Below are 72,089 nucleotides of genomic sequence, written 5' to 3' on the forward strand. Positions count from 1 at the left end.
AAAAGAGAGCATTGCAACATGACATTATGTCTATTCCCACATTGCACTTACATTCCTAACATTTTGTACAAGGTCCTTCACTGACACTGTTTAGGGAAACTGGGCACTTGTAGGTAAGGAAATTCTTGTGTGGACCAGTAACTAGATAAAAGATGGGAAAACAAGGGTAGGAATGGATGGCCAGGTTTCATCATGTTGGGGATTATCAGTGGAGTTTCACAGGGACCTATGCTATTCAAAATATTCATAAATAAACTGGAAAAGGAGCTGAGCAGCAAGATGATAATTTTTTGTGATACAAAACTGATCAACAAAAGCAATGGAAAGAAAAATAAAAAACATCAAAAGCAAAAGTAAAAGCAAAAGATGATTGTGACATGCTGCTGAAGGATTTCATGTTACTTAGTGACCAGCTGAAAAAAACTGTCAGATGAAATTTAGTGTTGATAAATGTAGGATAGTACATATGAAGAGAAAGTATCCCAATATAAGAAAAAGATGGTATGTTCTAAATTAATTATTACCACTCAAGAAAGGGGGTATCAAGGAAAGATATCAAATAAAATTATCAAGCAGCAGATTTAAAACAAAAAAAAAGGAATTTTTTTCTCAATACACATAATTAAACTGCGGAACTCATTGCCACAGGATGTTGTAGAGGCCAAAAGTATAAATGGGCTCAAAAAACAATTAGACAAATTCCTGGCTGAAAAATTCATCGAGCGTTACAAAATGCAAAGATGCAGATACAATCTCTGGCTCACGATGCCCCTAAGGCACAGACTGCTGGGAGGGTGTGCCAGAATAAAGTATCACTGTATGGTTGCTCTGCTTTTACACTCTTCCCTTAAATACCTGCTACAGGCCATTGTCAGAGACACAATACTGAGCTGGGGAAGGATTTCTGCAGCCACTGTTATGGGAATAGGTAGTTATGCGTAAAGTTAAGGAGACAAAATAAAAGTAGGAACTGAATCCATGTAGGGGATGCAGCATTTGTGATTGCTGAAAAAATGAGTAAGAAAGAGAGGATTTGACAGTTGTAAAGTGAAAGAGATTGCTGTAGTACTGAAAAGCAATAGAAGAGAATATCAGTTTTAGCATAAGGGCCGATCAACATAAAGTAAATGGGTATCAGTCTTGCACTGTTGGGTAGAGAGGAGGCTATCCACTAAGTGGCTTGTAAGGCTTATGGAGCCATAAACCATGTTAACAAATGAAGTCCACACAGAAATGCTTTCTAAGACATCGTTTAGTAAAAGACATCAAACCAATCTGTGGAGTTATAAATGCCACTGATATATTTCTTGAAGCTTACCTTGTTTTTCACTAGAATCCGTGAAAAGCCATCTGTATTTAAATGACTGTAGAAATGGTGAATTGTTTCATTTGGGAGTTTAATAAATGGTTTGCCCTAGTTTGTCAGAGTTTTCCGTAATTTTACATGACTGGCCACATAAATTTGCTGGAAATGATCAGATAGCAGGAGACTGGCACAGCAGAGGAATTCCAACAGAAGCACAGTTAATGAATCTCCACCCATGTCCAGACATGCGGATGGGGAGAAGTCCAGCCAGCAGCACCCAGCTGGCTTCCTCCGAGCCAAGCACACCAACTGCGAGATGAATTGCTTTTGCACTGGTGATTGCACCCACGGGGCGGTGGCAGAGACTGCTAAGAATCTATATCCAGCCCCCTCTGAGCATGCCTCTAAAGATTTTTCAGGACACGTCCCAAAGAAAATTATTATGACACTGAAAATCATTGGTGTAGTGGATACAGACTGCTACGTAATATCTCCTAGTGTTAAAAAGCAAGTTCATTTTGGCAACTCACATCCACCAGGACGCTGCAGCAGATCCCACGTATTTCAGGGGAGCCGAGCTCCTGCTGAAAGCTCAAGTGCATCTTCAGCTGTGTGGGGACCATGGTGCTGGGTCAAGTGGGTGTCCTAGCCTCTGCGCAGCCCTTGCCCCATGTGCTGGGGCTGAGCAAGGTGTGCTTCAGCTCTCCATGGGCGGTGGCTTGGTGTGGTGTGGCATTTCTCCTTCCTAGTACAATCAGTCCAAACTGAAAGCATTTGTTTAGTTCCTGGGTTGTAAAGCATCTCATTAACTGTTTCAGCAACGAGGTAACTTCTTTTTAAGTTCACAAGTCTATTATTCCCCTTAAGTTACCCATGTAGAAACTCTTCCTAGAGTTAATGAATCTGAAGGGAAAAATATGCCCTGAAGTGCCTATAATTTCTGGTTATCCAGATTGCCTGTGCTCTGCGAATCAATGCACTTGAATCTGGTCAAATCTGTAGCCAGACAGGTTGAGAAAAATAGATCCAGCAGAGGTTTGAACTTCTTTCATACATCTTAATACGGATATTACGCTTAAAGGTCTTTGTGACCATTTAAGTGATAAGACTATTAAAACTAGTGGCAAGAACAGCCCTCATCGTGAAAATGCATTTTAAGTGTCAAGTGGATACAGTGTTAATCTTAACTATCAGCACCCTTGCACAAAAATTCACAAAATCAGGAAAAATGCATTGCTGCTCCCAACTCACTATCTGGGGACAATTTATGGGTTTTTCCTAGTTAGTTCTGATGAAATGCAAAAGCCTCTATGAGGACAAGAATCTTATGTTTACAGAGAAATGGAATATAACAGATTTTTTATTTCTTTTTCCTCCTGTATATTTGGATTTCTTCTGCTCACAGTCTACGACTTTCAGCTACAGGCTATGACAGATCCCTTGACAACTCTAGTCTCTGCGATAAATTGTTCAAAGTCAGACCTGGGGCTGTGTCAGTTCCTAGAATATCTGGGTTTTATATCTTCTCTAGCCTCATTTTAAATTTAAATGATAACAAATGCAATCTGACCCCAGATGGAACAGAACATATTTTTACATCAGATTGGTGTTTTTACTAATACGACTTTGGTCAGCATCTCAAACCCCACAATCATTTATGCTGAACCCCTACATGCTTTCTAGGAGGGAGATGAGCCATGTGCCGCCTTGGAAATGATGCACAATGCCAACTACAGGCTGGCATTGCCTGGCAGGGAAGCAGTGCCATGGTCTTCTGGGCACATCTATTCTCACTTTTGTCCCCAATTCCTCTGTTTCTTTCTGAGTTGGTTTTAGCAAATTATTTGTTTCTTGTGAGTGTTGGCAGAGGCATTTAAATGGATTTTTTTAATGTTTTCTTTTATTATTTATATCTATTTGCAGATGTATCTATTGCATTTACCTGTGCTTTTGAAAACATACTGCACAATCTGTACTGTTCCTTGAATTCCACAGTGACAGGATTTGGACCCCAAAGGCTCTTCCTTTTTCCTTCCCCCACACCCCTTTCACTAAAAAATAAATAAATCTGTAAAATACTTTATAACAGGCTGGCCCCACCCCTCTGTTGTTTGGAAGAGGTGGTCAAGGAGGGCCTGAGGCTGGAGAGGACAAGCTGCGCACAGAGAGGAGCACAAACCAGACCACACAGCTGCATGGCAAAAAGGCTCCTTTGTTTTTGTGGGCAAAGGGAACTGGCTTGTGGCTTGGGCTTTATGGTGACAGAGCTAATGGCCTGAACTGGCAAGGCACTTCTTCTTTCAAATACTGATTGAATTCGCAAACCTTTTGCTCTGGTATTTAAACCTAGTTCTCACCTGTCAGTAATCTCTTTCCTCTTTTCAACCAAAGGAAAGACTTGTGCCATGAACAAAGATGAAAGAGACGCCACATATTAGTAGCCAAGATAAGGTACCAGTATTTAAACAACACCAAATGCTCAGTTCAGACAAAGAGGGATATCTCTGATGAGTCCAGTGCAAATACACACCCTCGCATCGACTGTGGTCATCTACAGTACCCATTTTGGTTGGATTTTTTTCCCTCTTTGACCCCTCATCACCTCTTTATTCAGCCTCCCCCAAGCAGAGCATGATGTCTGAGTCAAGCTTTTGAACTCTCTGTGTGTAAGTAGGTTTCAAAGTAAGCAAACAAGCTCATGCATCCCTTGCCTGTGTAGGTGTGTTCACATATTTTTATTTATTAAAAACAAAATAAAACCATGAGCTGATACAATTAAAGATGTCTTTCAGAGAGTGGTCTGCACTGAGAAATGCTTGCACCTGGTATCGTAATTTATAATGTTTAAGAAACAAGTTGGCATTAAAAAGAATCAAATGACAATGCAGACAATAAGATCCAAAAGTCCCTCCCAAATTACCAAACAGTAGAGAATTGGCTAAGATCGCTCTGGCTATGTTTCTAATATTTGAGAGTACTGGTTGCCTGCTATGCTCAAGCCTTTGATCTTATAACTTTGCCATCTGACAATAAGATAATAAGTCTTAAGGACAATACAGCAAGAATAAAAATCAGTGCATTTTCTAGGAAGGCACTGAGATGGGATGTGATCAGAGAAGCAAAGTGTATATGAAGGGCACATTTTGCTCTCAGTTGTCTAATGTACATGCAGAGTTCTGAATATGGCCCTTTGACGGAGGATCAGTTCAAAATGTTGATTCAGCAAATAAAGGAAAAAGCAGTTTTTCAGCTTTTTTTTAACTCCCTGAGCTGATGGGACCTTTATTATGCACAGTTCTTGCTGCATCTGTTTGTTAATCACATAATATAATTAACACTACCAGAAGAGGACAGAAACTATATAACAAAGCAACTGAAAAACTATCCTCACCCAGAAGAAGAAGACTGAAAACCGGACCTTCCATTTTATATATATTTTCTGGACTGAGTGAAACAGAACCTCACCAGGTCTGTAAGACATCATCTCAGAGTCTGGGAAGGACCATGAGGCAAAGCTCTGTGAGCCACTGAGCCTGCAGAAGGCTTGGGGCTCCTGAGCCCTCCAGATCCTGGCGAGACAGTCACAGTTGTGCCCAAAGTGACCATGGAGGTTGAAAGTGGATGTGTACCCATTTCAGTGGCCTTTTTGCAAACACTAAGTAGCCACAGCTGAAATAAATTGGTGCTGGCTTGTAGGAGACCACAGAGAACAACTGGGTAGTTTGCATCCAGGGAGGCTTTCGCAGCAGCCAGTGGGACAGGGATGGTCCCAGCCGTGGGGAGGGGAAGCTCCTGTGTGGTTGCACAGACAGCACACGCGGTCCTTGCCTGCATCTGTCCTCGGTGCTTGTGTGTCATTCAGGGGAGAATTTGGATCACAACCTGTATACAGGTCAGAGTGGCACAGAAATGCCAGTGGTCAGGGACCCCACTGCCTCTGTCTGGCTGTGCCTCTGTCTCAAAGGCTGCGATGCAGATGTGACTCTGGCTCGGCCAAGAGGGGCTCCTGCCTTTTTGCCCTTCAGCTCTAGGTCAAGGCAGGGATCATCTTATGGAGAAGCCACCTAGTTCATCTGCTGCTCCTTTCCTGCAGCTGTAAGCCTGCCCAGGTACTCCCAAATCCACCAGATTTTTGTAGTGAAAAGAGAGATGGGAATCAGCAAGAGAACAGCTGATAAAACTAACTCTGCTCTCCTGCTTCACTGGCTGGTATACTAACTGCAGGCAACCGGCTAAAATAAACAGATATCACTGGCCCCTTGGCTTGGTCAGTAGAGGAATACATTCTCCTTCCCACCGACCTGCTCAAACCCAGAGTCCCTGTAGGTAGTACTATATGTATTATGATGAATTAGAATAGGCTGAAAGGAATTCACACGTACATTTTTAGCAGTATTATAGGAAAACAAACTTCCATTTTTCTCACACCAAATAAACACCAGTAACAGTCAAAAACAATATTCAACAAAGGTAGAGTGAGCTCCAAAAACAGAAGTCCTAAGACCCCAGTTTGCCACCCCTATGGGATTTTCCAATGGTGTGTGACCAAAGTTCAGCCTAGAACTTGGCTCTGAACCAAACCCAAGGCCAGCAGCGCCTTAGTTTGTAGTTTTTTAAGAGATCCAGTCCTGCCATATGTTTACCAGCGATATCATAATTGTCTGTGCAGTACTCAGTCTGCTATGGATTTTGCAGCAGCTGTCAATAGCACTCATTCATCACGGGCCCAAGATAATTGAAGCGCTCCATCTGCTGCAGGGCCACTGTTATCAACAGTGATACTTGTGTCAGTAACTTACTGAAGAAGGGCCTGAACTTGCTCCTAGTGAAAAATCAATGGGAGGATTCCTGTTGACAGAAGTGGAAGCAGCCCCTAACCCTTTCAGTACTGAAACCCTGAGCGGCTGCTCAGCATCCAACTGCACGGCACCCATCCCCTTTCTGCCCCTGGATTGCTGGGAGGATGCAAACGCAGGCAAAGCTCTGCCATGATCGCACAGCCTTTGCAAACCAGTCCTGCAAAGCACACTGGAGAGCAAATCGCCGTTGAAGGAGAGGGCAGGCAAAGTAGAAAAATCAGAAATGGGCTGAAGAAACAGATGATGTCAGCTCACATGGACAAGAGAGGCAGAATTCAAGTTATGCATTCAGTTTAAAGCCCCTGACTGTATAAACAGTCAGGCATGTTTACGGGAAAGTGCTAAAGGAATTAATCTGTTACTCAGCAACACTAATCAAGACTCTACCCCATGCAGTTCATAAAGTCCTACATCCGTGCATACCTTTATATTCATGTTCACAGTCAGCCCCATTCCATCTTCTGTCTGCTGGACAAAGAGAAGGAAAAAAACAAGGTCTGTACAATAAAACCAGTTATTGTAATAAAGCATTATTTTTTCTCAGATAAAACAATTATTTTCTATCATTTGCAGTTCTCTTTTCTCCTATTTTTATCTACTTGTAAAAAACCCCACCACCCTCTTTTTCATCTTGCTTTTTCTTCCAAGAAAAGAACAAACTTTTGAAAACGAAGGCAAGTTATGACCTCTTTAACAAAGACGGGGAAAACAGAAGTTGTTGTCCCGCTGTTGCGAGTGCAAATGAGATCAAACTAGAACTTTAAATCAGAACACCCTTGAACTTTCAAGGTCAGGTTCACGTCTAAACTTTACTGCTAAGGCGAGTCAAAGCCTGTGCTCAGATGGATGTGGATAGCTCCCACTGAGTTCAGTCAGCATTCGTTGATTGTAACGGTAATATTTTTGTTGCGTTTGTTTGCTCCAGTGCAGATTCTCAAGGATCTGACTTCATTTTCATTCTTTCTTGTTTGTACCCTGTATAAGAAAGGCCACTTGCTTGAATACATTTAGGTGCTGTTTATGCACAGAACGATGTAATGTTAGGAAAATGAGAACTTCAGCGAGGACAGCCGTCCTTGCGGTGTCACTTCGACGGCGAAAAACAAAGAGTGCCGAAGGTTCAAAGAAGATAACGCTGCAAGGTTTCAAAATACAAAGCAAAACCATGACTTCACTTTTCATCAGAGGAGCACAGAAAGTTAGGCACTCTTCTGTTGGGTGGTAATTTAGATGTTTTTTGAAATGTTTTGATGTTTGGTATATTCTAGACCTGCAAGGTTTTAAGGGATAGGTAACATTTTTTATTGGAGCCATGGGAATAGCTGGAAAGGGCAGTGCATGTTTGAATTCCCTGCCAGTGAAGGGACTGAGTCCCCCAGATTATCTTACAGCACCACAAGATGGAGGAAGGTCATGTACGATCTCTGTATTGAGGTGACTGAGAAAACTGTAAAGGAAGTTTCCCATGTTGTTGTCTTTGTCTTCTGTGGATGTCTCTTTACTTCCTCCAATACACAAGGAGTCAAGGTAGGGTTTTTTTTCAGCAAAATGGGCAGGGGGAAAGGAGAGAAGAAAAAGCAACAATGAGGAATAGTTTGATGAGTGGCTGAAGTCAAACTAGACATGACCCCAAGAAACACAGATGTATTCCTTTGCTAAAGAGAATCATTTCATACCAGAAGGAAGAGATGAGATTTTTTTATAAACTTTGATTTTTAGAAGAGGCGTAAATATTCTGACTAAAAAAGATACCTTTCTTTTCAATATTTAAAGAGCCTTTATTTTTGTCCATCTACTTTCAGTACATGAAAACAAGCCTCTAACACAGGAACTCACTCTCCAGCTGCAATGTAACAGATGTGCAAACCATTAGTATCTGCTACCCATTCCAAGTCATTAAATCCGAAACCCCGCAGGAGGAGTCAAAGGTACCATCAGGGGACCTGTGGCAGTTATGGTGTTTCTACTTAGCTGATTTCACTGGAAGGGCCAGTGTTTTACCTTGAGGCATAGAGGGGAGTAAGGAACTCAGAGCTGGATTAACTGTGGACAAAATGACTATGAAAATGTACAGCTTGGGTCATAAGATCATTTTCCTGAGCCCCTCACCACAGTGAAGGGGAAATGAATGGTGCCTCACTGAGAAGGGGAAGTGTAAATAGGATCCGATGAACTTAAAACCAGAGTAAAAACAGAGAAGAGCCTAGTCGAAAATGCTCCAGTGTTTGAGGAAAAGGGCAGTGCCAGGATTTTGAGTCATGAGAGGTCAGCTCCAATAGTGAACTGAATAGTTCAGGTTGGACAATCCAACAGGGCAGCAAGGGAAACCAGTACAGAAAGTGGTTAGTGTCCAGGCAGGGTCTTCATCCACGGGGTGATGGGTGTGAAGATCCATGATTTGGGAACCACCCTGTCATTTGCATTCAATGCTCCTGAAACAGCCACCTCATCACAAGCTAACCAGCCAAGGGCCAGTTCAAGGACTGAATGGAAAGATGCACCTGCCCAGGAAGCCAATGAAAGTGCAGGCTGGGGAGATGAGGTGTCTTCTTCAGAAATCCTCCTGGCCCCTGCCTGCTGAGAACATAGGCAGCCCTAGTGGGTGCTGAAACTGGACCTTGGCAGAACCTGACTCGTCAAACAAGGCCAGAAATGTCATGCATCTTCCAGAAACCCAGGCATCTTGGTGTGCCCTAGGCATCCAAATCCCTTTCCCTGTTCAGAAGATGCTACTCCTCCTAAGACAGAATTTCTCAGCCTTAGAATGCCCCAAATTCACAGCATTTTTGTAGACTGCCTGGCATTCCGGCAGCCGGATGACTTTCTGATGTTGCATGTGGGTGAGCTTTTGCTCACTCTCTTGCCATCTCTCTGCAAGCAGCGGGAGCCGGAGTGGGGCAAGTGTCACAGGCAATATTCAGAAGCAATTCCAGAAACTTTATTGCTCAGAAGTGGCACTCGGCCAGCAGAGGAGAAAGAGAAGAGCTCATAGTTGTGTGCTTGCACACAGTGACAAAACTGCTACTGATGAATCAGAGAGAGAAATCTGGAGAGGTGACCTTGGGAGGTCACAGAAGACTCGTTTTTGCCAACAAATATGAACATTTGCAATCAGACTGTGGCCTGGTGCCAGTCACTGTTTTATGTGCTATCTCATCAAAACATATGAATTTTCAATAGCTGGTTTAGAGGCCTACTTGCTGCAGTATTATATCTCTCCAACTCCTACAGGTTTTGAATTGTACAGATACAAAAGCAGGGTATTGAGGAAAGCTGGCACTTGGATTTGCATTGTTCTCAATGAACATTTTCCTGCATTCTGAAAATCGCCAACTGGTCAAGTGCCGGAAGGTCACTAAGCAGCGTGGCAAAACTGATGACAGAAGGGAGGCAAAAAATCTCTGGAAAATGAAACTCCTCCATTGTCCAGCCTGGAAGGTCAAAAATTGCCATTTTAAGATTGCTTGTGCTAACGGAGGCTCACCCACCCTAGGTGTCAGCCCTTCAGAGAGAACTACTGTAAATATCGCCATCTGTGATGTTCCTGGTGAAGGACTCTGCTGATGTAAAGGTTATTACTCATTTATAAACATATGGCTGTTGTAATCATTCGGTCCTCTATTCATAGTGGGATTTGTGTTTTGATGAAGCTCAGTTTCAAAACAAAGACGTCTTTTCGCTACTCAGCACTAAGGGGACATTATCAATTTAATATATATTAATAAAAACAACAGCAACCCACTGTGGTAAATTCTTAAATCAATAGATGTGATCTGACATTAAAAAAAAAAAATCCCATTGAAAGCAGTCGGTCTGAATGAGCACCACCCAGTGCAGCCTGAAATCAAATCTACAGTGACCGTGAAAAAGATCGTGAACAAAAAGACAGAACATTCTGCTGTTCATCATTCTCCCAACTAAACAATATAACAAAAAGTAACAGAAAATGTATGCCTTTTTGGCATTATTTCCATTTTGAAAATCTAGAAAGATAAAATACTGAGGTTTACAGTACTTGAGCTGACAGCATCTTTTTAGTGATACAGTGGTAGAGAAGGCTCTGCAAGTGTGTTTTCAAACTATGGATTTTATTGCCTGTGTGTGTGATGTGTGAATATTTGAGCATGTGCGTTTGTGCATATACATGCCTTTCAAATGAGCCCTTTAGATCTAAGATCCCATTTCCTCCATATAGTCAACAAAGACCATAAAGCAATTTCTGTAGGAGCAAGAGTTCACGTAGAAGACCTGAAAGCTAAAAATTCCCACCAAACCAGTTCAGACACAATGCATAGCTTACCTGTTGTCTGTCTGCTTCCAGAAGCAAAGGGACCGGTTCATCTGACTTATTGTAAATGTCTAGCTCAGGCTGAGATTAATTGCTTCCTAAACTCCATTGACTTTGTGGAGAGTTTTTATTAGGCCCTTGATTAAGAGTTTGGATGACAGCAGAGCCTGTGTTTGCATGGCTGTCCCTAATATCATGCAAACTCTGAAATAAAAGTATTTTATTCATTGCTGTATTGAGATATCTTGCAGTAAACCACACCCCCATCCACAAATAGGCATGGCTGGATTCCCCATACCAACACATCTCTCTCCATACTTTTCACCAGCAGATCAAATAAAATAAGAATTACCAATACATGATCCTGTCTCCTAAGAAACATTTTTCCTGGTGGGAGACTCATCTGCCATATTTTAGATAATGTCTAAAAAACCTTGTCACTGATACTGCCATCGGGTTACTCTAACATAATACTTTAGCAGCCAGCCCACATTTCGTCATTAATAATATTTATGTAATGCAGCTGCAAGGCTCAGCAGCCCGTTACGTCATCTCAGCTGAATGAAGAGCAAGTTACACTTTCTAGATCACAGCACTGTGATGTTCACATTACATATGTTGAAATTCAATAATGAAAAGAATAAAAATAATGGAAACAGCTATGTTGGCTTTGAGATTTTCAAAATTGAGCTTGGGGAATGAAGATAAAGATGTACTTCAGCATCAGGAGTTTTTTAACTTTTTTGTGTTTAAATCAACTTAAAAATCATTTTATTTTCTGGAATGCTGAGGTAGTTATTTTTATAGGCAGTCTTAGGTTAGGACTAATACTTGAGCCCCTGAAATACAGTGAAAATCCATTGGAATCCTTTGGATAATCCTCATGTCCATGAAGAAAGCTTCAAATACGGAGACCTGGACTTTTTGTATGTGAAAGTGCGAATATCCCTGATTTATGGCATCTGAATGCCAAACTGCCACGGTCCTTCCTGGAGAGCTGTGGGGCAACGTTTGCACTACAACAGAATGCCCTGCACTTTCTTGTAGCAGAACTAAACATATCAATGGAGTTAGAAAGTTCAGTTTCTAACTTTCTTTCTTCAGTTAGAAACTTCAGTTTCTAACAGAATGTGTAAAATTTCCAGGATTTGGAATTTTTTGAATGGTAACGGCTACTATGTTGAAAAATTTCACCTGTACATGTTTATGTTTTTCCTCTAATACATGCCATTTAGTCTTTGAGCAAATACGGTTTCACCCTTGCTACATGCCTGGCAGAGATGTATTAATTATGGCTATTTGAACAGTAAAGAATAGAAGCACAGAGAGGATAAATGACTTGGCAGAGCCAAAAATAGAATCAAGATTTCCTAAAATCCATTCCAGTGCCTCAACTACAAACCCATTCCTGGGAAAAGACCAGGAAGTTTACCATACCTTTTTCCCCCCAATTTTTTCCATTAAATCACTGCAAAAGGTCTGTGGATGTCTTGCTACAGTTTAAATAGTAGCTTAATTCAATTTATCTTGAACTTGTTTCAAATAGGCTTGAGATAAATCAAAACATCCATGCAAGGCAGGTATAAGTTTTATTTTTAAGCCCACTGTTTAACTGTTGATGATTTCTCATAGCCCTGAGACACAGGTCAGAAGAATTCAGATCTTCTTCTCACGCTGCAAAATTCAGAGATATCAGATTTAGGGAATTTTGTTCAATTAAGAATTACAAGCAGACCATTTGTTGCAGATCTGCTTCTCTGTGAATTTTAACATTAAGCTCTTAGCTACAGTCTCTCTCCCCAAAGCCTAGAAAATTGTCTATTGTTTAAAAAAAAAAATTGTTTAAACTCCTTGTTTAAGAGTTTTTACAAAACAGATCCAGAGACAGTTTCATCATTCCAAGGCACCGTGCCTAGGGAAAATACCTGCAGTACTTCTTTTACTTTTCTCCCAAAAATTTCCATAATAAACACTAGAAGTGAGTTTGCCGAGTCTGTACTTACAGGCGTAATCTCCTATTGACACATGTATAAATTACACGGGGAGAAGCCCTATCCAGTCACAGTGTAACGCTCTATCAGTGAGATTTCTGGGATTTTTGAGCAGTGTACTCTGTATATGGCAACTGCTGGCTAGTGTTTGCCTATTCTTCACTTGCTTAAAGCCTCTGGTTTTGTCCTGAGGGTCCACGTAAGGTCAACTTCCCACCCCCCAACAGTGGCATAGAAAACCGCACTGAAGGTGGAAGAAAATGCCTCTCCTTACTGAGCAGCCAGTGTTGATAAAACAGCTCTCTGTTAGAATAGCTTTAAGGGCAAACAGTGAGGAGGTTTACCCATTCAAACAAAGTTAAGAGTGAGCAAATTCTCTTAAAGATGTACCTATGTCTGAGATCTTTGTTTCGTTTTCAGTTACTTGATAGAAAATAAAGATAAAGCCAAGAGCAGGCTGCATTGAAAAAATCCTCTGTGCTCCTGAAAATGTTTCCTTTGTGTTCAAGAGAGAAACATAGGAGAAGGCCACTTTAACCAAACTGATATTAATATTTTTTAAAAATAAATAACAAACTCTTACAGCATTTTCTTTTTTTTTTTTTTTTGAGCCCTTTTTAACCTTTGCTTTCTTGTTATTTTTCTCATTATTTCTGGGAGAGAACAAGCATGGGGAATGCGCATGTTTTGCCTTGTCTAATTTACTCGCTTTTACGTGCTCAGGGCTTAAGAGAAAGCGATCAAAGGTGAGGCTGCGCGGGTTGTAAACACGAGACTGTGGTTATGATATTTGCGTGTGATTCTGTCACCCACTTCCGTTTGCTCGTCCTCTCCTGGAGCTTCAGATGGCATCTCCACAAGGACTTCCCTAAAAACATATCCATTAATAAAGTAGGACTGTGGGGTTTTCTTAGGGGTTGTCTGGCTTGGGGATGGGAATTGACTGGTTGGTCCGGTTTCAAATTTAGATGAGGGCCAAACTGGAAATTCAAGATGCTGTTAGGAGAGGACCACAAACGAGGAAGGAGTTGAGCCCGAAACATGGGGGCAGCCCAGAACCACCTTTGCCATTCTCACCGGGATCAAATAATGACTCAGAGCTCCCTGAAAGAGGTGCAAGTCAGGAGCCTGCCCCACATGAAACACATCTCCACCCGCTTCCAGGGGTGCATCCTTTGAAGCAGATGTCCTGAAAGACATGCATAAGTTGCCAGGGATGTGGACAATGGCTTCACATGCAGCTCCTATTTAAAGAGGAGGAAGAGAAATCTCCTGAGTCTCCTCCAGCCTCAGCTTCAGCTGATTTTATATTTTCTGCTCCTTGGAGGTGGAGGGGTCCTCTCTGCCCACCCATATTGTCTCTTCCATAAGGCCAGTCTCACACTGAAGCTTTGCTTTTCTCCCAAGACGGAGGCTACTCTAAGCTAACTCAACAGGCAAGTTGTTCTCAGCAAGGACCATGCTGTAGACTACTCGTCCTGCTATCTGTGGGCCAAATCTTCAAATGCATGGAAAGGCTTTAGTAAACAGGCTTCTGTGAAGAGTTTTGGGGTGACCTCAGGACTGGCAGGGCATCATGGTCCACTGTGCTGTTCCCCAGTGGCCACCCAGCCACGGCGAGAGAATGGCCTGTGCTGCCTTCACCTAAACACTGGCAAACCAGGAAAGGGCAAGGTGACAGCCACAATCTCAAAGATGCGCACTGTGTTGTGTGCCTGGGCGCACTTCAGCCCTGCAACCCCCTGAAGCATTTCCACGGACGGGTCCTGCATCATGCATTGCTCCCCTTGGATCAAGCTCTCTTCAACAAAGCCCTTCCACAATGCTACTTCTGCTCTGCTGGCCCAGCTCTCCCATGGCAAAAAAGCACACTATTGCCCTCTTGGTGTATATTCCTGATTTAACAGGTTGTTATGGGACATGCCTATTTTCTTTATTCCCTCCTAGGTGGCATTTTCCACAGCAAGGAGCTCAGACCTGTTCAATGAGAGCAGGACTGCATCAGAAAAGGCAGCACAGACAGACAACTTTACCTTCTCAAGAGCTATGAGCTCATTCGCAGAGATAGAGCACTTAAAATGAATTAGTGTATTCCAACACAGCAAAAGCTATAAATAGAGCGCTTATAAATAAACCAGTTTTGTCCCTCGCTCAGGCACCAATTCAGCAGTCTCTCCCTCCATGCCTAACACAGGCGTGTACTTACATCCCACTGATTGCAATGGGATAAGGCACTTGCTTTCAATTAGGCATGTTTTACTTAATTTAAGCCATAACGCTACATCTATCCAGGTACCAACCCTTCTTTCCTGCTGAATCAACAGTGCTTAGGAGCCTAACCCCCCTCTGTGAATCCAGTTCTTACATTTTAGGACAACTTCAATGTTTAATGAATGAGAGGTAGATGTTTCCTCTTCCGAACGCCTCTGTTCGCCGTTCCTGAGTGACTACTCTTCCTTGCATAAGGGAGCTACCATTTGCATAGGACATCTTTCTTATTCCAACACATAAGCAGCCTCCTTATGTTGTGAAAGAAAAAACATCACAACTGTTACCAATCTTCTGAAACAAGGTTTAGTTTGAAAGCAAACGCGTGCAGTTATCACACGTAAGCAACTATAAACAGCCAGCACTATCATATCAAACACACTTTGATAGACCAAGCCAAAAAACCCTGACCCTTTCAGAGATGTGCATTTCTGGATTGGCAAGAAGAGCTAGAACATATGGTTCCAACACATCTGCTTGGTCAAACATCCTGAGGACAGTGGTGGCATGCTCAAGGAAGTGGTCAAACATTTGATATTATCACATGCAAACTTGGTTCAGGCCACAACTTCACACCAAATGTGCGCAGACTGAAGATAGCCACCAGCCATGATTATGCAGAGATGCTTAAGGTGCCCAAATCGATCTCTCTGAGCCTATAAGCAGTTTTTTATATAGCTGACAAGACGACCACGGTGACTCAAGCAGGGAGCCTGGTGTAAGTGGACAGGGTTTGCACCACAATTTCTGTTCTAACATACCAGCTCTGCCAGCAGTATCTGATCTTGAAGTTTAAGTCTGGCTTGAAGGTTTATACTGACACACAGAAATACCTTGGGTAATAAATTAGCTTAAATACAGCCTTTCCTTACCTGCAAATTGCAAACATGGTTTTGTCCTTGCCATGTTTGCTAGCTCAAGAAATGTCATGTGGATATGTGAGACGCCTCTGAGCGCCTGCTGTCAGGTCACCGGCCTCTCCAATGAGTCTCACTGCCTCTTTAACCATTTTCTCCTTGGCTGATCTTTGCATCAGAGTGCAAAGCTTTTTCCTTGTAGAAGTGATGTGTGTTCCTGCTTACTACCCTGTGTGCATTTCAGTGTCTTTAAATTTAGCTGCAAGTTCATTTTCTTTGCTTATTTTCACAAGCTTTCTGTATATGCACCAAAAATACAGTCATCAGTGCTTTATTTTGTTTTTAAATACAGCAGCTAGTTTCAGAATAAGCTGGCAGGAGCAAGTGAAAAAAATACCACATTTACATCAGCTGAGCAGCAGGCCCAGAGGCTGAAGGCAAAGCAACGCCCAATACCAAGATAAGATATTGGGTTTTGAAATGATCTTTTTACCCAGCCTTAAAAGCTAGCTCTTCTAATTGAACCATAGCACTGGGAAGAATTTTGTTGCTTCAAAGAATTCTGACATAATTAATGCCATATATTAAGCTTAATGGTGGGACTGACTTTATATACTATGAAGTCATGCATTTAAAAAAATTCACTTCCCCTAGTGAGATGCCAGAATATGTTGATCTTCAGAATCTTTATTATTTATTATTTCAGTCTCTTTAAATGACAGAGTTCCTTGTATTTATTTGTACACATGGTAGGAATGATTGCAGTATCACATGGGCTGCCAAATCATAGAATCAGAGAATCTTAGAATGACCACTGTGGGACTCTCCCACCCTGTCTCTGAAACTTTCTGAGGTTGTCACCAAACCTCTAAGCACATGAGTTTCTGCAGAGCCCCCTTGTCTTCTGTAGGATTTGAAGCAGCCATTAAGTTCAACTGTGCACCCCACCATGCATAATCAAGCCCATTTCTTGCAGGTGATGCTGAAGGTTGTTCCTCTCTCTTGTTAAAACGTGGGGCAGAAAGCACTTTTGGGTTGTTCACATCTGTGAGTCATTTCAGAGAAATCCAGTCTGCAGCAATGGCAGGAGGTATTTCACACACTTAAGAGTCCATGCTGATGGTGTCCCAGGATCTTGTTCTGCACTTGTGTTCTCTTTAAAAACACAGTCTTCTTACTTCTCCTCATAAGAGAAATAATGTCTTTGTGTAACTTTGAATTTTTTTTTTACGGAAAATGGTAAGAGCATTGAAAATAGTAGAACATTTCATTTTGTCTTGGTCAACGCTAAAACATCTTACGCTTTAAAACAAATTTATAGTATCTTCCAGCCATGGTGTCTGGAGATGCTAAAAGAATCCGCCAATGTCACCTGGATCTTAAGAACAAACACATTCATCTTTAAAGAAGACAGATTAAAATAAAGGGCCGAACTCTACTCCCACAGAAATTTACCCAGCAGAAACATTTCTAAGGCACTGAACAAACCCTGCAGTGGCTGAGTCCTCAAATATTCTGTATTAAGTACTGTCTCTGGAGAGGTGCTTAAAAATTCATAATACGGTGTATCTATTGATGTATTTAACGGAACTCTGGAGTAAGGAAGTAGAACTCTCCACCACTGTCAAGATAACACTGCCAAATTTTCCTTTGGATCTGTACACCTCCAGATGAAAACCTGAGTTCCCTTGGGGCCCAGATATTATAGTTGGAGCTGACAGCTTGGATCTCTATTGTGAGAAATTATTCATGATATTAGCAGTTCTTTCCTCTTAAGGTGAGCATGTGAAATATTACATCTTCACTCAGATTTCCTGCAATAACCTGATACATAACTCAATATTAGGAGACGTTCATCAGCAAGAACAAACGTGTAAGCGTTAGCGTGGCAGTATAATATGATAAAACTCGATACCAGGATGTAGCTGTTGAAGGGAACTTGCAAAGAATAGCAACTATATAGACATTAGATCAAGTCGGGAGACTTTTAGGGAAGGCAGCTAGATGCATGCACTGTGAGGCTTTCTCACTATATATCAAGTCTTTCCTCTGCATGAGAGGAGTTCAGCTTTACAATAGAGCTTCACTCTCTATTGCACTGTGAAAATATTTGCCCTTTTTTATCTGTTACCCTAGTCTAACACTGTCAATAAACTATTTGTTGAATATATGGGAGTAAGCTCTGTGTTGCTATTGAAATGCTCCATCAGAAAATTCTGATATCAAACATGCAAGAAACAAGAGGAAGATTAAGCCCTGCTTTGGAACAGGGCAAAACTTTCCATTGACTGTAGCTCCTTGGTTCATGGTTTTCTGCTTATGTGACTCCCAGTTCAGAATTATACCATTCAGGAGTAGTGAGGCACGGGGAGAGGAGACGTGCAAGGGATGTACACTACGCATACCTAAATGAAAGCAAATTTAAGTCATAAGGGAGTCTCAGCTGGAATAAAGTGCAAATTAAATCAATTGGCATTATTCTCTACATTTGACCAAAAACTGACTGTGCCCAAAATTCTCTGAATACTGCATTTTTTTATCAGCTCCACATTCTTAAATGTTAAATCCTGCTTTCCCCTGAGCAAATAAACAAGGGTGCAGTTGATGATTTGATTTGAAAACTTTTGTTTCAGGTTTCGCTGTGTAATCGTCTCACAGAGAGTATGCTCTCTGCTCGCTCAGGCCCAAGTTATGCAGACTTTGAAATACAAAGAGCAGTAAAGACTGAGTGCAAGCTCTTCTAACTTCAACACCTGAGTGACCCTGTTCTTCTGAAAAGGAGATTGAGGTTTAAAAGCAAATACTCTCCTGTGGTCTCTACAATTTTAAGTAATCATAGGCACATATAATGAGCAGCTGTAAAATCCTAACAAATGAAGCATCTTTTCTCACCCAAAGCTGAAGAGTTCTACAGTGTTATTTAACTTACTTATATTTTTCCAGATATGCTTGATATGAGAGGTATAGTCCAGAGCTCATATTCGCACTGGATAGCTTTATACCGCATCTGCTTTTCCGGAACACAACAATCCCTGAAGTACCCAAGAAAGTCTAAGGTCCCAAGAGGTCACACATGCAAAAGAGTTGGACCTGAATTAGCCCAAAGCTTCTCAGCACTACCTGTAAAATCAAATATTGCTGGACCAAGGATGAGGGGCGGGAACATGAGGGAGGCAGGGATGCTTTTGCATGGGAAATAATGGTAGAGAAGCGGTGGACGTACCAGGGATGGGAGGAGATCTGGGCTTGTTGATCTGCAATGGCAGAAAAGGTTGGGGCAGTTGTGCCTCCTGCTTGCTGAGTGGGATCTCCCCCTTTCCCAGCAGGAAAGCTGCTATGGCCCAAGCCCCAGTCCCACCATCAGCAGCAGCAGCCAGGCTAGCTCTCTGGCACCCTGGCATAAGCAAAGTAGGCAGCGGGTCCCTGGCAGTCCTTGGCAGTCCTGGCAGACAAATGGATGCTTTGCTGACCACAGATGAATTCACAATACTGCTCTGAAGGGAGTAACATTTTTTCTCTCTTTTTCACAAAATTACAAATGGAAAGATTAAAGAAATTGCTTATGACTTATCTTGTGGCAAGTGGCAAGAATAAAATGTGCACTTCCTGCCTAAAAGCCATGCCTTTACCCATAAGGCCACCCTTGCATCCCACTGACATAGCTGAAGAATTACATTGGATGAGTCACCGGTAACTATTTATATTTGAGGGCTTAGGGCACATGCTATTAACTAGAACACAAAAGTTACACTGGGCTGCTGCAAAGAACAACTTGCGGATACCCAGGGAAGGTCTCACTTGCATTTCCAATCCATCCTCCCACACTATCTTTGTCATAGGGCAACAAGTAGCACAGTGGCATTTTTATGTGTTGTTTTTTTCCCCACCCACTCTGATTTCCGCCTCCAATTTGACCTTTTGTCTGCCACAGATGTCCACTGGAAAGCCAACTGGGTCGCCACATCGCATAAGACCAGCCCCTACCCATTTTGATGGGCAGAAGTTTAGTGGTCTCCAAGACACTTTTCCATGTCTTTTTTACTACAGCGCAAAGATGTAAGGAGAGCTGAAAGATTTGCATGGCCCGTTTTATACAAAAAGATCCCATGGACTCATGAAACATTGTGGTCTACAAAGAATGAATCAGGTAAAGTATGTTTCTGTTCTTCATGCAACTTACAGTGTAACACAATCTCATTAAGAGGTTTAAACAGGAACACGAGAAGCTTGTGCATATATATATATTTGCATGGACTAGACCTTTGGGTGGTGTAAACCTGCATAATCTGGAATTCCCATGCACTGGCAATGCAGCCCTCTCCTGGTGTGGAATTTACTACGGCCTACACGTATTAGGTTAAAAAGTCCAGATTCAAATGGAAAAATAAATAATTGAGCATTATGTTAAAAGCTATAATAAGGCTATCATCGATTATTAAGGTACGTTTAATAAATGGTGATTCGGTTGTTAGAGTCCAACAGGTTTCATGTAACCAGAGCTTACAAACATCTATTACATTTCCTTTTGATGTGCTTATAACCATCTACAATAATTATGTATGTAACACACTCATAAATCTACTGACTCTATATTAAACCTCCCTGAACCCTTCCTAAATGGAATCTTAATACAAAGAGTGAAAAAGGTACTCCATTATGGAAATAGATCCAGAAAGCAAGCAACATCTAACGTTAACAATTTCAAATGCATGTGAGGGACCTGCAGTATTTTGTCCTTTCTGTGCAACTATGTGCACAAAACATATTCTAATCAAAACTGAAAAAAAAACCAATTCAGGAAATATATTCTGAAAACAGTGAGTTGTAGAGCAGTAGATACCTAAAGGCTGCCCTATTAATATACACCTCACTGTATATACCTATTATGATATACCTCGTATTTGTTGTTTCAAAGAAAGAAATTATCTTTTCTAGAATTTTTTTTCCTTCAAAACCAATAATGAAAACATAAACATAAATGTGTATTTCTAAACTTAAGTCAAGAATTAAGCCAAATCCTGCTCTTCACTGCAGCCATTTTCCTGAAAGTGAAATCTGAACACTTTATAGCAAAAGCACAGTACTATCTTGGAGAGAAGTTTGCATGACAGTAGCCGTACTGCTTTAATAAAGTGCAAGTTTTGTCTCTCCCACATGCAAATTTGTTCCCATAGACTTCATTGGCCAGAAGCTCTAACACAATTTGAGTATTTTAAAAAGAAACGAATAGATGGATTAATGCAAAAGTGAAGCGCTTAGACATTTTTGCATAGGTTTACATACTGGATTGTCTGCAGAAGCATTTCACAACCTTTCTTAGTCCCTGACTAAGGAAAAGAAGGAGGCATTTTCGTTTTTCAGAGATGCATTTATACTGTGTAATCCTGTCCAAGGATCACCTAAGCTTGATTGTTTAATCATTTCTTTAAAACAATGCAAATGGAAGGCAAAGTTATTTTGATCCACCACCACAGGCTGAAAGGCCTTGGCTGAGATTTCATACCAGACAATAGAAGAAAGACTGCAAAGAGATAACAAGGAAAACATGATTAAATCACAGAAGTGACATAAAATCAATAGAAGCAGGCAAGGATCAATAATTCTTTGCTCTGAGTAACAGTCAGTGGTGCTTGTACTCATTTTCAGATTTTTCCAAGATTATTTCCTATTTGATTTGTGTAGATGGAGACTTTCTTTACAATATTGCTCTTTTAGCATTTTTATTAAGATTATTCTTTTGTAGATATTTATTGCCTAATTTGTTAGCTACATTGGCTTCTTTTGTGCTGGCTTATACAGGACCCTATGACTAATCACAAAATAGCAACATATAGCAATTATTTAAGAAAAGTTGATGTGAATTTATAGCCATAGTAAAGAGGAATTTTCAGCTTTTCATACCTGTATAGCAGGTTTTATCTAGTTCTTCATTTAGTGTGTCAGTTCACAGCATTTGTTACTAAAAATCCAGAAGACAGTGACAATTCATTAAATCAAGATGTTCTAAAACAGAGCAGCTGAAGCAGAGAGATTCACTGCCATGGAGTCAGAAGGATCTATTGCATTTATGGTGGGGCGAAAGAGGAAGAGCACCAGACAAATTGCATATTGCAAATAGCCCGAGTTGTACAAACACATCACAAATAAACATTGAAGCCTATTTCCCAAGCTTTCCTAAAAACGCCTGTTAGAAAGCAGCCCAAGCCCGTACAATATTCCAGTAGAAACAACAGTACAGATACAGACCCGTAACACCACAGATTCTTCCCATAGTGGATCAAGAAGAGAATATATATGGTCCGAGTCCTGGGTTAACAATTAACACAATGCTAAACCTCAGCCCCTGAGAATTGTTCATGTACTAGATTGCCACTGCGTCTAAGGGTGTAACTGCCCCATATGTTATGCCTTGCACTTTGGGGTCATGGCAAAGTCTTAAGATGGGTGCCCAACATTCCCAGACCCCAAGCTGGGGTAGCTCGCCCATGGATGTCAGTTTTCATAACTATCCTCTGTGGAGCTATCCTACCGTACGAGCAGATATGAGTGTTTAAAAATCACCAGTCAGGCTACAGAAAACACAAGTCTGGCTTGCAAACCTCGGGAGGTTAAGAGAAAGTTATTTTTCTTTGCAATCTAATGCTTGTACTGATAGGCTTCATTCCAGTCTAGTTTCCCTTTGCATCATCAAAGTTGATTTCTTCCTCATGAAGGAAGGAAAAGATGAAGTTCTTACCTAGATGACTCTCATAGTTGATATTTAAAACACCACCAAACCCCCCTGCAGTTCATCTATGTTTCAACATTTTGATCGCAGTGGGGCCAGGAGTTTGTCCCAAAGACTTGGTAAAAATCATGATAGTTGGTAACATCAAGCTGCTTTATGTCCTAGGAGGATTTTAGCTCTTACATTTAAAACCTGTGAAGAGCCCCCTCAGTTCCTTTTGATGGCTCTCTCCCATCACGGCAGAGTAATTGAAAGGGCTTCACTTCAGTTACAGAAGTATGAAGCGGGAGTAACACCATGGCAAAAATAGGTCCCCAAAAAGGAATGTGAGAGGTACAGAGATTTTACATTATCTATCTCCAAGTATATCCTACATGTAATAATCTAGTAACTCTTGGTGTTCTTTCCTTCAGGTGCTTTGATTGTAACTACTTTCAAATACACCTGATATTTTAACAATAAACTTACTTAAATTGCAAAGTAATGGAGCTCTTCACAATCTGACCTTGACCCTCTGGCCAGATGAAACAGAAGATCACTCAAAAGAACCCACTCTGAATTTTCTGGAGGTGGAAGGAATTTAGAAAAAAAGGTATTGAAAGGACAAACAGAAAAGAAAAATCCCCACAGCTCTGCAGATGGGTGTGAGGCCCAACAACTGTTCACCTTTAAGTATAAGGAACGGGAAACCATAACAACACAGTCCACGTATGCTCTGGGTAGCTTTTCCCTAAGGAGAGCACAGCAGCCACAGATCCTTCCTGGCTCAGTGATCAGCAGAAGTGGAAAAAAAAGAGAGAATGAGCTGAACTATTTAATCACCAAAATGTCCTACTCAGGTGGAGAAAACAACTGGAATACAGCTGAGGCGGTAGGACCATCAGCTGTGTGCCAATGTTGCCTGTTTTAGGCAATAATGATGTCCTCAAGGAAATACACAGTTCTGCATGTGCACAAGACAGTGAAAGTCCTTGAACACTCATCAGTAAATGGTCAATATCCAAGCTGATCTCAGTGCCTTAGGCACATGAAGTAGGTACCAGAATTATAGAAAGCAGTATGCTCAAAAAATTATCCTCATTTCAAAATATTCACACTCGGTAGGATGTGGTTCTTTATAGACAAGTACATTATTATCAACCCAAGCTGGTGAAAAAGTTCTTGTTATATCTTGTAATCATCTCACAACATTTCCTCTCAAGCCCATGTCCAGTGTTAGATATGGGCCAGACAAAGTGAACAGGAGACACTAGCAGCTGTCAAATTTTGTTCTTTGGGAGCTCTCCAAAAAAGAGCACAAGTTGCCAAGGTACAGAGGAGCTAAGCAGAAATTAACTTCATATAACCTTCCCTTTCAAGCTTATTCTTCTAGAGATTAAAAAGGCCTTTGGGGATGGAAAATATAAATTTGCTACAGGGAAGACTTAATGCAACATCTATATTAGAGTCAGGGTTTCATCTTTAAAAGCACAATTTCGCATCTTTCATTTGCTTACACAGTAAATAAAGTAGAAGAAGTATGTATGTATTTGGGGGGTATATACAACTTCTAGTGGTCTTCTAAAAACAGAAAGAGAGGAAAAAGACACAGCTCCAGCATATCCACTGTTTAGACAGCACATTAGTATTTGGCAGGGACATACCAAATTACACCAACCTGTGTGAAATCCCTATTGCAAGAGAGAATGTAGGAGAATGATGAGGTTTAAGCAGTAGACATCTCATGGAAAAGCTCAGCGTTTCTCTGCCTTTTTAGTCTGTTTCCAGATCACAAAAGTCCATGTGCCCTAGCAATAGCATTTCACAAACTGCTGTAACTGCCAGGGCTAAAGCTCTAGCCCTGTAGATGACAAGGCTAGAATAATGCTGGGCAAACAATATGGGACTGGATAGTGACAGTACTCTTATCGTGACTTACAGGGCATGCCAACAAAATGTTATGCAAAATTCAAATTCAGCCTGCCTAACTGCCCCTCTCACCTCTAGCCCTCCCCATCGGTGGCTAAAGTCTTTGATGGCCAACACAGCCGTACCTGTGAGACACAAGAGAGAAGGAAAAACGATGGGAACATGATGGGTTTTCTAAAGACTCAGAAAATTCTAGAATAATTCATTTGTGAAGTATGTAATAAACAACATACAATTATATGGTGAGCTGTATAGCAACCTCTTTTCACTGTCAGTGAAACAATTCTTGAACTGTATAGATTCATACACCCTCATATAAGCCACAGTGGTATGACAATGTGACATACACATATACCTGTATGTATGTATGCAAACACACAGGTTTAAATGCCATTTCTGGACTGTCTGCAGCTGCTTGCACTGCTTACACCTTGCAAACTCAACCCAAAATTGTTTATATCTTGGCCAATGCAATCACATAATAACATACTCAGGAGCATTTTGAGGTAATATTTTTCATGTGTAGACAGTAACATCTCAGGCGAATGCCGTAGTGGGAAATACTATTAACTGATAGAAATGGAAATACAATATAGAAAACTAGCTTGGAGAACCCCAAAATGGAAGGAGACTCTTTCATTGTGATACCAAATAAAGTTATTTTCCTCTTCATGAAGACCTACAGGATTTGCATTGCTTCTTCAGCAAGGAGTGCTCGGGAGCACCCCAGGTTGTTGTTGTTCCACAGTTCTTTTGACAAAACATGAGAAGAAGGTCTCTTTCTCTGGGCTGAGCACACACTGGGCGTATAAATAATGAAAAAAGAAATCTGTAGCTGTTCAAGAGTGGTAGGGCAGCATGTTTCTAAAATACTCCTCCTGGAAAATGCACAGAAAATACGGATTTCTAGATGTTTCCTTTGCCTTGTAGTATGAAAAGAGGAAAATAAAACAAACTATTTATTGATTTTTTTTTCAAAATACCACATTTTAGTCCTTTATATCTTGCTGTGATAAACAGACACTGCCTTCAAGCTGAAAGCTTTCATTTAACTAGTTTTTAATTGCAATCAGAAGTTTATAGTCCAACTATATATAACCCCGTAAATCATCATTAAAATGCCTCCAGTCATGAAACAATGACCAGAACAATAATCACTGTGTGTATATCAAAAGTGAGAGATTTACACTCCAACCCAGACAATAGCACAACAAAGCAAATGTTTGCAGTCTTCAAGAATATCAATGTCATTTATAAAGTATGAGTAATCAAATCAATACTGTTGATATTAATCAGTATCTGGGTGGACCTTGTTCTTGGACTTAAGACAGGCTTCCTGATAAGATAGTTAGCTATTCGTATTCCTTTTTAGTAAACAAAAATATATTTCCTTGAAGATATAACTTTCCAGCTATAACAACGTGCCAGTATGCTGATGATTTATAAACATATTATAAAACACAGCAATGCAACAGCTGTGGAAATAAAATAATCAGCCTTCCACCTCTCTGTTACATTAGGTCAAGCCTCTCATTTGCCTGTAATGACAATAAGGAATAAATAAATACCCCGGTACCTGATGAGGGGGGTGAGGCTGGCTATTCTTGAGTATGTGCTTTGCATGGCAATCAATGATGTGTACTGAGGGAGCCGAATGACATATTTAACCACTCACTATTTATAGGACATGTAGATGATGTCTATTCCAGAGACTCTTACCTAGGCTGAACTAGAAAGGCACTTATAAAATTGAATCTGCTGCTCAGAGCTTGGACTCTGCTGTAAATTACAATCTATAGTTCTGCCTGACTGCTGAGCCATGATGAGCTCACCGAGCTGCTCGAATCCTCGCTGAGGCCGTGGTTTCAGTTTGCATTTTATGCAACTATCCTTCTATGTCAGACGCACAAAAGAAATAATAATCAGGAGGCAGAGAAACACATCACCAGGAAAAAAACATTTTGCAAGAGCAGCTTCTGAAAGGATGTATTACTTCGTCTTTACAGCACAGGCCTGGCTCAGCAGTCCTGCTGCAGTCTCATAGTAATGTTGGTAGAATTAATCCAAACTTGTACCAGCATTATGAAAAAAAGAGAGGAACTGCTCCTTTGCAAGTCACAATCTTTCTCTCTGGTTTCCCTCTCATTTGTACCTCTTTTATGGGGCTCCGTCACACTGTGGCATTTGCAGGTCACAGTAGCATTCATTGGGTGTAACACTTATTTAAGCTTATCTGCAGAAAAGAACCTGGCAATGATCTACCTGGAGCTCTTTTACCGCTGGAGATGATCCAGGTTTTCCTTTCCTTCCTTACCCCCCTCTTCTCATTGCACGAAGCAAATACTAAAACCTACCTTGCTGAGCCTGTATTTTGCAGGAAGGGGACTGAAGGTCTAAGGTCAACAGAACATAACTTCCTTCAAAACAATGGAATTATTTGGGCTTTTACATTGAATTACAGAGAGCAGGTTTCGATCCCCCAGACAGCACTGGAAATAAATCAGAATCATTCAGCTGTACAGTCAGACACACAGTGCACCAGGTAATTCAGCTGGCTAACAAGCTGCAGCAAATAATACAAGTTTGCATCCAAAATTATATTTGCATTGTTGCTGTTAAAATCGATCAGAGAATGATTTATTCAATTCAGTTCAGTTCAAAGTCTTATAGTAGTGCTTGCATGCTTCCTACCTTTTGATTAAAGTCACTAAGAATTATCCCCATTGTGCAGAGACTAGCAAAGTAAAACTAAAATATTAAAAACTGTTTTGTCTGCCAAGCACAAATAAGTGTTAAGCTGGCAGAGCTTGGAGCCTGCCAGAACCTCATGATTTCTGTACTTGCGTTTGTCCAATAAAAATAATTCTGAACATTTTAGATCTCAACACAGCAACTCGCAGCATAAAAATAGAATGCTTTGGGATATCAATTTTGCAGGCAGACATACGCTTTCAGGGAAACCAGCTAGATCCAGCAGAGCTGGGACTGCTCCTGTAAAAAGTTCATGCTCATCTGAGTTCAGCAATCCAGAACACAGGCTGCTAAAGCAGTGATCTCAGTAGCAAGATTTTTGTCTTGTCTCACACCACCGAAATGGAAAATACTGTAGATCTGGAGAACCGCTGATTCAAAGTGTGAGTTGGCCTGAATGAGTAAGAAAGAAATGAGACAGGTCAGCCTTTTTTATTGATGCGCCCTCAGAAAAATAAATCTTTATACAGGGCATGTATATCTCTGTATGCATATGTATACACACATGCGTAATATGTCTTATAATCCTAGAGGTACGTTAGTGACCATGTGTCCAAAGTCTTGCTGAGGCAGAAATGTAGTCTTACAGCCAGATAGATTTATTGCTGTCGCTGTTGTTGTTTCTCTGAAGACAAATACATGATTGTCTTGTACCACATTTTCCTCTGCACACAAGCCAAGTCTTATCCAGGAAAGACAATCAAAAATAGTGCTTAAGATAAAAAGGACAAGAAGTTACAATTAAGCTGGAAAATTAGATATGGCAAATCCAGCACTATGTCCGCAAGCTGGCGGAGAAGAGACCTGGGAGGTCTCTCTACCATGTTTACCTTCTTTTGAATAATTCTGCAGCAGGAACTCCATCATGACGATGACTAACAGGTTTCTTCCTAGCTCCCCCTAGTGAACCCAGTGACTGCCTCCTGCTTCATCCCACTGAGATACCCTCAGCCTAGGCCAGGATTTACAACAAATTGATATTTTCCTTTAGTGTAGACACTCCTTGCATTTAGACATGGATATTATTTTTTTCCTGAGTCACTGATGGAAGAAGATGAGGCCTTTGGAAATTAAGGGTGGGATCCGCTTATCTCTAACTACAGCCCATGATAAGTTAGATATTTACTCTAAACCAGTTGTCTGGGCTACACCTGTAGTCAGTGTAGAGAGACATAATCACCTCCAGAAGGCTATTCGTTGCACTCTGTCTCTTTTCACTGACAATAGGGAGGACCCTATACAACCTGTTTAGATTAGATAACTAAGTGTGTCAAGGGGATAAATTTAGGTGAGATGAATCCCTTGTGATTGGATTTCTTAGGCTTAACAGTATCTTCAAGACCTCACCATACCTGCCTCATTGAAAATTTATATATTTGACTTGGAATGGCAAAACCTGGCCCTTCTGTTACTCTTCTTGTTAAAGCACGTTCTTCTTAACAAAGTTTCTTCTAGCCTCAGTCCAGAATTGTGAACAATTTGATTGAACAAAGTAGCACAGAACCTTCTAAGAATGATGAGCCCAGCACCATCACAAAGCAGGTAGTAGGGTACCCGCACCTCTCTCCCACAGAAAATAACTCTTGGATGAAAATATAGAACGTTTGAGTCCACTGCAAGATCAGACAACCATTGAACCATTGACGTGGAAGAATAAATCTCCAAAAACTAAGCAAATAGTTGCTGGGATGAGTTCATCCTTTCTTCTTCTGTGAAGTATCCATAGGAAAACATTTCCTTGAATATCTTCTCACTTTCACAGATTGGGTTTCTACGTGTACCTAACAGACTATTCATAAAAATTTTGCTATGAGAATTGAAACAAACTGATTATTAAATGCTGCAATGCAGCAGCACCCAAAGGCACTGACCGAAACTGAGGTGCCATTGAGTGAGGGGGTGTGTAAGTACCTTGGGGCCAGACTCATGTACTTTTGCTCTCATTGGATAGTCCCAAATAGTCTCACAGAAGCCAATGGGATTGCTCAAGGAGTATGTTACTTAATGGGAATAGATGTACCAAGATTTGGTTTACCCTGAGGATCTTGCAAGACTAAAGAATATGGGTGAAATATTTGGTCCCATTAAAGACAGCGGCAAAGAAAACAAAACAAAACAATTAATTTCAAAGAGAAATATTTCACCCAAAGAATAGGCAAAGAGAGGAGAACACATCATCTGCACAAGGTAGTCAGAATGGCAGCAAGCACTGCTTAGCTACCTGTTTTTCATTCCCAAGGAAAAAAACACAGAAACATATACAAAATTAGTGGAGAAACAGGCAATCAAAATATCTACAAATGGTATACCATATATATGCACATTTATGTCTCCATTGTACACTTCTCCTTTAGTTTGCTTTCTAATTTGAAAATATAAATTACATAGGTTGGTTAGATCACACGACATGGTATTATTCCTCTTTCCTGATGGCATAAACCTACCCATAGTCAGAAATGGGTCTGAGCAAAATATTTTTCTGTTGCAAACCTCCAGTTAGGTGAACATAGTGCTTGTAAAAAAAATCACACTCATTTAGTGGTGACACAAGCTCGGAGCAGAGGTTCTGATCAAAAGAAAATGTGCATGTGTATATGAGAAAGAGAGAGTAAAAGTCTTAACAACCTAATGGCTAGGACATAATGAGGGATTATTAAAAAAAAAAAAAATTAGGATACTGTCCCTATGGTGATGAATTATTTATACAACTGATCAAGTTCTCACAGGAAAGACACAGAAAATTCACTCCCCAAACAGCTCAGCAGTTAGTACACACACTGGAAATATAGGAAACCCAATCCTCGGTCTTTGCTCTCCAGCAAGAAAAGCAAGGCCTTCCTGCAGTCTTCTGCATCCCAGGTGCAAACAGAGACTGCTGTCAAGTACGCTTTTCTGTCTCTTCTTTTTTTTTTTTGTGAAAAGTCTTCTGGCTCTTGCTTTCATCCTGATGTGGAAAGAGGTTGAACTTCTCATTATGCTTTATGGTGGGAAAAATTCAAGCCAAGTTCTTCCACTGAAGACTCACATCGTTCAGACAATTGGGCTCACGTCTGCTGTGGGAGTCAGCAGAAAAGCAAAGTTACTGAATTTTGGGAGGAAACTGTGCCACTTTTAGCATCGTTCCTTTTAGAAAAACCAGCTCTAAACTCAACTACGTAATGGCAATTTCCTCATTTAAACCTTCAGCAGGGCAGGTAGGAGCAGGGCCCAGGAGTGAGCAATACCCACTCTGGGTCATGGGGTGAGGAAAGGACAGAAGTGCACTAATCCAGGAAATACGTGGAAATGTTGGGGCTCTTTTGAATATGAGCACTGTCTGATTGCACCATCGCACCTGCCAAAAACCACCCTGACTCTCAAACAGAATGATGCAATTTTCTGTAGGAGTGCTACAAAGGTACCCTCTAATCCTTGCCTGGGTTAAGTGTCTTCGTGTCAGGATTCTTAAAAGAAGTTTGCTGAATATTATCATTCTAACTGCCTTCTGTCCCATGTAAAATATAGCACTCATAGTGGAAGCAGCCAGGTGTGGGGAAAACACATCTTTCCACAAGAATTTCTATATGAAATGTCCTTCCCTCAAAATCAACGAAATATTTGTGGGTGAAGATAAAGGGGACACACAGCATATGCTATACATAGCTGTTCTTGTATTTTGAATCTTCATGGTTTTTGCAGCATTCACCTAATATTCTGCAGGTCATTAAGAAGATAAAGGTATGTGATCTCCCTTTGCCAAGCAGCTGGGGACAAGTTGGGAGCGAGTCGCAGATTTTTACGTGTGTGTGTGTGTTTGTGTGTGTGTGCACCCATTCACATGTTACACAGCAAAATCTTCTAGAGTTTGGAAAGTTCAGCTTTATTACAGAAAAAGAATTTCAGTCAATGGTAGTATAAAAATGATAACAGATTGCAGATTTTGATTCATAAACTGCAAAGTTACTGGAAACATTAATCAGGAACACAGTAGGGGAACACCTAGAAACCTATTGTTTAATTAAAGATAGTTGACATAACTACAGAGAAATCATGTGTAAGCAAATCAGAATTCTTGACTTTTGGATATAGCACTGTGCAAAAGCATAACATCATATGTAAGTATTGGTTGAAGGGCAAGCCACTCTGTTGATAAAGAACTGGCCTATAGGTTAAATCCATGTGAAATCAGGTCAGGATAGGAGGGCGTAACTCAAAAAGGTTAGTATGTGGATGAAAGTTGCTCATATAGGTATGCCAGTGACCATAAAGAATCAATGAACCAGGTGATTAAATAAGCCAGACTTCACCTGCTTGGAAAGATGGTCATTAAAGAGTGTTCCAGACCTGGGATTAACATCCTGAATTAAGAACATGAGATGAATGAGACTGAATGCTATGGAGGATATATGCTGTATAGTAGAAGCTAATACTAAGGACAAGAAAGAAGTATTAAATAGAAGAAGAAGTGGAATTTTTTTGTGTTGGTCTAACTCTTCCTTTTCAACCTGGATGAATTTTAGTGCTGCCCTCAGTGGCAGTAGCTGTTGGTGCAATGCCATGTTAGACAAAGAAGGACCAGGTTGCTGCAGTGGTTGGCAGCTCCAGAGTGAAGTTTAGAGACTGAATTCTGCAGGAAACTGGACAATACTAAAATGAAAAATAAGAAATAAAAAAAAAACCCACATAGCTCCAAGACTGCAAATCAAAGGAGGCAGGTTTCAGCCAGAGCAAATGACCTATGGTAGATGCTGTAGAGATGTAGAGATAAATACAGGCCATAGAGGTCTGTCAACCTGAGACACAGACACAGTAGTGACCACTAAAGTGGATGGTAAAGTCCCAAATCAAAGGGAACATTATCACTTCTACCACTGTGCAAATCACTTCTGCACTTGAGTTACAGCAACACCCTTTCCCTGTTGTATTTGTTTAAATAACAAGATAGAGTTGTTTGTGATTTCACATTTAAAAATCAAAATTCAAAAGATGGCTCAAAAAGATGGGACCATGATTTCATTGACGGTTTGTGGTTGTCATTACAATAGATATAGTAGTAACAATAATAAATGTTCATTTAGTTTTAAAAGGAAGGAACAGAAAGAGAAGCAATCAAGGGCACTCAGAGCAATACTTAGATTCAGGGAGTTCATCTGCACCATGTTCAGAGAGGATTGTTCACATTCATTATAAAGGAAAGTACACATATGGCACGGGGGGGGGGGGGGGGGGGGCTGATTCTGTGTCTTTTAAACTGGCAAAGTTCTTCTGATATTTTTATTGTAAGGTTTAGGTGATGAGAGAGTGTTAAAAAATGTCTAAGCATACTAGGGATGACAGATGCCAAGAGATTGTCTCCATTATTGGTAGACCTTTCCTGAAGACAAAAAACCTGAGAAGACAAGGCTGAAGATGACTACTGAAGGCATCCTCACCTACTCTTCTTTTTGCAGAGCTGTTGTAAACAGGAGCTACAACTCACACCTCGGACAGGACAGATCTAGATGGGCCCTTTGGCTTCCTTAGTTTTTGTGAAGAAAATAGCAAATTCATGCACATGCTGCTTACTTCAGAGCAAAACTTGGTTTGCAAACTCAAGTAGTTTAAGGATTAAAAAGTTTAGTCTATCTCTGCAAATGAACTTTATCAAAGTGCAGGTAAAATCGAGCCTTCAGGTAAACAGGAGCATTTGCCAAGTGGAAATCCCAGCTCTTTGTATATTTAGTAATGAGTGAAGATAAGATTTCTTTTTTTGACAGCATGATGGATACAATCATAAAAGGAATCATGCTGCTGTAACAGAGTATACTTGAAGAGTGAATTTGATGGCTACGGCTTTATTCCCAAACACATCTTACCTTTCTTTTATTTAAAGTACATGAAAGCTAGTTTTTCTGGCATGTGAAAATGTTAAAGTTTTGTTGTTTTTTTTTCTTTACTTCCCCCCACCCCAACATGGACGTGTTACATTTCATTGTCATACTCAGATCTGCTTCCCAGTTCAATAATCACTGACTCATTCAAGCATATTTATTTAATTTTTTTATAGGTAGAAAGGTACGGTAAGCAAAGAAACAAGCTCTTGGGAGAACACAAGCTCATAAATTGTTACATGTGATTCTGCTACTGTGGGTTAAAGGAGGGGGCAGCATCAAGAATGTGGTGAAACCAGATGGTTTGAACCCTGGCATTTCAGTATAAAAGCCATGTTCAAATCTGCCACGGATTAAAAATGAAATTAGCTTATTGGTCTCAGCCTGTTACTATTTGGATGCTTATCCACATCACAAAACCAATAAAATCTGAGGTGACTGACAGTCTCTGCTTAGAGAAAGATGTCATAGCTGCTAGCCACTTGTGACTGAAACCGAGTGACCCAGCTCTACTGGAAAGCTCATGCAAACATTGATTCTACTGTACCTCACTCAAAAGATATAACACCAAGATAACTGTCTTTAATTAGTCTTAGCATTCACCTGAAACTTGAAGGTGCTTGAAGCACTCACACAGAGGATGTAGCTAAGCATAGGTTCCAAAGACATGGGGGGCATTCATCATAACTTATGCTTTACTAATTTGTGTGAGATTCTCTTTTCCTTCAAAAATCTGCTGAAGAAAGCCCAGGGCACCTCACTTTGTAACACTAAGTTCACAAATTGCACAAGTAACAGAGGTATCTTCCAGCACTCCTCCTTGGATCCTGGATGCATCAAGAGACCCAAGCAGAAAGAAGACAAAAGCATGGAAACAGGTTACCCACAATGCATTCTCAGTCATAGTGTCTTGTTCCATGACTGGCCTCAAAATGAGGCTGTGAAGTTGAAATTAACATTTTAGCTGGTATCAGCAGGCCAAGACAGTCCAACTTACCTACCTGGGAAAAGATCCCACAGGTCACTGCCACCTCTGCCTTGTTCTCTGTCCACGGAGAGATAGGGGCCTCCTCTGAACCAAGCTACATCCTTCCACAGTACTTCAATCATGCAACAGACATTCACAAGGTTGAACTGCTCTGGTTTTAGCTTCTGATCAAAAGTAGATACAGGACCCCAATCTAAAATAAGATCTACACCTTCGTACCAAATGCAGTCTCAGTTGAGGTCCTTTACAGGCTGGTAGTTGATGGTTTACAAATGAAGAAAATGTTTCTTATATAGCAGGGGAAAATGCTCCTTTTCACTCTTCAGCTGAGAGAGAGTAAGTAAAATTTACCATTCTGAAAGGAAAAAACAGATGTTATTTTTGATCATATTACTTCTTTAAAAGTCTTGAAGTTCAAATCCCTGCATTTCTCAGCAAGGAAGAATGTAACAGAGCTCTCAGAAAAAAAAAAAAGTTGAAAACTTAGATTTCCATTCATGAATACATGAGAAATCATCCACAAAGGTGTTTGTTGCAAAGGTTGTTCCCTGCAGGCCTCTGTTGCTCCAGGAACCACAGTGAGGGAGAGCAACCCAGTGATGATCATCACTGGGAGAACTGGTAGCAACACCATAAACACTGGGTAGAAGTTGGCCTCTATTTGGCACCTAATAGGTGTAAATTGTCTTGTCTAAAATGCAATGGGTTGGGAGATTTCAGTCATTCCAATAACAAATTGAGAGAGAAAGGATTGGAGATTATGTTATTAATTTAGTTGATTTTTTTTCCCCCCTCAGAACCATTTTAAACATTACTTTTAAAAAAAATGATCAGGGAAAAATTGTTGGGTTTTTATGTCAAGAAAAATATTTGCAGATTTTCAGCAAAAATATCTATGGCTTTGCTGCTTAGAAACAAGTCTTTGGAGTTAAGGTCTGCATTTTTGAAAATTTATATATTTGTTCTGCAAACTCTTTATCAAATGCAAAAATAAATTAAATTCATTGGAGAGGAAATATTTATGATCTCTCATAAATGATATTAGGCTCCAATAACCCTCATGGGAGCATTCTGTGGGCTGTGCATATATAGAAAATCTGGTCTAAGAGAGTCCTAATCAAACAGGTTTGTACAGAGAAGTGCCCCTAAGTTCAGCAGACATCCTTCCCACAAAACTCTCGCCTCACAGTGCGGTGAGCGGCATGAAGAAAACGCTGTGTTTTCTCTCCATTCTGGAGTGAAGCAGGTTTCCTGGCAGCTTTCATCTCCCTTGATCTCAACCCTTAATACTTTTTTGTTCTGCAGATATTCTATAGAAAATCAAGAGTAGGCATAACTTAACACATTTTAAATACTGTAGCATAGATCTTTGACACTATGCATTGTTTTAAGAGGGCCTCTCCAAAGTCATTGTGATATATTATGGAAATATACAGTACAAATTCTTTGTCAGGAAGACCTCTGCCTTCCTGCAACCTGTCAATGTGTTGCACTAACATAATCAGAGGTAAATCTTCAAAATGACATAGTATGTGAATATGCCAGATTAGGATATTACTCTTATAATTATTGACAGTATATGAACTAAACATGACTTCTGTGGAGTCATTCCAGTGAATTCTGCCAATACAGATCAGGAATAGTGTTCACAATACTTTCTTTTGAAAAATATATGAGTATATAATCCTCAACAGGAAGTTACATATTTTCCTTAGGGAAAAAAAGATTGCATAAAGGGCCAAAGAGTTTGAGGGGGACATAGAAGAACACTTCGGCCCTCCTCTAAGAAGAGTACGTGGTCATCACTTACCTATCAAGTACCTGCTGCTGGGGAATCTGCAAAAGGGCTGAAAGGGGATGTTGTAGTTCTCTCTCCATGAAGCACAACAGAAGATGCACAGTATTGTAGCCAGTGCCTCTAACACACACTTGTTCCAAAATCTGTATGTTTAGTAGTGAAGCCATCTATATGTGTAAATAGGTGATCCTGATCTGGCACAAGAAAGCAAGCTAGATAAACTTCTTGGGATCCTTTCTGATTCTATCCCATAATTGTGCTAACCAGAATCTAGAGTTATTTTAAATAGCAAATTTGAGGGTTCTAATATTTTTCAACTTTAGGAAAAAAAAAAACAAAAACAAAAAACAAACAAGAAAAAAGAAAGAAGAAAACCCTGTCCTTAAATTCAGGGTGTGAGAGTCATTTAATATATTAAAAGTACTGCAGTTAGAACTAGATTTCCAGCACCCCAGCCAGCTGGACATGGCTTTGCAGGTCTCAGACTGCATGGATCCCAACAGAAGTACGTAGGTATAAACAAAGGCAGAATTTAATTACAAGTGCACATTTTATTGCACAATACTCCCTCAAAAATGCCTACATGAAGTAGAAACTTGACGCTTAGTTTGACCATTTGTTCAAGGCTCTTTGTTAAACAGAATGAGTGCAGTGTAATACGCGTAATACGCTGACATCTTCTTATGGGTCTGACATTTACTAAGGTAATAAATTAAAGTAATTATGTTAATGTATAATAAATGTATTCAACAGGAAATAAAAAGTGTACAGTGCAAGAACAAAAAAAATCTTGTTTTTCTAAGTGGCTGTCATGTACAGAAGACTAAGACCTCAGCAGAGATTTTTTGGAGGCTGATAATACAAGCATAGTTTATAATCCTTATTTCTAGCGAAAATGTAATATAACATAATGAACTTCAAGACATCAGATTAGAAAATGGCAATACAAACTAAAGATATCCATTCTCGATGTGGTGTTTTTGACTTGAAGAAAGAAAGGTGTGGGGTTCTTTTGCTTCTTTCCTCTGTAGAAGACTTGCCATCTACAGTCTGATTCTTGGTTCACTGAACAACTTGGACAACATTTTCATACCTAAGTGACATTTTCAAAAGCCACTTATGGATCTGTAGGATTCAAAGAAGTACTGCGGTGACAAGGCTGAATTATTTACCACACTGGAGCTCACCTACCATAACTAGCCACACATGCTCTCCTAGCTTACTGCACCTACCAAGCATCATGAGCTTGCTTAGACTGTCCCATAAACCTTTTCTTGTACATTCGCCATGAGTGAGGATGCCCCTTCAGACAGTCGCCATGAAGTGACTTGTGAAGCTATTGCAATTTGACCTTGTGCTGGAGCTTGCAGATGCACAAGTCACTCCTTGAGAAGGGCCTCTGTGCTACCAAATCACCAGGGGTCTTTGAAACCTTCCCCCCTCGGCTCCAGCCAGGCCCAGGGACTACCGTTGGCTGACCCTCAAAATGGGTATTTACACGACAGGGTGTTTAAAGGGAGAATTTCCTCCTGGCTCCAGATAATTAATGGAACTTTCCATCAAAAATTACTAAAGCTCGCACATCATTTAAAACTGTCTACTCAGCATAGATACTCCAATTATGTAAGTATCCAGTCATTTTTGAAACACTTTGAATATAATTGCCTCAGCAATATCTAGAGATGAGGTTGGCCAGAAAGCTTTAAAATGTATGGATGAGACCTTCAGCCAAGGCAAGTGAGGTATTTCTCACACTACATCCTATTAACAGCAGCTGAGGACTTTTATGATGTTTCGTTTTGCTACATCAGATTGGAAATCTTAATATGCCTCGTTCTGTAGATTGTTCCACTTACTTCAATGGGTCTTCACGCAGATAAGGTGAAGTACAAACAGTACAAATAAAAGGGTAGGTTCTTTGAAGAAGAGACCTTCTTGGATTTGTTTGGGTAGAGCTTGGAAAAGGGTGCTTGATTCTCTCTTGGCTGCTAAGTTTGGCCACAGTAAACAGAAATTAATAAAAACAGCAATATCAAGCTTCACCGATGTCTGCAGCCTACTTGACTTGCCCTGGGATTCAACTGGATACTAATAGCAAAAAAATACTGATTAAGGCTGAGTAATTTTGCCCCAAATTGAATTCATTTTAACAGCATAGAGGAAGGGGAAATATTATCCTGCTCTTTGCTCAGCAGATTTAGATATAATGACATAATATGAACGCATTCCAAAAATTGCCTGTCTTCAGGTAGTGCATTTTGGAGCGATTTCAGAATTCCCTTAGGTTATATCAGCGAAACGTTTTCCCCTGTCTCAAAAATCACTAAGCTCTCAGTGCCCAATTGTCTGTGTCACTTACCTTCTTTACATGGTGGGTTATTTTCTAGCCTACGGTCTGTGCCTTATTTTGCTAGGCCGCCCTTATGCTACTTTGTGACTATTTTGATTTTCAAGCCTCCATGCATAAATTATGATTTATTTTGCTTTCCAAAAGGAAGGCTGAGTGAAGTAATAGAGTGTGGGTTTTTTGGTTTGCTTTTTATTATGAATATTTCAAGAGTGTGTTTTTTTCTTATGAAGAAAACTCTGCACTTCCAGCAAATTTAATTTTTTCTTCTATATAGAAAAATAAACACAGAGAAGAGCTGAAATAAAAAGAAAAACAGTATCTTTTGTTTGAACCTTAAGAGATGCTAAGTTCTCATAACTCCAGCATTGGAGTGAGAGATACATTGTGCTCCTCAAAAGTGGCCTTCTTTGGTCACTAACATTTTACATATGGGTGGGTACACTGTGCACTACGGTAATGTCAATGCGTTGTTACTCCATGACCAGAGAGAAGCCATGTGCAGAAAACATGGTTATATGAATAAAATAAGCATCAACATCAACACTGTCTGATTTTGAGCATTAGTAAGGCATATTACTCTTCAAGACTTACTTAGCTGTTTTTACGATAGCGAGAGCCAAAAGATGAGGGCATAATTGAACTACAGCCCAAAGGCAATTACTGATTGAAATTGATTAATTCTACAAACAAATTTGACCAATAGATTAGTTGTCACATTACGGCAGATTTGGGCAATACTGCCGCAGTTGTGAAGGAGACATAACCGTCTAGCATGAATAGTTAATACAGTTTGTTACCCTGTAGAGTTGCTTGTTGAGTTACCCAAGGAAATCTCACTGGGGAACTGAGCAGGGCATGCTACTTTGATGCTATAAAACCATTGTGTTACCTCTCTGCTTTTATGTATGAATCTGAGGAATTGTTAACAGCACCAAGAGCAGTTTGCTCTGAGCAACACAAATGTAATGGACTTAACATCAAAGTGATGCAAAATCCACTGAAAACAACAAAAAGGCTCTGACTGAATCCAGAGGACTTTGAATCAAGGCCTACCAAGGTCAAGTCTGCCATCCTACTGGGTTTTCTAAGAGGATCCTGTGGGAAATTGGAAAAAGGATTCCACTTTCTTGAATCCAGGGATTACTGAGGTTTCAAGATACTGCTTTTACAAAATCATTGGTTCAACTTCAGCTTCTTTCCTCTTCCAGCCTGTGACACAACAGCACAGGATCACAGAGCTTTGTGGTTGCACAAAGGACCCTTTGCACCCAAGAAGCCTCCCTCCCTCCGGCCCCCCAGGAAAGATGCTTCAGAAAGCCATTTGAGGTAAAGATGATCGATGCTGCTACTGCATGCCCAGAAAGAAGCGGCACTAAAGAGTTCCTTACATCATCACGTGTCAGAGGATGGCAGGGTTTAGATGCAAATCTTTCTGCAGTTACCCAGTCCTTCCAAGCCTGGAGATTAAGCGGCTGAAATGGGCATTTTGTTACATTATTTCTGAAAACAACCCATAGACTTAAGAAGATGTTGAGTATGGCAACCTGCTTCTAGCTCTGGCTTCACACTGATTTCACAACTGTTATTAGTGACTTGGTTTGCATGGGTTTCTACACAAAATTCAAGGCTTTGGTTTTAGCTTAGAAAGGCCCACGTGGCTTGAGATGAATGTCCAGAAGACTTCCTGAACTGTCACACAATCCAGCTGCAGATGTGATGGATGAAAGACATCCTTCTGAGGTTTTATGATGCTAATATAAGTAACTTGATTAGTTGACTGTGCAGAGGATTGGGCCCTTCTCCGTTCATGAGGACGTATTAGCTGATGGAGCATCCCACACTCAATTTCCTGAGCTCTCATATCTGCTTTTTCGCTTGGAACGGACAGGGTTTTGTTAAGCTTTCAGGAACATTTCAGAGCCCTTTTTTCCGCTATCAAGGTGTTTTAGAGAGAAAGGACATAAATGAGCAATCTGATAGATATGGGGAGCTCTTATTTTGGTTGGGCAACAGATGAGGCATATGGGTAATTTATTGCACTATAATTGTGTTATGTGATATCGATGCTGCAGTATTAATGACTGCAAAGTGCCCAGATTGATTCAGATGGCCATTTACTGTCATTATTACAAATCTAAATAAATAAATAAGAGCAATTGAATTGATGTATCTAAGAAGTGTTTCAAAGTCACCCGGTGACATATATGTAGGCGCTTGTGAACAGAGAGCGACTCAAACAAAATCAGGGGCATTTTTTATTGGGGTCAGAAAGAAATAGAACAATTAAGTCATTTTCAGTCATATACGATATACTAGGAACTGTTTTAACAAGCACATTGCTAAACTGACTGGCATGAACAAAGCATTTTAAAAAGCTGGGGTGTAAATATGCCAGGAAAAAAGAAAGAAAACATGTAAACTATGCTCAAAAATAGTCTGCAAATGTAAGGAAACAAGAAAAACTAAGACAATCATGCACATACCTCTCCTGCTACCATGGCCCAGTGAATACAGTGGTTACCATGGCTGGATCTGGCTATGAGGTGGACTTTAGAGGGCAAGCTTTGTTTCTGATCTCTGCCCAAACAGAGAGCCTTGATCCAGTCTGTTGGTTTGTGTACTTTGGGCAAGCCAACCTCACACTGCAAGAGCCAGCAAGTTAAGTTTGAATTTATCTCATGCCTTCAGGTTTCTCTTAGCATCCCCTGTCTGGCTGTCATATCATACAGACCGGGAGATGTATTATCACTCAATATTCCAAAATATGACTCTGCACTTTTCCCCTAAAATGCAAGAACAGCGCAAGTCAGACAGCTAGCATTACTTGCATTTCACAATGCTATTTATGTATCCACCTTTTTTTTTCTGAACACAAAACAGTAGCTTAAAATGTAGATCTTGCTAAAAGGTAATTCTTCCATTAACCATTTGTGGAGAGTATTGATATATATCGAACACAGGCTCTTTTTTTTTTTTTTATGTTAAACTTAAGTGTTAAACACTTATATTAGCTTCAATAATCCTTGGTAGTAAAAGCAATGAGAGCAAGCCTGTTAAATAACTTTTTCATACTCAGAGATACATTTGAGAATACGTGGGACCCCAAGACAGCCAAGTATCGATCTGCATGGGAAAAAAAATCTATTTTGGCTCTTCATACACCCACAGCCTCTAATGATCATTGACTCAGTTGCCCAGATAAATTCCTTAGATAAACAACCAAAGCCCAAATTAACGTACTAACCATTAATACTCCAGTTAACAATTTTTATAACAACAACAAGAAGAAAAAGATATGATTTCTTTTGAAGGTTTATCTTAACAATGTTTATATGATGCAAACATTGGATCTAAGTCACCTGCCAACGACCAGTAAAGCAAGTCAACATTACAACCGGGACTAAACATTGGATATTCTCATACTCATGGCTGGTGCTTAAGCAGATACATGTCAATATCTCTTAATTTTATGGGTCATCAGAAACTTAAGAAATATGTGCCATGCTTAATTCTGGCCTCCGTGCTCACTCACACATATATATGCACACTTCACAATTCAATGTGTAGATGGACAAGAAAATAACTTTCAAATACTTGGTTATAAAATTGCCTGCTATAAAAAAAATAAAGCTCCAAAACTTGTCCATTTGGTTTGTTGCTGCCTTTTTTTTTTTTAAACTTAATACCTGCTTTCAGACTTCCAGTCCTCGGGACTGCAGAAAGCTGTGTAAGCTGTGAGGAAGATGCTCGGAGGTTACTCCCAACATCGAGCTCCCCTAGCGGCTGCTTCCCTCCCACCTTCCCTGAAACACCTCGGTTGGGATTTTCCCCACTCATGACCAGAGGGAAGTGGTTGAACAGGGATGCAGATCACAAACCAGGAAGGGAAAAAAAAAAATTATAATCATTCCTGCTTGGGGCTTTTGGTATGGGAAAATGTTGGGTTATTCAAGGAGAAGTGAAAAGACTGAAAAGAGGAATCTAAGGGTTTCTCTATAAAATCAAACACTATATGTTGCCCTACTGAGGACATAAGGAATCCTGCGGGAAACTCTGCTTTAAAGTTTGGGTTAACAGCAAATGTACACACAAAACATAGGTAACAATGTCTTAGGAATCATGCTGCCTGCATTATTTTTTGTGTGTATGATGGAAGGCTTTATTGACCATATTCAAGCCAATGATTAGCATTAATCCACAAGCGGATAGAGATGAAAACTGCAAAATCAATGAACGTAGACACAGTTATTCTGGAAAGTAACCATTTTCTGCCTCTCCATATGCCAGAATAATTTTTTCCTGTAGCAGAAATGCTTATAGACCATTGCCAGACTAAGGGCATATCGAAGCAGATACCAGGCTTCAGCTGCATCACTCCCTGAATTTTGCTGACAAACCCAAATGGGTGGAAAACTATGAGCTTCATTTTTCATGTTGACACCAGGGGTTTGGGTTTTTTGGAAGGAAATTCCAAGGAATAAGACCCGTTCTGCTTGTCACTGTAAAGGTATAGTTGCCAACCTGCCTATAATTCTGAACTGAAATTTCTAAGTTGATTTTCAGGATAGGTATTGCAATACCACCAGGATAGGCAATGAAGGATGTGTAACAATTCCTTTAAATAAAATAGTTTAGCATCTTCATGAAGGAAGGTGGGGTATATAAAAGAAACAAACAAAGCTTTAGATGAAAAGCCTCTCTGAGTCTCCTTCCGTTTACACCAGTTTTACTCTAGCATACCGTCTGGTTTCACTGAAGTTAGTCATGATTTACTTCTCTGTCAATGATCGCTTGGGTCCCAAATTTCCTGGGAAACATCACAGGTGCAAAAAGGGTACAAGAATGAAGCTTTAACACTCAAAAAATTGATAATTTATTAAAAAATCTTATACTGAGGGGGACCAGAGGTGGCTGTTAAGGTTGGTAAGTAATTACGTTAAAAGCTACACAAACATTTGCCTCTCCAGTTTTCTGAGGGAAATGTCCTGTATTTTGGGATTCATCAACCAAAATATAAAGGCACAAGAAAACTCAGGGAGCTTAAAATGGCCAGTGAGCAACCTCACTTGTGCGGTCTGAACCCTTCCCTGGCTTTATGCAGAGCAAACAGCAGGCAGCGAGTCCACATTTCAAAAAAAAAAAAAAAAAAAAGAAGATAAATAATAACTGAGATTCTCAGCTAGCTTGGCCTGGGCCTGGGTGCACCCACTGCCGCCCCTTCCTCAGGCCGGGCCCCATGGGGATGGCCCAGGCCAGTGTGGCCCCACACATGGCCCCGCAGGGTGAGGGAAGCCTCGGAGCTGCCGTGGGGTTGGCGGAGCCACTGGAAGAGCCTGTACGTCAGTGAGGAAAGCCGGGCCATGGGGTTGTGGTGGATGCTTGCACAAGAGCAAGAAAAATAGGACTCCGTGGGCTCAGTGGTAGATGCTCCTGGGACTGTGGTGCCTGCTGCAGCCAGGAGGAGCAGGGGTCCAGATGACCCAGGAGGGTCCCCCCCACCCCACCAGGGCTTTGGGGCCCGACAGGGAGCCCAGTGGCAGCTCCACGAGGAAGCCGGCTGTGTGGGCAGGGGTGGTGGAGCAAGTGAGTCTGCACTCAGGGGCCTTCCCCGGTACCCTCACCCTGGGCAGCCCTGAAGGGAACCTGGGGGCTGCTCCCTGTGGGGGACAGCAGTGGCTTTGGTTTCTGGTGGCATGGGGAGAGGGGTGCAGAACATCTCACCCCCCCAGAAGACTGGAACAGCCCCAGCCTCCCTCCCCACGGAGCAAAAGAGCGGCCTGCAGGTTTGGGGGACAATAGGATGCAACATTGATTTTTATAATCCACAATCGAGGGATTAATCCATCTAAAGAAGGCATCAGTGCCCGACCGGTGGCTGTCGTTGTTGCTTGGTTTGGGGTTTTGCTGTTGTTGTTGTTAAAATGCGAGTGCGGGCAGGGACGGGTGCGGGTCGGGCACTGATGCCGCCCTCAGCAGCGCAGGGCTGGGGCTGGTGGGTGCGTGCGGCTGGCGGGGCCCGGGGCAGGGCGCCCCTGGGAGGGAAACCTCCTCCGGTGCCTTTACCCGACGGCGTGACTTGGGCGGGGGGACACGGGGGTTATTTTTTCCCCAGAAGCTGTGGCATTTAAAGAAAAGCAAAGCGTAACGTGGGCAGGCGCATCCCGGAGGCCCGGGAGCGGCGGGGCGGGAGCGGCGGCCCGGTCCCCCGCTGCCCGGCCCCCCCGCCCGCCTCCCGGCGGGGCCGCGGCCAGCTCCAGCCTGCGCTGAAACTGAGCAGACCCTCCCCGCACCCCCCAGCTCTGCTTTCTTTCACATCTAATTTGATAGGAGGGTGATTTCAAGCTTCCCACAGTTACAACTTTTCTTGATTTCTCCCTTTGCCCCCCCCCTCCCCGCACATTTATTACTCGCATTTAATTAATTCCTTCTTTGCGTTTCCTTTCCTGTTAATCTTTGGGTGACTGCTTTGTACATATGGCAATCTGATAATGAGGGAGTTTATCCTTATTCTCTATACTTCTTCATTGCGATGTCCACCCGCCTAGTGCCTGGGATATCGATCATCTTTCCTTGGGGAGGGGGGCAAGGTAAGAGGGGTGATAAAAGATTTGCAGTATCCCACACCATTAAGAATAGCTTTTATTCCTTGGCACTGTTTAATCAACTGTTATATCAAGTCACGCTGTTTAAGCAACCACATCAAAAGAACATACCCTCTTTTGTATAAATTATATATTCCTTGTATCTGTCTTCTCACATGCACGCAGACGGGGAGATAAAACTTAAGTTTGTTTTTTAACAGCATGAAGCAGGTATTTAGCTGTTATACAACTTGTTTCTGCAACTAAGTTGGTTGACAAAAACCTAGAAGCCAAGCTGCTGACTTTCTAACTTTTTACCCATTCCCAAGTCAAAACTCCTAAATGTAAAGCTCGGAAAGAGAAATCAATGATTCATTGAAACTCTGCAAAGAAACATAAATAACAGAAGAAAAGTATAGGCTAAAAAAGAGGGGAGAGCACCAGTTAGAGTCGGTGTGAGAGCTTCGGATCACTTCTTTCGGCTCTTTTCTGAAGTTCACGTAAAAAGACCACTTTGTCCCTTGAAAAGTCCGTGCTGTCTTGCTTGTTACAGTTTACGGATACACAACTTTTTTACCACTTAAAAACTAATTTTAAAGGCCATTTTCACATGGTTTAAGTTGATTACGACTCAGCTCGATGTCACAGACCGGAAAACTCCCATATAATTGCTCGCCCCAAAGAGCTTTTTTTTAAAGAAAAAAAAAAAACTTAAATAAAGTTGATTCTTTTCGGTTTTTTTTCCTGAGAGAGTGGACTTTGAATTACTTCAGCATGTAGTCCTGGCATTTTTAAGAACTCCTAAAAAACTCCTGAAAGTTTCTAGGTCCTAGGACAAATTGTATTTTCTTAGGAGCAAAAGTAAATGAGCTCTTTACAGGCAGAGAAGTGTTTGTTCATATGGGACTCTGCTTTTCTGTCTAACCTGCTCTATCAGCCCCATCTCTGCAATTTTGCTCGTCTCTCAACACCTTTGTCTGATTAGTAGCTTTTGGAGATCGGGATAAAGACATCACTTGCCACGCTGCATGAGATAACAATTAATTTAACATTAAACTTATCCCCTTTCCATTCACTTTGCTTGGATCGATCTCTGTTAATTGTGTTTGCGGATGTTTTCAACAGTATGCTTTTCTTAAAAACTTAATGACACCCCGCAAGGAGGTGTAAGAGTCTAAAACGCTCCTCTTCGACTTCGACCAAAGAAACAAAGAATACAGCCCCAGCGTGCTCAGGAGACCATCTATTTTTAATCAGTTGACTTTTCATTCACTTCTGAAGAGACAACATTATTTTAAAGTGGGTGATAGCCCTGGTTTTATTTTTTTTTTTTTAAAAAAGGTGCCATTTAGATCTCTGCACACTGCAGTTGTGTGATACACAAGTCAGGCACGCTAACTTCATATAACTGCCGCCTCGCATCAGCCTGGCTTATTTCTGCCTTTAAAGTAGTCATTTATCAGCTAAAAGGCGAGTGTGTTTAAAAATGTATGTCTTCAGGAGGGAGAGCAATCTCCTTTTTCAGGGGGAAGAAACCTGTTACAAAGCCACTGAGGTGGGTGCGCTCCTAAATAGCATTATTGCCCCCTGGGCGTTCAGATTTCCCCAATACGTTTCTATTTGCACGGCTCCCCGATAATTCAGCATTTTATTTAACCGCAACTGCCCTTAGAAACTTGACTTGCACTGAGGCAGCCTGCTAATCTTATTTATTTTTTTTTCCCTCTTTCACAGAGGCATCTGTTCCTCTTGCTGACAAATGTACCATTCTGCCAAGAAAGTTTTTGAAAAAAAAAAAAAAAAAAAAACCAACCAGCGTGTAATTGATGTTATCCCAAGAAAGCGCGATCTCCACCCCTCTCAGCTCCAAGCCCTTCAGGTAAAAGGAAAAAAAAAAAAAATCTTTCAAGAATTTGTTGCCTTTTTGAGGGTTAAAACATCAGAAGACAAGCTTGTCTCGCCTTGGCCAATCAGCTCTCGGCCCTGGCAGCTATAATATAGAACTAAAGGCAGACTCCTCTCACAAGCGTCTTGCTTTGCTACCATTAAAATCAGACCCTTTTTTTGTCTCTCGATTGCTGTCTCCCGACCAAACTCCGATGTGTTCCGTTATCAGCGACCTAAAGCCTGCCATTCCAGCACCTGTCTTGCTAGGGATCGGTGGATAGTATACGATTCAGAAAGCAGACAAGGACATAGGAGGAGAGAGAGCTCTAGAGAGACAGCCAGGGATAGGCACAGAGAGCTTTGAAGTAATTGGATTCAATGGACGAAATGCTGCTGTTGACAAGAATTCTCTTGGTGGGCTTCATCTGCGCTCTTTTAGTCTCCTCTGGGCTGACTTGTGGACCAGGCAGGGGCATTGGAAAAAGGAGACACCCCAAAAAGCTGACCCCTTTAGCCTATAAGCAGTTTATTCCCAATGTGGCAGAGAAGACCCTAGGGGCCAGTGGAAGATATGAAGGGAAGATCACAAGAAACTCCGAGAGATTTAAAGAACTAACCCCAAATTACAACCCTGACATTATTTTTAAGGATGAAGAGAACACGGGAGCTGACAGACTGATGACTCAGGTAGAGCCACAGAGATACCTGTATTTGTGTTTGTTAACCTCTCTGAGCAATCCTAAAGGACGCATCTGTCTTAGTATTTTTGAAAGCCCCCCCCTTTCCCTCTCCCCCTCCTCCCCCCGCCCCTCCAAACTCGGCTAGTTTCCCCCATTGAATGTAAATCCCATCTATCCAGACAAGTTAGCAGGGGCTGGAGCTGGAGCTATCTAGGTATTTGGTGGGGGAATCGGTGTGATACTTACAGTCATTACCGTGCCATGGCGTTCCCTGTAACTTGGTTAGAGATTGCTGTTTGCATTTGTCCCCAAGGATGCACTTTGATCAAACGAATTGCATACAGCTCAGAGGACCCCAAGTGTATAGTGACCGCCAGGCCACTCACTCATTATTACAAACGCAGTCCTCGGTTGCTACGCCTGCTGACTTGATTTTTTTCCTATATTTTATTTCATTCTTTTTTTTTTTTTTTTGCTTCATTTCATTTTAGCCTTCATTATTTTTTTTTTCCTCGCGAGCATAGTCTAAATTTAGTAGGCATGCAGTCGTGCACTCACAAAAGGCAGCTGAAGCCGGATCGACCATTCCTCTCCTGATTCCGTATTATATAGCTCGTATTGCAATACCATCATTTGCAATTGTGCCCATCAGAGCGTAAATATATTGATATTTCTTTAAGGATGCTCGCCACCAATGCTCTGGTACTTCCATAGGGGAGGGACTTGCAACTTATCGGCATTGCATCACCTTCTCTTTTAAAAAATCTGATGGCACAAGGTTTACAACTGGGTAAATATTGGATCTCGGGTGGAATCAGATTGCGGAACCATTTTATGCAAAAAAAAAGAGAGAGAGAACCTCTCCGAGAGTCACCTCATAATTATTATACATGCTCAACAGAGAGCTCGGTGAAGTCAATTGCTCTGCCAATCCCGGAGTTTCTGAAACTACATGCAATCTAGACACTGGAAATGGGTTTCCTCCAAATATAGGTCAACAGCGCTTTTTTAATATTAATACATTTAAGCCCCACCTTCAGCGCTACAACAGGACTCGCCTGGAAGGACTAGGCGGGGAGTGGACGCGGGGAAGGGGGGGTGGGGGGTGGAATTTCCCAAACTCTCCCCGTTCCTCGGCCTGATTTTCCGCACGTTTGCCGGGTCTCCCGGGGCGAGGGACCCGGCGGCCGCCACCATCTCCTCCCGACCACCTTAAATCGCACCGTACCTCGGAGCGCGGCGCCGCGCCTCCGCCCGCCCGCCGCCGCCCGCTGCTCCGCGCCGGGCTGCGGAGCGGTGCGGAGCGGGTGTCCGTCTGTCCCCCTTCCCCCCGCGCTGGGGGGTAGCGCGGTCCGCGCCCCTCTGCGCGCCCGCGGTCCTCCGCCCCGGCTGCCTCCGGTGCGAGGCAGCCGCATCTCTCGCATTTTCAGCTCCACTTACTCCCCTCGCGTATCGATCGCGGCGGCTCTCGGGTTTCACCCTTCCCTCCGCAGCCCGGCGGCGGCTCCGCGGGAGAGGGGCTCCCGCCGGGGCACGGCGCATCCCTCCCTGCGCGGCGGAGCGGGGCGAGGGGGGCAGCCGGCAGCCGGCAGCCGGCCGGGAGAGGTGGGCTGCGGGCCGGGGGCGGCGGGCCGGGGGCTGCGGGCCGGGGGCTGCGGGCCGGGGGCGGCGTGCGGGCTGACCCCGGCCCCGCGGCTCTCCCGGGGCACGCCGCGCCGGCTACGCGGCTGGCCGCTCTCGCTGCATCAGCTGGCAGCATCTGAACTCCTGACCTTCTGTCAACTTCCCTCAGACGAACGAAACGAAAACAAATACTTTTTTTTTTTTTTTTTTTCTTCTCCTTCAGTGCTTATTCCCGTGCCTTAGACACAAAGGGGGGAGGTGGGCTTGAGCGCAGTGGGGACGGGGAGGCCCGCAACGCCGGGTACCCGGCGGCAAAGAGGGGAGCGAGGTGGGGGGACCCAGTCGGGCTCCGGCGCCCCTCGGCGAGGCAGGGAGCGGGGCTGGGGAGGGGCTGCCCTTGCCCACCCTCCCCCGGGCACGGCCGGGTCCGCCGCGCCCCGAGGTGCCGTCCTGCCGCCGGCTTCCCTCCCTCTCCTTCCCTCCCTCCCTCGGCCAGCAAGCTCTCCTTAAATCCCAGCCTTTAAACGCCTGCTTCGCGAGCCCTTCAACCATGGAGAGATCTTCCCTGAACAGAATCGTTAAACTTGCAGAATAGTTGCCGAATGCATTAGCCGCTAGTTAATATTAACTCCAGAACGGGGGGGTAAAACGCAAACAGAGGTAGGTAAGTCAGGTTCTCAACTTTGCAGGTGACAACAGCAGTTTGCTGAGGGCTCCCCCCTTCCTCCCCTCCCTCCCCCCCACCCCAGCCATTGGCTGGATCCGGGGGAGAGATAAGGAGGCCAGGTCAGTATGATAAAGCTGGAATTTGTATGAAATAAAATAGCGATCTCGTGTAATGCAGGCACACAACCGGTGCGTGATGTGAGGAATTTAGAGATCAACTTGGCATTTAGGAAGCCCACCAGGTTGTTTACACTGACAGGTACCTGTTAAGTGTTTCCTTCAAGCAATTCATTTGTGAAGAGATTAGGAGCTGGCAGGAGAGGGCTTGTTGAACAACTTTGCCTCCACACAAAGCGTTAGTGGAGGCAGCCCTGCTGAGCTTCACGGTGGCTGAACAGAATTGGGCTTGATTTGTGGCACACGACCCAATGAATTAATAAATAGTCTGGGCTTCACGGCTTTTGACTCTGACAATCCAGCTCAGGCAGTATAAAAGGGAGGAAAGTCCTTTAGGAGGTCGTTTCTTCTTCTTTATTTCGTCCGAAGCCGGGAGCTGGTGCTGGCAGGGCCGGAGCAGCGAGAGCCCTTGGGCGCTGCGCTCCCCGCTGCCCGCACCCCTGCCCGCCCTCCGCGCCCGCTGCCTGCCGTGGGCAGCGGCGGGGCAGGACAGCGCGGGGCTGCCGCCTTATCAGCAGCTGAGACCTGTGATCCTTCGCCCCCTTCCCCCCGTAAATCGCTGGATCCATCCTCTCAGGTGGGCGAGGGAGAGAGGGAGGAAAACCAAATCAAACTCAACTTCCTTGTGCTGCTGCGCTTTGCTGCCGGGAACGGTGCCGAAACCCAGACACCCGGCTCTTTCCATAAAACGGTAGGCCGGAGAGTCCAAAGTGAGCTCACGATTGCGTTTGATATCTCTCGGGGACCTGTCTATTGCTGGAATTGCTTTTTATGGCTGTTGACAGGCATACGGGAACTTTCTTGTTGAGCAACCTTGTCACGTCCCTAAAGCAGCGTCGTCGGGGTAATGGAGGGGCTTTGCCTTTCTGGGAGCTGTGAAGGGACCTTTGCCGTCTGTTACTGGGTGTGCTGGGAGCACAATGGGGAGAATGGTCCTGCAGAAGGCCAAGCATCCCAGTCAGGCCAGCCAAAGTGAGGGAACAGCAGTTTGCTCCATCCCATCGTGGCTTTAATCCACGTCGATATTTGCATCAAACGAGCCACATCGTGTGTATCTATGAGTTATTTTCCTCCCAGAAAGGGGGGGGGGCGCGGGGGAAGTTGCCAACATGTGCGTTTCCAACTCGGTACCTTTAATCAAGTGTTTTTCAATGCTTTCGGTGCTGATTTCCTATTTCAGGGGGGCTGCGAGTCCTTTTACCCTGCCGTTGGCGTGTCTATTCCCTCCCTTGGCTAAGGAGGGCCTAAGGAATCCCCCCCCAAACTTTCAGGGTTTCATTTTGAGCTCACCCCCCCGCGGCTGCAGCCCCCTCCCTCCCCCCATCCCACCCCGCTCCCCTCGCTCCCCGCAGGCCCTCGGTGCCGCCGGGCCCGGCTCAGCCCGGGGAAGGCCGGTGGCTCCGGAGGGGCGATGGAAAAGCCTGCAGTGCTTCTCCACGGAGCTGGAAACGTTTCACTCCACACAAAGGGTCTCCTAGCTTGCATAGCATCCCTGCTTCGCTTAACTTCCCTCCTTGGCCCTCCCTTGCTTTTCATCTTCCCACTAAGAGCTATATTATTGTATGGATTTGCTCGGCTTTGTAGGCGAGCGCCGATGTATGTTTGAAGCGGAGTGAATGCTCCCAGCCCATGCTGCTTTGAGGGCTTTAATGAGTGATGGGCGAAGGGAGAGAAAAAAACCAACAACCCACCCCTCCCTCCAGCACATAAAGGCTGTTAACATGTATTGAGACCCCTTTCAACACAGAATTAAGCTGAAAAGACCCGGAGAGACATTCCGGGAGGGAATCCGTGACTCTGAGATACATGGCGAGTGTTTGTTCTCGGCAGAAACTTCGCTCTCGGGAAGGGGACAGGGCACTGAGCGGCAGGAATTTGCTCCGCGCAGGCGGCTGTGAGCCGGCCGCGCACAGCCAGCGCCGGCGGAGGGCGGGGGCCGCTGCCCCTGCGGCAGGTGCCGGGGGAGCGGGCGGCTGCGGCCCGCCGGCTGTTCGTGGCGTCTCACCCCCCCTTCCTCCCGTGTCCCCAAGTTTCATCCTCATCCTCCTCCTCCTTCACCTGCCTCCCCGTCCCTCCCTGGCAGTGGGGGAGAAGATGCTCAGCCCCGGCTCGGCCCATCCTGCGGCGTGGTTTGGGGGGGGGGGGGGGGGGGGCGGCACTGCCGCCGATTTGGCTGGGGAGGGAGGGCAGGGAACAGCCCTGGGGGGGGGGTGGTGGTGTGTGGGGGTCTGCTCCCGGCTGCAGCAGTGCCCCCCCGCAATGCGCCCTTCCCCGTCTGCCCGTATCCCCGCAGCGCTGCAAGGACAAGCTGAACGCCCTGGCGATCTCGGTGATGAACCAGTGGCCCGGGGTGAAGCTGCGGGTGACCGAGGGCTGGGACGAGGACGGCCACCACTCCGAGGAGTCCCTGCACTACGAGGGCCGGGCCGTGGACATCACCACCTCGGACCGGGACCGCAGCAAGTACGGCATGCTGGCCCGCCTGGCCGTCGAGGCCGGCTTCGACTGGGTCTACTACGAGTCCAAGGCGCACATCCACTGCTCCGTCAAAGCAGGTAAGGTGGGCAGCCTGCCCAGGGACAGGTCGGGGGGGTGGGGGACACCCCCGAGCCCCGGCTCAGCCCCCCCGAGCCCGCTCCGCCCTGCCCGGTGCCGCCCGGGCCCCCTCCTCCCCGGCCCCGCAGGGTCCCCACCAGCCCTGCCCGCCCCCTCGGGGCTGCTCCGGGGATGCGGAGCCTCCTCCTGGTCCCGCCGGCGCAGGGGTGGGGAATAGAAGGAGAGTGGGGGGAAAAAATGGAAAAAACATTAAAAAAAAAAAAAGCCCAGCCACCTGCAGCACTTTTTGACAGCATTTTGATTTGGGTGATTTGCTTGCCCAGCCTTCCCACGAGCGCCGCGCCGCAGCCGCACACCCTTCTCCCCCCCCGTGGGATTTGCTGCTTTCCCCATCCAAAGAGCATGTTCAACACAAACACTAGTGGCCGTCTCCAGCCGCCCCGCTGGCTGCACGCCTTACTCGCGATCGCTAATCGCCGAGTGGGAGCCGGCCAGGAAAATAAATAAGTAACGTGGTCCCCTGCCTTCTTCAGCGGTAGCCGCTAGGAAATTCCCAGATAGGGATACACACACATATAAATTTTTTTCCCTCCCCTCCCCTGTGCTTACAACGCCACACGCTGTCTCAACCCGGGAACAGCTCGCAAGAAATCCCCGAGTCGCTGAGTTCATTTTCTTAGCACTTGACACTTTTTTAGGGAGCAAAAGAGTTGGCAAGTGCTGGCCCCCCCCGCCGCTTCCCTCCACCCGGCTGCGTGGCAGCCAAAGCGCTTTCTAATAGCATCCTCTAGCCCAGCAGCCCACTGGAAGTGTGAAGAAACACTTGGTTGTAAAAGAAAATAATGAGCTTTCTTTAAATATAGCCGTTTGCTTCAAAACCAGCAGCCCCACGGCAGGGAAACGGGCCTGGCCTTGCCATGCCTGTCTGCAAGAGGGGTTCATCTCCCCGCTCCAGCCCGAAGCTCCCCAGGGGCTGAGCCGAGGTAGCACCTCTCCCGGCCCACTCGGGCTTTGTCCTGAGAGCCCGCTACAGCTTTTGTTCAGCTCCCCGGTCCTTTCTAGCCCAAAAGAGGCCCTGCAAAGCTCTCAGCCCTGTGGTGATATGAAACATCCCTTTCAATAGCGAAGATGGGCTTTATAGCGCAAGGTATCCGATTGTGGCGCGCGATGACCTTAGCCCGAGCGCACCCCTTAATCCACCCCCACGGGTATTTCATAGGAGAGGAGTAACCCCAAGCTGCTCATTGAGATTCGGCACACGCGGATGTGGGGGCAATATTTAGAGGGTGTCAGGTGGGGTCGTGTGACTGTACCAGGCGGGCTGCAAGGGAGCAGGCTTGAATTCCACCCGCTCAGCCTGATTTCAAACTGTCCAAACCTCGTTGCATGACAGAGCATCTTATGAGAAGATTAAACCCCATAATGCCAGGCAGGAAGATTCTTTATCTAGATCTCTGTTTGCAAAAAGTATGATCCCGGAGACTGGAATGCAAAGAAGAGTTCCCCCAAGGCCTGAATTATTGTCACCAGGACAGAGGAGGGAGAGGCAGGGGTGGTAAAAGGGACATTGATAATGCGCTACAGCAAGTATTTAGAGCAAGCTTCTACATTTAAAATTCAAATACAGATCTTGAGTGCCTTGGAAAAGTGGCTCTGCTGTGCAAATAGTGCTTGGAAGGTCCTGGGTTTTTTGGAGAGTATGTGTGTGAATTGGCACATAGGGTTTCTGCACCTGAACAAATAGGGAGGGGGAGAAAAGGGGGGGAAGAAGCTGGGAAAAAAATGGAAGTGTCCTCTCTTCCAAGAGTGTCTGCATTTATTACATGAATCAGAATGACAATGCTGATCCTTTATTGGATTTTAATTAGAGAACCCAAACAAGCACTGCTCAAAGCAGCAGATTTTCACACCTCTGCCAATTCACTGGCATGTTTGTAGAGCTGCTACACTACTAGATCTATTCATCAAGTCCCTGAATATGCAAACAAAGCTCTAGCCAGACCTTTACCGCCGGCTTGTAGGAAGGTGTAGTTTGCTAGCAGAGGGCTCCACATAAAGCGCATAGCTTGTTTGTTGCCATGTCCTCCCTGAAGAGGCCTTGGAGATCTCGCTGCTTCATTTCTGAAGGAGAAGTGATAAAGTCGTTAGCAAATCAATAACAGTCTAATTTTCGCCCTTCCTGCCCTTCCTGAGAAAGTCATTAGGAGACACTCCAAGGATTTATTTCAATCATAAGAGCTTCAGTACCAGCCACAGAAGTAAAATATAAAATCTGACCGCCTTTAGGAGATAAATCACCAGGACTCTAAACTGGCATAGGGAGTAATGGTGAGAAACCAGGGGACGGCAGGGAGGGATAAAGAATGTCAACAGATGTAGCAAAGACACTTGCTACTGTGACATACCATGGGCCACTACCCAATATGTAGAAAATCAGAGCTTTTAGGAACACTGCAGAGTCCCTCAGTTAAGCCAGAGACCAGCCTGGAACAGGGCAGAGGTCCTCTCCCACCGCCCCACACGTGGCCAAGCTTCCAGAAAGGGATTTGCAAGAGAGACCTAAAGCCTCATCGCTATTTCTGCTTTCCTCAAACCTGCGATTGTTCCTCTTGGTAGCACTGGAAAGCAGCAGCAGTTCGTGACAGCATTTAGTATCTAAACTCTGAGTAACTCCAAGAGCTGGAGGAGGGGAAGGAGGGATGTGCTGTGGTCTGGCACAGGCGTGGGGCTGCCTGGGGACCACACGCCCTGGGACAGGGAACAGCATCCTCCTTGCAGTGGGGTGGGAGAGGTGAGGGAGATGATGTTTTTTTTGGAAAGAGGAGTGAACTGGAGTGCTGGGGATGGCAGGGAGGGGTTTTATGGGGGTTGACATGTGCCTCAGTGTCCCCCATGCCAAGCAGGAGGGCAGGGAGGGCTGGGGGCAGCGCAGGGTCCTGCAGAGGCCAATAGAGGGGGGCTCGGGTGATCCAGGCTGTTGCGTTCCAGTGGGGTGATGGACAAATTCATGTGCTCCTCGGGACAAAGCCTCCTCCTGCTCTCTGCTGTTTGCTGCCCTAGATGGGCTCCCTGCATAAGAGCTGTGTGGGGACCCCGAGCATTGAGCGCACAGACACTCACCTAGAGGAGAAACCTTATGCCAGCAAAACTGCTTGGTTTTGAAAGCCTGCGAGTTATGTGGCATCAGGTGTCGGTGCAGGGCAGACAATAGCAAAGTGGGAAGCTCTTCCAGAAAAGATTTGTTCTGGAACAGCTTTCTCAGTGGAAATATTTTGGCCCATTTCCTTAATGAGACAAATCACCCTTGTCACTCCTAACCCAGAGGGAGATGTACAGGCTCAAATCTGGCAGGAAGGGGACTCTCACTTGACCCACTGAGTGCAAACGGGGCATGGTCATAGATGAAGATGGAGGAATTTCAGAGGGGAGCGAGGCTGCATCCTGCACCCGTGCCTCTCGGGCTGGTCAGGGTGGTCGGGGAAGTGGCGTGTCCCCTCGTGCCCCCATGCCCCCGGCCCGGCGGGTGCCCCCTCTAACCCTGCTGTGCCTTTCTCCTTGCACAGAAAACTCGGTGGCAGCCAAATCAGGGGGCTGCTTCCCTGGCTCGGCCACGGTGCACCTGGAGCAAGGCGGCACCAAGCTGGTGAAGGACTTGAGCCCTGGGGACCGGGTGCTGGCAGCCGACGCGGAGGGCCGGCTACTCTACAGCGACTTCCTCGCCTTCCTCGACCGGGAGGATGGCTCCCACAAGCTCTTCTATGTCATCGAGACACGGCAGCCCCGGGCCCGGCTGTTGCTGACGGCCGCCCACCTCCTCTTTGTGGCCCCCCAACACAACCAGTCGCAGGAGGGGACCCCCAGCAGCCAGGCACTCTTCGCCAGCCGCGTACGGCCGGGCCAACGGGTCTACGTGTTAGGCGAGGGCGGGCGGCAGCTCCTGCCAGCATCCGTGCACAGCGTCTCACTGCGAGAGGAGGCTTCGGGGGCGTACGCCCCGCTCACCGCCCAGGGCACCATCCTCATCAACCGGGTGCTGGCGTCCTGCTACGCCGTCATCGAGGAGCACAGCTGGGCGCACTGGGCGTTCGCCCCTTTCCGCCTGCTCCAGGGGATGCTGGCAGCTCTCTGCCCCTCTGGCGGGGGGGCCCCGGTGGGTGCCCCCGCGGCCCCCGGCATCCACTGGTACTCTCGCCTCCTCTACCGCATCGGCAGTTGGGTGCTGGATAGTGACTCTCTGCACCCGCTGGGCATGGTGGTGCCGTCCAGCTGAGAGCATCCTGTGCCGCCCCGGCCACCCGCCAGACTCCGAGGGAGAGACAGAGACACAGAGAGAGAGAGAGAGAGAAAGGAGAAAAAAAGGAAAAAAAAAAAAAGAAAAACCTAAAAGAAAAAAAAAGGAAAAAAAATTACATATTTTTAAAAGAGAGCACGGATTAAGACTTAAAAATAATAATAATAAAATAATAATAATTAAGTAGGACAGTCCAAAGTAGACTTTAAGGGAAACAAAGACCCCAGGAAGTTCTGTTCTGTTTAGTTTATAAATATATATATATTTTTATTTGTTCTTTTGTTTTGTTGTTTTATTTGTCATTTTTTTTTTCCTCCTCTCCTGGATATTTATTTCTTTGGTATTTTGAATAGATGTTTTAAATGATATGAACCGGACCTTCAAGAGCCTTAAATAGTTTCTTTGATAATTTATTATCATGTGAACTGTACTCACAGGGGAAAAAATTATTTTGTGAGGCCAAGCAAAACTGCGCAGAGTCTATTTTTCTACATGTCACGTGTGTCCTGACTTTCAGAAAGAAAAATTCTGTACTTTCCCATCTCTCCATTACATCGCTCCTTCATTTCAGCAAGTCTAAAAAACAAGCAAGCAAGCAAGCAAGCAAACACACAAAAACAAGACAAACTTCATGGGGGTCCGTAAATTATATTTTTATACACAGAATTGTAAATTAGATTTTTTTGAGAGATCAATACTTAACTGAATCACATTTCGTTTTTTGAAATAGTGTAAAATATGAGAATATATTATTTTAATTTAAATAGTTTCAAATGTAACGTCATTTCCTGTATTGTTTTCCATGTTTTGCTTTGTAAAAACACCATTTGGCCACGTTCATGGAAGTCAAGACTGTTACACAAACTTTTTATTTGCAAAAGCCGTAAGAAACTTTGTTATTTTTAACTTCAAAAAAAATTTATTAGAAAATAATATTTTTTAAAAAGCGCACATGGCGGCAATTCTGTGACGATGGAGACGGTAGTTTGTACAGAGGGGAGAAAAGGATGTTTTGCATTAATAAATTGAGAAATAACTGCTGTAAATTTACTAAAATGTATTTTTGAATATTTTGTAATAGTTTTAATAGTTTTATAGAAATAAAATGTGCCATGCACAGTCTGGTTAGTATATAATAACTAAGAGTTCTTGGTGCATCCCATTTTTTTTTTCCTTTATGCTTATTGGTTTAGGAAACATGATGCCTAAGGAGTGCCCGTTATTTTATTTAGATGTGTTACTTATAACTTTTAATTTTGGTACTTTAATTAAGGAAACGAATCCATCACATCCGCGCGTAACCTGGAATCTCTTGTACTAACAGTAGAACCTCACTTATTTGCACGAGTGGCTGGGAGATGCGGTTTCCCTTCGCCGGAGCCCCGGCTCCCCGTCCACGCTCAGGCGATGCTCCCCTCTTCCAGCGCCAGCCCTGGCTCCGTGTTCGTCTCCTGGTCTGGTCTGGAGACTGCAGATGGCTCTTAAAATTGATTTCTGAGGGCGTTAAATCAAGTTTGCCTTTTGAAGCATGTTAATCTGAAGGCAGGCAGCTGCCTTCACCTTGTGGCGGCACTGGGATTTTAATCGGCTTTAACCTGGGTGCCTGGAAGATGGAAATCTGGGGGACAGACACTGACTTTGGTGAATTAACTGGGATTCATGTGGCTGATGCTGGAAGAAGGAGATGGCTACCAGATTTCACTGGCCACCTTGCCTGAGTAACAATGCAGGGCTTGGGGCCACCAAGAAAAGAACAAAATACCCTTTGCAAAACATAAAAAAGAGAGAAAAATTTGTTCATTTATTCTGCAAGACATTCCTTAGCTGTAATGCATCAGAGTCTGTCCTGAGCCATTGATGGGTGAACGTATTGGAGATGTGTTTTAGGAGCCGAGTGGTGGGGCCAGTGCTGCATCCCCTGCCTGGTCCCAGCCCCAGGCCCCACTGAGGGGCTCGTCCTTGATGGGTGCCAATGAGTGAGGTTCTGCTGCACCGCGTGCTCCTCCCCGGAGGGTTTCCAGGATCCCGTTAAAAATTTTGCAAAACATTGTGTGTGCGTGTGTGTGCGCGTCTGCGACAGGACCGTGCCGGAAGGGAGCTTTCCTTGAATGTCTTCTCACCTTTTCTTCAGTTTCCATTACTCGCTGGTCTAGGACGTTCATCCATCAGGCAGCCTTCTGCTCCAGAGATGCAGCCACGTCCTCTGCCAGGATGGATGGCAGCTCCAGTGGCCTCCTTGGATGTCCTCACCTGGGGCCACTTCCAGAGAGTGTAGACCATGCTCTCCCACACTGAAAGCCTGGGAGCTTCCAGAGCGGTGCCAGGAGATGGTGGCCAAGCCCCAGTCATGAACACCCCTGTGTCAAGCCCTAACAGATGGATGCGGTCTCTCCTTCCCGGCAGCTTCTATCCAGGGCCACTTCCACCCTCCGAAGCTTGGACATGACCAGGGTGGTGAAACTTCAGTGTGACCGTTGGTGTGCTGCAGCGCCCACGTGGACTGCCAGGACAGGAACCAAGCCACCCTAATGCCCACGCAGGGGAATGTGTACTGTCCAGTGGGTGCCGGGGACCAACTGCCAGCCCCAGCTTGGACCCTGCCACCTCCGTGTCTTTGGGGTCTGCTGGTGTGTCGGGGGCTGCAAACGCATCTGGTTTGGGGCATGTCAAAATGTGATCATGGAACAAACGAGTCTCTGCTGTAAGAGTCTGGCCTTTGTATGGCAGTGTCTGGGCATCTGAGCTCTCTCACCCCTGTCTCTGAATAGCAGCTGGTGTCTTGTAAAGCCTTTACACTTAAAAAATGACCATGTTAGAGCCTACCTTTTCCAGAGGTCAGGCGGTGGAGGTGTTTAGGGATGTCAGTGACCAAACTTCAAGCCGTTGGCTTGGGGGCTTCAGTCTAAATCATAACTGAGATGAAAAAGACCCATTAGACCAGAGCCCACACTTGTATCCGGGTAGGGTATGTGCCCCGGTAGGGACCATATCAGATATTGCCACATTTAATCTTCACTGAAAGGCTGAGACGAGCTCAGAGCTTTGTGGTGTGAGAGGAGCTAAGATGCTGTCTTATACTAGGATCAACCTGTTTTGCCAAGCAAAGAAATGCTGTGCCGTGTTCTCCATTGCGTGTATTTCGAGTGACTGTATGCCTCCCTCTTACCGTAAATTTATTACATCTCTTCCTTCGGCGCCTCACGTCCGGATCACCTCTCCGTGGTATGCAATTAGAAGTGCTTCATTAGATGGACCTATCCAACCTATAGCTACAGCTCTCGTATGAAGGATGTACTGTCATAACATTGTGCAAAACGTCTAGGAGATGTCACCGTCCATTTTCAGGGTCCGAGTATGGCAATAGTTTGTATAAAATGTACACATAGTGGTGGCTACAGAATAGTTTATGACTAAATACATATCTATTACTGTTAAAATAATGTATAAGAATGTACTTGAAGCTATTATCCTTGTGCTCTGTTGTCTGAATAATTAAAGAAATTACAGAGACTTCCTGAAATGTGACAGCATTCCTATCGCACACTCTCAGCTCTGTGGTTTTTCCCACCGTGACATTGAAATGGGGCACGGGGAGCCCGGAGCTTGGTCCTGCGGGATTTGGTATGGGACCCTTCAAACATGGCAGGAATTGTGCCCATGCTGCTTCATGTGATGGTGGCAACCTCCCTCTTCTCCCACCTAGAGCCATGCAGACAGTCTATCGTTTACCTGCGAAATACCGCGTGGCTCTGCAAAGCCAACTCATTTGGCAGGGTTTTGTGGGGAGACAGAGATGCCCTGAAGGTCAGCTCATCAGCGGCTGCCTGTCCTCCCCAGCCTCCCCCACCCAAGCTAACGTGCGAAGTGGCCCTAATGAGACTGGGGCTATTTTGTGTTTATCTCACCGGTCTTTCACGCAGTGCCCCAGTGCTCAGACACCAGCTAAACCAACCCAAGGGAAGCTTGGATGCGCCCGTAAAAGAGGATCACATCCACAGTGCAATTAAAATCCAAGCCAAGCACTGGAGCAAACCAAGTTTTTCACATCCAGGTAGCCATGCTGTGCCACAACCAGCAGCTCCTTGTGCTCTCACATATGAAAGTTTGCTTAGCTGTATCTTTTTATATATATATGCACATGTATGTATACATACATAATATTATTATCCCTATATTAAGAGCTCAGCGTATCCTACCAGGCTATAAATGTGTTTATGTTGGCCCTCCCGAGCATTTCACATCACACTGAGGTTGAGCAGGGAATGCAAATCATCCCAGTTGGGTGATAATTGGGCAGCAGTTTTGCAGCCCCAGCACAACATCTATTTCAATTATAGGGGGAAGGAAATCAGAAAGAGCATTTTATGTTACTCATTACTGCAAGCCATAAGGGACCACTAGATTTCCTAAGCTTTTGAAATCCTCTCTTCAGCAATTTCTGCCTTAAAACTAGTGCAAACTTTACCAAAAAAAAAAAAGGTCAATTTTCCATATACAGAACATTTCAGCGCTTTCAATGGAGCAGTGTTAATGTGGTCCTTGGCCTACACAGGTTGAAGGGGAAAAATCATCTTTAAAAAGTGCATCTTTACAAGCGTTGAGATTGTCTCAGATTTTGATGGGAGCAGGATGAGGCCTGCCAGCACTGCTTATGCCGAGATTGTTAAATATAATTTTTAATACTTTGCATTTGGGGTGTTGAGGCTTACATATTTAAACAATTTTCATTTTCAGGACTGAAAAGAAGCGAGCAAATCCAGGCAATATGAGTTTAGTAATCCTGTCCTGATTCCAGTAAAATCAAGAGCAGCATCCAGAGCTGACCCGAGTGCATACGGAGTTGTTCTGTTACCTTAAAGCCAGGGCAGGACCCTATATAACTTATTTTCTTTCCATCTTTAAGTGAGAGCAAGCCAGCTCCTTGGACGAATATTACTGCAAATCAGGAGTGAAACCACAAGGTCAGGAAATCTGTCTGGGGTAAAAGTATTTGTTTTGATGTCCTGTGACCTAAATGTGAAATAAATATTAGATTTGCTCAGTTTGGTGTAAACAAATGTCCGTTCATATTACCAAGAAGGAGAGGCAACAAGGGATGCTCTGTGTGGTGTGACCGCGGAGGGTCCCTTGGCCACCAAATTTGCATCTGGCTGCTGCCCAAGGGCAGGAGGGTTTGGACATGGGCAGGGCAGCAGGGATGCTGTAGGAGCACCCTGTGCTTTGTGGGGCTCTGCTTGACTCTGGGGATGGCAAGAGACCCTTTCCTCACCCCATCGCTGGGGCAATGCTTGCCTGGACCAGCTCACTGGGACACCACCATGTCTCCCTTGAAATGCACTCACAGGAAAAATATACTTGGGAGCGCTGCATCGTTCCAAGTCTTGAGTCTTTTGATGGCATTCACTGCAAGGGAATGGATGATAAATCTGTATGCAATTACAGCAACATCCTTTCGGTATCATGACACACAGGCGCTATGTCACAGACCTGTCATAGGGTTTCACTGGGTGGAGGAAGCTGATTTTACAAGCAGGGTACAGCTCAGGCTTTGGCTAATTTGGAGCAGCAAAATATTTCACGAGCTTTTTTGGAACAGTTTAGGCTGGAAGGGGGCTCTAGTGGTCCCGGGTCCAACCCTGGCCCATACGGGGCTGGCTTAGAGCAGGCTGCTGGAGGCCATCTTCTGTCAGGTCCCACGTGTCTCAGAGCATGGAGACCCACCATCCCTCTGGATGACTGGCATTGTTAAGCTAACATTTTGCCTAAATATTGCAATATTGCGTTCCACCTACCAATAATCTTCCTTTATATACTCTTTTTATTTCTTCTGGGTGGAAAGAGACCCAAGAGTTAACACAAGATTAGTTTTAAGAAATCCCAGGTTCAAAATCTGTGACATTCAGAGTTCTGCCAAGCTCTGCTTCTGCTCTTGCAGCCCGCACTGAGCAGAGACAGCTGAAACATTACTCGCCCAGCTAGCCTCTTCTCCATAAGTCAGTCCCGTCCTGTTTTCCACAGCAGTAGGCACTGTTTTTAATTATTAGACTGTGATGAGTGCAAATAAATATTAATCTCAGGATTGCTCATGAACAATTCTCTTGAAATAGTCACTGGATTGGTGTAAGCTTTGTTTGCTTTGCCAAATGATGCCCTTTCTACTCTGCAAAGTTTTTCTAGAAACAGGAGCATAATAAATGTACAGTATCAAACAAGTCTGTTCTGGCACAGTATTTGTATGAATAACCATTTTGTACTAACACCAGTGGAAGCTACGGGGTTCACAGGCATCAGAAAATCCAACTGCCATTCAAATATTTGCAAATAATGAATCATGTGATCCCACAAATAACAACAAACCAACCTGGTTGCTTTCATTGAGGAAAATGATTATGAATCACTGTGTACTGTGGGCTCGATCCAACAACCACCAGCGTCAAAAGGAGTCTTTCCACAACTTCAAACAGGCAGGGAGCTGAGCTGTGTTTGCTCAGCTTTACTCAGTGTATCCCTTGCTTTCATATTGCACGATTCAATAATAGAATTTATCAGGCAAGCAGGAATTTCCTAGAGCAGCCAAGAGTGGGCAAATGTCATCTTCTGACTGCATATGTGCAGCTCCCACTGATGTCAGTAGGGTTATGCATGGGCAAAATGAGGTCAGGCTGTGTTGTCCTACTTTACGTGCCCTGTGGTATTACACTCAATTAAGTTTTGTCTCCCAGGACGCAGCCTCCCTCCCACTTAAGTCACCAGGAACTTTGTCACTACACACACAACAGTGCAGGACAAGGCATGAAAAACTAGTCTTTGATCTAGAGTGCAAGAAGGTTTAACTCATGTATTTAGGAGCATGCAGCTGTGCTTTGGAAAGGGGGGAGTTAAATTCAGTAGGAAAAAAAAAATCCACGAAATTCCAATGTGGGACATCTTCAGGAGAAGGTAACAGCTTTGCAAGCTCACGCACAGCCTTGCAGAGTATGGTGGCCTCAGCAAGACCTTCTTCCCAAGGCAGCAGGGCATCTTCCCTGCCCTCTGCCAGCAGCTCCCCACAGTCCCTTGCAGAAAGATCCTGAATATCATGGGCAACACTTTTTAGGCAGCGCAGGAGAATCAGCCACATCTTCTGTGTGGGTGGCCACATGTTAGACTACTTTGAAAATATTAACCACTGGTTATGAAGTGAAACTATAAATAGCCGTAGGAATGCCAGCTGAAGGAGAAAGCAGTAAAAAAATCCCTCATTACAGACAAACAAGTTGCCAGAATGATGCTGTGCTTTGAGTGAACTGGGTTTGGTCCTTGCCCCTTTGATGGGGTTTCTTCTGATTTTGAGCAAGTAGCTTGTTGTCTCTCTGCCTTCATTAGAGATGTGCAGAAAAACATCTCTGAGGATAATTTTCCGTGGCCTGTGTGGTTTACATGATGAGAAGCACAGGGATTCAGATAGCATCTACTGCCTTTGTGTCACTCTGAGGGATCTCCTCTGTGTGTACATGGTGAAACCCAAGGACGATCCAGAACCTTTACATGGCAGCCTATTTGAAAGCCCTCCTATTTATATATTGGTTAACAAATTGCGTTTAGTTTTTAAATTTCTCACAGCTGCCAGTATTAGGCATCTTTATATATGAAATGTTTCCTACAGGATTTTTAAGTCCATTCTAAATACTTCTGGAAGAGGATGGCTGGCTTTTTATATGTTAAATTTTGCACCACAAGCATAAGTCACAAGAAGGACCCACAAGGCAGTAACCACCTCAAGGCTAAGGCGCAATTTTGGCTTCTGATTTTGTCTCCATGTGTCTCAGTGCAGTCAGTGGGGCTCGGAGGGTAGTCTGATTCCCCCTGAAGTAGGTAGCCGCTGGCTGGAGGGGTCTGGGTGGACAAGATCTCCATGGACTAATGAGGGAGCTGAGACACCAAGAGCTCCCATAGACACCTGCAATTATGTTTCTGAAGGTAAGTGTCCTAACTTAGAGCTGAATCCTGCCCAAAATGTCACTTCAGCCCTCCGTTTTCCATGGAGGGTCCCCATGGGGTGCTAGGTTACATTTGGGACGTCCTTGACTCATCCAGTGGTCCTGGTGTGGGGTGCATATAGACTTGGCAGAGCTCTGCAGAGTGACAGAGCTCTGGTCGTTGACATATTCACCCTGCCCCTGTGTCCACGCTGGGGTAAGCCCAGTGTAGTCCAAAGCCAGAGCTTTCTCTGGGGCTGGTCCTCTGCTGTGGGACGAGCTCAGGACTTCAGAGTGGCCACAAACCTCAGCGCCTCTGTTTCCAAGAGTGAGGCGCACTTGTTCAGCCTTGCCTGCATTGGTATAAACACCGTGCACGTACAGTGTAGTTAATTAAAACTATTCCCACTCAATTTTCCCCTGGGGGAAGGAAGGGAGAAGACATAGATGCTCATGGGAGAGGTGCTCGTCACATTGCTTAACGTGATCTGGAGTGGGACATGCAGTGCCATGGGGATAACAAGCCGCAGAGGGCTGAGGGAGCACCACAGAGCGCATGGAGAGCCGTCCCTGGAATTAGATTTCCCTTAATCTATGCACTGTCAAAGGGAAGGAGCAGCGTATTTCTAGCAGAGGAAACAAGAGATCAAGACTTTCCACTCTCCAAGGTGAGGAGGTGTGGATGGAGGCTTGCCCTGACACCCACCCAACGCTGACTTCTTGCTTGGGGCCTTTTGGCATCTTGGGAACCTTCTCTCCTCCAAAGCCCAGCTTTTGGGCAACTCATGGAAAGGACAGGAGAAGTCACACGTGGCTGGGTGTGGGCATGAGACAGCCGGGTCTGCGCACTGGCACTTGGTCTCGGTGACTCAGCCCTGATGCCAGGAGCCGTCCCGAGCGTCAGACACAGGAGAAGAACAGCCTACAGCTCTCCTGCCCGCTGCTCCCAAGTTACTCACGGAGACACCAGGAAGTCTTGCGGGCCTTTATTTTGTGGTGTGTGGATGCGAAAGGACTCATTCATGGAAAGCGAGTGCCCTGGTCCGTGCAACCAATGCTGTGACATGCAGGGCTGTTTTCCACCTCTGGGAGAGGCTTGGTTCCCAAGCATGAGGTCATGTGTCCTCTGCACTGAGCACAGGACATGGGACAAGCCCTTTGGAAGCATTTTTGTTTCAAATCAGCTCTGGTGTCTTGCTTTTGTCAGTGCTGAGCAGCTTGGCACTGAGCTGGTGGTGCCACTGCGGGAGGGATGCAGCCGGTACCCACCAGTGCATGGGGTGGTGCCACTTCATTGGGTGCCCTGGAGCCTTCCAGCAGGTGTTGAACAACACCGGGTGCAGAAGAAAAGGTGAAGCTTTGTGGGATTTCGCTGGCGGGCCCTGGCAGATGCTACAGCGGTTTGCAGCAAAAGCTGACGTACGCACAGCAAGAAGGACCTAATTTCCACCTCCCTGGGTGAGATCCCAGAGGTGTGAGGGGGCTTTGCGTTTCCCAAAACAGGAATAAACCAGCTGCACGTAGTGATGGGCAGGATGCTGCTGCTCATCAGGGCAGGGGGGTTGTCTCCGTGCAGCCCCTGCCCCTTCAGGGACTGCGCGGGCAGGGGGCTGGGCAGCAGCGGTGCCATTTCGGAGGGAGCTGTGGCATGGGTTCCTCACCTGGGGCTCAGGTGCTTGTGACCCGGCAGGAGCCAGCAGGGTAGGGTCCAAGCAAGCCCAGATGTCCAAAATGAAAGAAAAGTCGGATTTCATGCTGTAGGTTCCCGAGGAGGCAAACTGGTACTTTACAAATGTAAAAGAAGTCAAGTTCGGGCTCCCTTTGGAGTTGTTCTTTGCAGCAGGAAAACATTTCGCCTGATCACGAGGTGTTCAGTTTTAGGCTTTTTTTTCTCTCATCGAGGAAATATCTGCACTTTAGTTATCAACCCAAGCTGAGAATGAAACACACCTAAATATTATTTCACCTTTGGGTATAGCAGAATAAGCAGCAAAATTAGAATAGCTTCTTACAGATTTATATATCAGAGCTATTCTTTTCCTATTTATAGGGATCCTGACAAGACAGAAGTATTTATTGAGAGTTAAATAATGACATCTGTTATCATGAATATCAAATCCAGCAGAAGCTGTTTCATATTAAAAAAGAAAGTCAGGGCCAAATTTCCTCTTGATGAGTATAGGCACAGCTTTATAAACTTCTTTAAAGTTTCACTCTTTACACCAGAACAAAATTCAGCCTAAGGAGCTTCTATAAAGGACTATACACATGTGCAAAAAGAGTTTGCTTTTAAAAAATGTCTCACTGAAAAAAAAGAAGCAGAAACAAAACTCCAGACCTTTTAGGATTTGTTCCTTTAGATGGAATCAAAGTGACCTCTAGTGATTCCCCGTTAACCGTGCAGCTCAGCAGCCGCCAGCACGGAGCACGAGTGGTGCAATGGTACGATGCTCTCTCATCTGCTGTAAATGCAATTGATACCTGATTAAAGCTAAATTATAGCAATTAATGACTGTTACAATGACCATTCCTACAATCCAACTATAAAATATTTTCTCAAACTCTACCGTTTCTTTTCATGCAAGTCGCGTACTGTTAAAAGAAGAGGATTGTTTTTATTAGCCCATTAAAAATAAGCAACACAATGAATTTATTAGTAACTTATCATCCATGTGTCTTCTGGCACTGCTGACGTGCTGTTCTTTGGGAATAGGCAGGGTAGGAAGTGCGCTAGATTTGTGATTTAACTCGTTTGTTCCTATTTTTTGGAACAGTCACAGGCTGATCACAAAATTATTACCAGTTGTGTAGTGAGTGTGGAGTGCTCCTGCGGGGCTCGGCCGTGCCCATCCCTGGGTTCAACCAGGCTGGACAACAGGAGGGAGGTTTTCACCTCTCCAGGGTCATCTTTTTCTTCCCAAACTATCAAGTTTAAAAAAACAAGAGCATAGAGAGAGGATGTTACAATTCATCAATGGTGGGGGAAACTAAAAATATATATCAGCCAAATTATGTCGGTTTACCATGAAAATCGATAGAAAAGGGGGTTAGAAATGGGATATAATCATTCAGAGGCAACACAGGGGAAGCTCAGTCAGCAGCGAGATGGTTTTGTGCTCTGCCCTAATATTCCCCAGGGATATTTCAGTGTTGGGGAAGGCAGCAAAAATCATTGATTCCTTTGGCACGGCAGATAGGGACGAGCACGAAGGAGACACTGAGCTCTGCTGAGACTCAAATGCAGATATTTTAAAAAAATATATCTTCTGCAGGTTAGATGTGTCAACCTCTGAACCAGAACTGAATGAAAAACAGGATGCTATTCCTGCCAGAAAAAAATCACCCAACTGCTTTAGTTTCATATGTGTTTCGAAGAAGTTCATCTCCAACCTCTTTGATTCTTTCCCTCCCCATCTCCATTAAAGACCATGAGGTTTGGCATCTGCAGGAAGAAGGACAAGAACATTGCTTCCCTCTTGCTCTCTTTCCCTGTTGCTGGCTCTCCGCGATGGTCATGCCGAGAGAAAATTGCTGTTTGAATCCTTTCCAGGGCTGCTTTAGCATTCCCTGTAATTTTCGCAGAGGCTCTGCCGCAGCCGTGTAATGAAATGTGCTCCCTTGTTGTGGTCAGTGCTACTTTCATCACCCATTTGCAATAAAGCTGCTTTTTTTTTTTTTTGCCTGGATTTGTCAGCACCTTCCACTCCCACCAGCAAGTATTATTTAGGGCATTCCTAAGATACGTTTCAGAAGGACTTCTCATGGAAATGAGAAGTTTTGCAACTGGTGTCGTCTGACTTGCCAGCTTGGCCTGACACTCTGCCCGCCCCACCAGCCCTGCGAGGGATGCCGGGGGACCCTCCTGCCTCTCTAGGGAGTGTCCGCAGTGTAAAACTGGGCTATATTCCTGATAACTGCTGCTCTCTACCTGCAAAATGCCCAGGTCGAACCTGGATGCTGGGCTGTTATTAATTGTCAACCTAGGGTTTCACCTGCCGCCGCTCAGGAGCATCTTCTGGATTCAGCCTCCTCCATTCTGGGGCATGAAGCAACTTGAATGAGTGAAATTACGCACGTGTTTGTCCAGGCCTTAGAACTTAGCCAGAGAAGATAGATTTGTCATCCAATAATGAATCCAGCTACCAGAGGGACCGGGCCCAGGCTCTCTGCTCTGCCTGGGTAAGCCTTCTTCAGAGCCATAGCTGGGGGGGCCAAGTCACATTTCTCTGGTAAGTCAAATATGACTTTTAAAGTTTAGAGACTGAAGGAAAACATTTTTATTTGTCACGAGAAGCAAAGCCAATGAAAATAGGTAGTTAAGAAGAAGCAGGGTGCTCAGTGCAGGATGATCTGGTGCTAACTGTGAATTATCTTTTAGACCTCAATATCTTTCTTGGTGTTAAACCAAACCAGCATCTTTCTGTATTTTGGTTCATTTATTTCCCAAAGAAACTTGCACATTTTATTAAGCTCCTTAGTAATTTTATTTTCATTTTGGATAAAATTATATCATTTTAATGAAAGGCAACAGCTAGAAAAATCCATTTTGTCTCGAAAGAGCCACTTTCTGGTAAAGAACCATTGCCTTATTTTTAAAGCTGGGGCTGTGATAATCCGAAATACTTGCACAGCCTTTGAGTCCCAAACCTGAAAGCTGTAAAAATAGAATTTATTTTATACATGCATGCTGTGGGTTTATTTTTCCAGCTAAGGAATGAGAATACAGAAGCTGGTTTCACTTTTGTGGTCTAATAGGTCAGTGCAGATTTACCATTTTAAACATGTGCAGCCATAAATACATAACAAAACAAATTGTTGCTGCTGCTGTGATCCAAACCCCAAATTAAAAACAAATACCAATTAGAAATCCCCTTTAGAAGTCTCATCCGTCTAAAGCTGCTGAAATATCATCTTGATGACAGAACTTCTCAGATAACAACAGTGCATAATAGTTGGACTTTTTAGAGTATTTTTGCTAAACCTCTTTTTTGTTTGTTTTGAATATCCTAATACTTAGAGGCATTTTTAAATTTCTGACTCTGTGAGCCATGTGATTGCATGTGGATTTCAGATTATGTTGGTTTTTTTCAAGTTAGCTTCCAGCCTTTATCGTTTGCAGCAAAGACGTTAAGAAGGTGAACCTGAAATCTTGAAGACCTGAAGGCAAAAAAAAAAAAAAAGAAGGAAATTAAAAGAAAACTTGAGTTTAAAATGATCTTGTATTTATGTCATGGTAAAGTTTTCACAGTTGAAGTTGGCATCAGGAGACGAGTCAAAAGTAGCACAGTGGAACATTTAAATTCTTTGATGCTGGAAGCTACAGAAAAGTATAAAGCAGCCAACTGGAAACCAGCCCACCCAACTCAGCCTGTCTACAAGAGAGCAGGTCACCCTGGTCCTCCATGGGCACTCATTTGAAAGAGGTAAAACATGGTGGTATTGCATATTTTATAAAAGGTTCACCACTGTCTGAAGGGAAGTTTTCCTAAGGAAAGTAGGTTTGACAACCTTAGAAAAGGTCTCATCGGACTTATTGGGAATGAAAGGAGTGGTGGAGTGCAGAAACAGAGACTACAGCCTGGAGAAATAAGTGGTGCATATTACGCTCCTGCAGACCCTTCACAGCTGTCTGTGGAGTTTGTTTTTCCTGCCCTGGCACCCAAAAGTGGATTTAGAAATGCTGGAGGAGGGAGCGAGTGAGAGGAGAGGCTGACATTGGGGCTGGGGTGTCCCTTCTGCTCCCACCTCCCCAGTGTCTCCTGACGTGGGTTTCCAAATGGAGCCAACCTCCCCGACTTCCCTCCTACCAGAGGGGAGCAAGTCACAAAATGATAACAGCACAAGGCTCCCTGGCTCTGGCAGGGCTGCACAAGCTGCCAAGCACATTTTGGGACCAAAAGCAAAGCAAAGAGTTTGCCAACAAAACCTTGTGTGAGCTGAAATGACAACGTCCTGATGCGCATCATGAAGCCCTTTGGAGGCATTGAAACTAATGGCTATTCTCCCTGCATCTTCCTGGGCTGTGTCTGTGTTTTAGCCAGTTTTTTGATACCAATAAAGTGTTGAAAATGCATTTCTAGTCCTCTTTAGGCACTTTTGCACAAAGGAGGATCAGACACTAACATAACTGGAGGCAGATCGCACTCCTGGAGACAAGCTGGCAAGCCACTGAGCAGCAAAGAAACCAATCTTTTTGAAGGTTTACAAGGAAAATTGCCAAAAGTCAGGTTTTGTAGCTTGGCTTTGCATAGGAAAAAACTAAAGGTTCTTGAAACATCCAGATAAAGAGGAAGCTGTGCAAGGATAACTTTGTTCACCCTGCAGAGAGGAGGGAGTCAAAGATAACTGAGGTACGGCTTAAAAAGTGCCTTGCCATGGTTTGCAGGAGGATGCTGGTATTGAACATGGGAGGAACAGAAAAATGGCTCCTGGTAACAAGGATATGTATGGGAAATGACTGCATCCACCATGGAAATTAAACTTGTTCTTTTATGCCCTTAAAAACAAGAAGCCTTGCTGCTCCCCATCCAAGTGCAGGAGGGAACCAACATGTGAGATGGCGCGTGCAGGAAGGATGATGTTCAACACTTCCATCAAATTGGCTGTGTTGGCAGGTGACTGGGCAGTTGCGAAGGCAGAAGCTAATTTGTGGTAGGGAGGAGGGGGCCTGAGCAATCGCAGGGTAAATACCTTGGCCCCAGCATTACACAAGAAAGCAGAACAGGTTTTAGATGAAAGAAGGATCAAAGATAGAGAGCCAAAGAGAAAATGGGATATATAGTACGGGATTGATTGGATCAGTTAACGTAGAATGGTTCTTTGATAAAGTCATCAATTTTATTTTATTTTTAGGCAGACCAATTGATCTGAGAAGAATTTGCAATGATGTTACATTAGTATATGCTACCTAAGCCCGAGAAGACGGAAACAAGTGTGTGAGCTGAAGGCTTGGCAAGGAGGGGCTGTGAAAAGCTCACCATGAAAATGGAAGGAGGAGACAAATGGATTTCCGCAAGCATTGATGGTTTCACTCATCTATTCTAATACCCCTGGCAGAAGTTTAGGAGTACGCTGCGGTGGGTGATGAGAGCTGCCATGGTCAATAAAGGTGACCAAAATGCTGGTCAGGAAGCACGAGATGACCTTGACTAGATAACAGAAATGATGTGACAATGAATAATCAGAAGTGCTCCTTGTGTACATAAGGAGTGAAACCAGTTATTCCTATTAGAAACTGGAGGTGAGAGAGGAGAAATGAGTCCTACAGGCATTAGCCACCCCCATGTAACCATCACGAATGTGGCACGCCCATGCAAAAAGCTAATGTGATGCTAGGAGGTATCAGGCGAGGTATTTCCATCAGAGTTAGGGAAAAAGCTTTGGGAAGCAGCATGTGCACAGGAAGGAAGGGGTTTTGAAGTTGAAGGTTTTGCTTAGGATTACAGTGAGTCTGATGATGGCAGAGATGTAGGAAGAAGCACAGGGGGTTGTGAACTCTGAAAGATGAAGGCTTAGAGATGGGTCCTTTGCTGAAAGGTTGCCGATCCTTCGGGCACATTAACACTGGTCAGTCACACCAGTAATGGAAAAATAAGCACTCAGCAATACATCACATCTCTCTAGGAATTTCACTGGGTTTCACAGATATCTCTATAGCTAATTGTTATTTAGAGCAATGTTTAACTTGCACTTATACGTCAGAACAGATTTTCTGGGCTGACAAGTCTAAC

General features: G+C 44.0%; 1 protein-coding gene across 1 annotated transcript; it reads left to right on the plus strand.

Annotated features, from left to right (window-relative positions):
• Positions 1 to 46,786: 46,786 nt before the first annotated feature.
• SHH (sonic hedgehog signaling molecule) lies at positions 46,787 to 56,380 on the plus strand (the record flags this gene model as incomplete). Its single annotated transcript, XM_082312641.1, has 3 exons — positions 46,787 to 47,095; positions 51,848 to 52,109; positions 55,674 to 56,380. 3 exons carry the CDS (start codon positions 46,787 to 46,789, stop codon positions 56,378 to 56,380), a joined length of 1,278 nt encoding a protein of 425 aa, XP_082168767.1.
• Positions 56,381 to 72,089: the final 15,709 nt, after the last annotated feature.

This window comes from Platalea leucorodia (genome assembly GCF_965183815.1).
Source record: "Platalea leucorodia genome assembly, chromosome: 1".
NCBI lineage: Eukaryota > Metazoa > Chordata > Aves > Pelecaniformes > Threskiornithidae > Platalea > Platalea leucorodia.